The sequence below is a fragment of the Lathyrus oleraceus genome, chromosome 1 (assembly GCF_024323335.1).
Source record: "Lathyrus oleraceus cultivar Zhongwan6 chromosome 1, CAAS_Psat_ZW6_1.0, whole genome shotgun sequence".
NCBI lineage: Eukaryota > Viridiplantae > Streptophyta > Magnoliopsida > Fabales > Fabaceae > Lathyrus > Lathyrus oleraceus.
In genome coordinates, this window is record NC_066579.1 from 404446448 (window position 1) to 404518536 (window position 72089).

Consider the following 72089-nt stretch of genomic DNA (forward strand, 5'->3'; position numbering starts at 1 on the left):
ATCAATAATCCAAAAAAAAATGAGTAAACCAAACTAAATCATTTGTCTCAAACTTGACTCAAAACTCTCTCAAAAAATAACCCAAGAACACCTATGGACACATACCAAAAACGCCCATGGACACCTGTTTTAAGAGGGGGGTGTAACTGGTTACCAGGAATTGGGTAACCAGTTACACAGACTAAAATGATTTTTTTTCTTAGTTACACATTTTCCTTTAAAGCTTTATCCGGAAAATCCCAAATTTTTCTCAGGTGTGAACATCATGCCTTGAGTCCATGTATTATGCATTTGGTTATGAATGATAATGCAATTATGGTGATGAAACAATGAATTCATGCATGTGTAGTAGGGTCATGAATCAGATGAAAGTTGTAAAGGGTAGGATAAATTTTGGGGTATGACAAGAACCAATATATATGCATGGCAAAAGTTTGTAACAAAAAAAATGTCTAAAAATTACCACCAAATTCTATAACATTAATGAAGAATATACATTATGTAAGTCTCAAATTGTATCGAGATTACATCATTTACAATATTACATACAAAAAATGTGTTCCATTGATAGATAAAAACTAAAATGCATCAAAATATGTGTCACCACCTAAATCTATATCTATTGGTGGTTTGACCTTTCTAGAATTTTCACTCATTCGATTTGACCTTTTTAGGGGCATACCGCTTTGTAAAATTTTCACTCATTCGATTTTCCCTTTTTAGGGGCACCCTTCATTGTAACTGGATCGGCAAGTGGTTTCAAATCCGTGGTTTTAGGATAAGCAATCTTCCTCAACGGCTCTTTGATGTGAAATTTCATATTGTCATCACCTTTCATGAATCTCTCTTGGATCACTTCCCACTCGGACATGATAGATATGTTTGATTTATCATCCTTTATCACACCATCATCATCATCAAATTGGAGCCTTTTCCAATTAGTGTAAATCTCATTCATATGTATTGGTCTAGAAACATTTATTTTCTTTATAGTTAAACAAGCACATGGAAGATTGTATGTCTTCTTAAGTGTATAACTACACTTTGAACCATATGATCCCATTTTCTCTTCTTGCTTGGCTTCATGATAAATAAAATTTAATCTCTCTCGAGATATGTTGTCAACCAACTGTGAATAAAGGATTTTTTATCTTTTAATCGGTGTTCTAACACAATAATGTTCCGACCAAAAGATGTGTGTATCTCTCTTATCCTAGTTTTTGAGCATTTGGTTCATGGAATCTCAATCTCGACAAAAATCACCTTTATTGCTTCCCAACCAATTCTTCAGTGTAACATGTGTAGATTCAACTCTGTTAGTTGTTATATTTCCAAAGTGTCTAACATGATCAATCCAGACACAAATAATCTTATCTTTCACCTGGTTCAATATAGTATTCACAACATATTTCTAGAATCTGGATATCTTTCACACACACACACACTAAAATGTATTATAGGTTCAGCATATAACTCTTTCATGGAAGAATTTATTATACAATTCCAAGCGTCCATTATCTTTTCCAACACCATACTAGACTTGACCATTTTTCCATCTTCACCCTTGATTTGTTTGGGGCCTACCGTAGGTTTTAGTCGACTTCTCACATTTTTGATTATGCCATGCTTACAAAGTAATGCATGCGATGTAGGAAACACCTTTGCAACCGAATCCATCAACGTGGTGTTGCACTCGATAACAATTACATTTGACATGTTTTCTTGGCCTTCAACATAATCTTGAACATTTCCAAAGCTCGTGTAACATTGTCCTCTTTTATGGATTACAAAAAAGAAAAACCCACTTAAAAAGTCTTCTCAGTAGAAGTAACACCAACAATTTCCAAAAGTGGAAGCCTATACGTGTTGGTCATATATGTTGGATCAATTATGAGGACAGTGGGAAATGTGTTAAACAACTTGATAGAATCGGAATGAGACTAAAATATATCTCGAACAATGACTTCATCCTCATAAACTTTGTACCTAGAAACATAGTTTCATCATCCAAAAGCTTCAAGAGTTATTGTATTTGAGATCTTAGACCTCTTACCACCTTGTTGTTTCTGGCACACAAATTGTATACTTGCTTGATATTTGAAACATTTTGAAGTCTTTTCAGTTTCAAATTTTCAAGTATGCTTTTCGGCGACACCATGTTTAATGTCATGTCCGAAACAAGTTTATTCTCCTCTTGAATAAAGCGACATACAATGGGATAATCTGTTATCTTGTGACACAAGGCATGATTATGTATACCAGAAACCACATTAAATTTCCATGTATCATTAGCCATACAATATCCTTGCAATTTAAACAAACACTCAAGTTTTCTCAATCTGGTGTCATCATGTTTTATCTTCCTAATTGATGGTTGATACATGTCACTTCTTTCGCATCTATTTGTTACAAATTCTTGTATTCTATCAGAATCATTGTTAGGTCTTCCTATTACATTTCTAAACCCCAATTTCCCGACCTCCATGCAGATCCATTGTAGCATATATTCACGAACAATAAACTTTTGTTTATTTGTAAATTGTTCATGAACGCCTACCTCGACAACAACCAGTCTAGCATTCGGTTTAACATCACCCTTCACTTCATTTGGTTTAACATCCATCATCATAGTAGCTTTGGAAAACATATTCGGGTGCACCATATATAACACCAATCATAACAGAAAAACATATTCAAAACTCAAAGTATCAAGCAAATCCAGAGATGCATCTTCGGGACACATGAAACTTGGTTTGGGTATTCATCTTTGGACTCAACATTCTTTTTATTAGCTCAAAAATCAAGTTAATGCAAGAAATGAGGGATGAAATGGTGAACTTTACCTTAAATTCTAGGTTCTTTTGCTCTTTTTGATGTGATAAAATATAACGATGGTGTTTTGGTATTGAAAAGTTGATTGAGAATGGAAGAATTTTTTAAGGTTTTTAAGTGTGAATTAGAATTTGATCATAAGGAATAAGAACATGAAAATTGGTGTTTTATTCAATTTCCCACTAGATATTTTTATTTATGCATCTTCAAAATCATTATTGAGTCGTTAAACGAATCAGCTCAGAGAATACAAACACCATAAATGAGTACAAAGGGTTTTACGGAGATGCATCTCAGAATTCACCCCAAAATATATGGAGATGCATCTCCATAATAGATTTTGGAAAAAATGGGTGGTTTGCTGAAATACGAGGACCGGTGTGGTATAAGGTGCATCCAGACATGTATCTCGGGACACCAATAAGGTTATTTTTGGTTTTTAGGGTACAGGTGCATCCTATGGGGTGGGATAAGTATTTCCCTTTTTTTGGAGATAAATATATTGAGTGACTTACAAACTCTTTAAAGAAATTATGAGGTTAAAGCACATGTAGGATGAATGGAGAATAAGCACTTTAGTTTCAATCTATAAGAACAATGGGATATATAAAATTATGCTAATTATAGGAAGATTAAACTTATGATTTATACCTTGAAGTTATGGGAAAGAGCGATTGAACGGAGATTAAGAAAAGAAACTCAAGTCACTAAGAATCAATTTGTTTTTATACTTGGAAGATCGACCATGGAAGCGATCAATCTATTACGGTGTGTGATGGAGCAGTATCGGATTGACCAACTAGACTTGTACTTAATTTTTATTGACCTGTAGAAGGCATGTGATAGAGTGCCTAGAATTTTTTTGTAAAAAACCATAGAAAAGAAAGAGGTTATGATTGTTGGTGTAAGCCCTAGAGGCCAATACTTTTGGTACTTGTATCGAATTATTTATTAATAATAAAAGGCTTTTTCTTTATTATGTTTGTTTAATAAAGTCCCTGGAATAGATAGTCCGTTTAATGTATCAAGTGTGACTTAATCATGAGATCACATTAAACATAAGGACATTATTCTTAAAGTATCCGTAGTCGAGCTTTATTGTGAAGTGGGATAACATTAAAGCATGAAGACTATTATGTTTATAGACTGATGATCACATCTCATGGATCATGGATAAGGAGTTATCAAGTCTCAAACATAGGTATGAATATTAAGAGTAATATTTATACTGGATTGACCCGCTATGAGAATACTATATAGAATGTTATGCAAAGTGTCATAAGTTATTCTCATGGTGATAATGGTGTATACCACCCTTCGACCTGAAACCACTATGGACCCTAGATGTAGAGTCGAGTGCCTTATTGCTGATCAAACGTTGTCCGTAATTGGATGACCATAAAGACAGTTGATGGGTACTCCACGAATCATGCTAAGGGACATGAGTGACCTAGATGGAATTTGCCCATCCTGCGTAACAGGATAAATGTCTATGGGCCCAATATTTAATTGGACAAGGATGACACGGTCTATGTCTTGTGTTCAATATAGACATAATGGTAAAAGGGTAATTATACACATAATTATTATCACAGAAGGATTTGTCAGATCACATGATATTTTCGTGTCTTGGGTAGTAGTGATGTGTTGCTAGATACCGCTCACTGTTTATTATGTTAAATACGTGATTTAATATAATTGTCAATGCCGTGAAAACCTATAGGGTCACACACAAATGACGGATTGATGAGAGATAGATTAATTAAGGAATACTGTAATGTACGGTGCCCTTAAGTGAATTATAGAACATCGTAAGGTACGGTGTACTTAAGTAGAATACGAAATATGGTAAGGTACCACGTGCTTAAGTGATTTTGGCATATTATAAGATATGGGTCATATACACTTGAGTGGGTTTTTTAGCTTGCAGCCCACACAAGTGGTTCTATAAATAGAACCCTTATGTAGAAGCATTGAAACACTTGCAATTTCGTTTCTCTCTCTCTCTCTCACTCAAAGCCTTCATTCGTAGCAGCTAGCACTGAGATTGAAGGAATCCGTTCGTGTGGACTGAGTAGAGGCGTTGTCATCGTTCAACGTTCGTGATCGCCACAAGAGGTAACGATTCTATCACTGATCTTGCCCATTCGTAAGGATCATTCAAGGAGAAATTTTAAATTCCGCTGCGTTTTGGATCGCCCTTCTCCTTCAATGATTGCATATATTCGAACTGTCTAAAATATATATGAATGGGTACCGACTAGTATATACGACATTCCTTCGTATAATAAAGCCCATCAATAATTGAATCAATAATGCTCTTTTAAACAATTCTTCTTTCAATGTAAATAATCAAATAGACAGGTAGAACATTATCTTCCATTTTTTTTAAAACTATTTTTCACAATATTCATACAAATATATAATCTCACTTATATTAGTTGAAATTGGAAGAGTAAATGTCAAACGAATTAAATAATAAACTAAAGGATAAGTAAAAATTTCCTTGTTTGCACCAAACCTTGGCAGATCTAAGAATCTTTGTTAGATTTATTAATTAATGATGAAAAGGAGCGTCGAGTTCATAATGTTGATATGTATTTTAAGATGCAACTTCTCTTGTTGGACAAAATTATCATAATGAAATATCATTTTCAACCCACAAATTTTATTCACATTGTGTGACTTGTAATGGTCTTTTGGTTCTAAAGATGTGCCCAAAGTAAGCAGTTGTAGTAATAAACAAATCAATTCGATGATAATGCTCAAATGTAATACTTGGACGAGTTTGACTTCTTTCTGAAACATAAGACATTCATATCATGAGCCTATATATTGTGCTTTTTGCAAAATGGGAAATTTCCTATGAAAAACGTTCCCACTTATTCGGTTCATACTTTTAGTAGTGAAAATCAAAGACATTATGTAACACCCTACCCCAAAATTTATAAATAAAAGATTACTCTATAAATTAAGGTGTCACTAACGACAATCCTTCAATAATATATAGATATTTTAAAAATACGCAGCGGAAAAATAAACAACATATATCATTTGTCATCGCATATTCACCTTATGGTATTATCGTAGTGGAATCACAATATTGTAGTAATAAAATATATCAACTCAAATTGGGTCTTATAAAGACTTAATTTTTCACAAATGGTGTCCAAAAGGATTTCAATATTGACTTTCAACAACTTCAAGCAATTCAATATAATAATTATCAAACTTTAAAAATACAAATAAGTCGACATCAACCATAATAAAGAAAACATTGTTCGCGCCTCCAGTGTTACAAAATCAGAGAGTAGCAACTAAAGATGAAAAAACGATAACTAATGAAAATAACTCCAAGAGCTATTTCCCACTCACAACAGCAACTCTACTCATGAGTATCTGCAAGATGTCCATGGTGGACAACATCAAATCAAAGGGGGTGAGAATTCACATCAATAAATTAACGGTATAGACTGCAAGATATAATTCAAACATCCACGCATTCAACAACAATCACACAACATCCTTGTCAAACCAATCTGTCAACATACACAATAATCGCATATTCATCATTTAATTTATGCAATGAAACTCACAACTTCGACCAGACTCATATGCATGTGGTATCAGGTCATCATCAATTGGTTCACTCATGGACTGGGTTCGAACCCTGAATCCACCATGCTCAGATTCGGGACAAGTCACCAATCCATCCTACTCGGATTGCAACTTTCCTCTTTCATCAACAACAACGATATAACGAATGCATGACATAACACGTCAATGCAACAACAACATAATGTTTAAAGTCTCCTCCCAAAAATAAACAAAACATGCATTGAACTAACGATAATAGTTCTCCTCCCGAACTATCATCCCACAACAACATACTCATAATTCAGCGACATAATTCATGCTTATACAACAGCATATCATCATCACAATTCACAGAAATTATCACAACATCATCATCACGTATACATATCTCCATCATTCATCAATAAGTCATAAATTTGATTAAAATCATGTTTAATCACTGAATAATACCAAAACTCATTTAAAACATCAGCTAACATATATAACAATACCCAAAAGATTAACAAAAGTCGAAAAATCAAAATTTGAAATTTAATATCATCAAAACAAGTATCTGCGTTCACTACAAACTCGTGACGGGTTACCCCTCATAGTGGTGGCGCCCGTTACTAACCCCAAAAACCCAGAACGTCATTTAGATGACGACCAGCTTGAAAGGCAAGTCTAGGCAGCATGACGGATTACCTGTCCTAGTGGTGACATCCGTCGGTGCCCTGAGAATTGCATAATTCATTTTTTCTAATGGAGTTCACTGCTAGCTCATATTTTCTCATCCCAGGCATACGAATTCAATATAGAAACATCACTCACATGTTATATTTCATCAGTGATCCAATTGCATCAAATCAACACTTTTAAATTCATAGTTTTCATAAATTTGTTTTATTCCCAAAACCTTTGAACACACAACAATGGTGAAAATATGTTCATTCATTAATACAGATTTTTGTCATACATCAAGCATACAAGTTTCATCATCAAACACCACCACATACAACAAATCAATCATCTATAACAGAATTTTATTAAAATCTCAAATCCCTATTGGAGGTTAAGGACTCCTCAATTCTACCCATCAAGCATATACCGATTTTTAAAATAGTTCTCCGCCATTACCTAATTATCCTAACAACATCGCAAAATTTTGACTTTGATTCTCTAAATTTCTCCAAGTTCTAAGCTTTACTATTGCACCTTCTCTAGCCTCCTCTCTATTCTCAATTTTGACTTTACGTATGATAGAAAACTCCTTAAAACTAGGTTATCTCTTAGTTTATATAATAAGGGTAATCTAATTAAAATTATAAACTCGCTTCTCACTTACCAACATTATTACTTATTTCTTCCCTCTATTTTTTGTAATTCTCAATTCAGCTCCAAACTCTCTATTTTCCTTTTAAGTAATTAAATTAAAATAAAATATTATTATTTTAATTGCTAAAATAACTCTTAGTAATTCTAGTCCACTTTTACCTGTCTTCAATTACTCATACATTCCCGTCTTGAGGTCACATACCCTCATCACCCAAATTAATTCAATTATCACACATAATAATTAAATTAAAATACAAATAAATCAATTAAAAATAATAACTTGAAAATTGGTATGTTACACATTGCATTCAATATATCTTGATTCTTACATTTCAAAACATGACAAATATCACGAGTAATGGCTATAATATCTCTCATAAGATGTAACATAAATATAAACTCAAAACATGTGGTAATAAGGACTACCTTGTTGGCGAAGGGCTTGGTTGCTAAGGTAATTCACTATCTCCCCCATAAAGAGTTTAGATTATTTCTCCAATCTAGATGGGTACTTGAATAGGGAATACTTTATTGATGATATTTTGATTATTGAGGTAATTCATTAGCTCTACATGTCCTTCAAGAATAGAAGAAGCTTCATAATGCATTGTGAAGTGAGGTACTTCACACACTTTACATCCTACCAATTGGACTTGGGTAATTGACATTTTTTGTGTAGTTAACTTTTTCTCCACAATGGCTTTTATTTGTTCTCCAAACTTCTTATTGTTGTCCTCAACTAACTTGAGATCAACTAAATTATTCTTAGCATTAGATCGCCTATCATATGTTGGAAATCCACCACAACCTATGTAGAATTTCAATCAATCTTGATGAACAAGATTGTTATCACTCATACAATAACAGTGAAAAAAGAAGAACAATGAAGAAAGAAAGATAGTAAATAACGAAGGAGAAGAGTAATAAAATTTTGCAGAGTTTTTCTATGCCCACAAACTGTGGAAAACTTCTTATCCACTTTGCAACTACAAAATACTGTGAATTACAATGTAATGAATACTCTATTCACTTCATTACAAGAATAAGGGTTACTCCCTCTATTTATAAATTTAGGTTAACTTGGACCTCAAGCCAAATCCCAAAACTATAAAATCCCAAAATAGCTAACACTACTAAAATAGGCATAAGTCGAAATCCTGTGTGAAACAACATGCTTCGACACTTCGACACACTAACACAACTCAGCATACTAGATGGTTCGACACTTCCTTGCTTCTGTCGAGCAACCTGCTTCAACACAAGGAATAACAATCCAGCACACCACCTAATTCATTGTGTCTAACCTATCTACATTCATCATAGCCCCTAGTCTTCTGAACACTTTGACCTGCACTCCCTCTGTCATGATGTCTGCAATCTGATTCTCAGTTCTGCAGTGTTCCACATTCATCTTCCCATCTGCTACCTGCTCTCGAAAATAATGGAACCTCATTTCGATGTGCTTGCTTCAACCATGTGCTATCGGATTCTTCGTCGGATTGATAGTTGACATGCTGTCGATCCTCGTGGTAATTGCTTCATGACTCTTCGACTAGATTCACCATCCATGTTGCTTGAGATGCACAAAGAGAAGCAATTATGTATTCTGCTTCGCACGATGATAATACCATTACTGGCTCCTTTCTCGAACTCCAACCAGCTGGTGCACCACCTAGCATAAACACATAGCCAGTTGTGGACTTTCGATCCTCAGCATCACTACACCAACTTGAGTCGGTGTATCTCACTAATTTGCATTCTTTTCCTTCATCATCTTCAGGAAACAAAATGCCATAATCGAGAGTTCCTTTCAGATACCTTAGTATCCTCTTCGCCGCTACTAGATGTGATACATTTGGCTTCTACATGAATCTACTCACCATACCTACATTGTATGCTAAGTCATGCCTTGTGTGACAAAGGTATCGAAGTAACCCAATAAGTCTTTTGTATTGGGTTGGGTCGACATCATCTTCATCTGAATCTTTTGACAGTTGTAATCTGGGCTCAGATGGAGTCGAAGTTAGGTTGCAATCTTTCATCTCAAATCTCTTTAGTATTTCGCATGCATGCCTTCTTTGATGCATCATCAAACCACTACCACTCTTGTAGAATTCGATGCCAAGAAAGTATGAAATGTCACCCAGATCTGACATTTTGAATTCCTTGTTGAGATCACCTTTGAAGTCTTCGATCTCCTTCTTGCAGCTACTTGTTATCAATAGGTCATCGATATAGAGGCATAGTATAAGCAATTCACTCTTGCTTCTTCTAACATATACTCCATGTTCAGATTTTCACTTCACAAGTTTCTTCTCCCTTAGAAAACCATATATCTTCTTGTTCCAAGCTCTTGGAGCTTGTTTAAGTCCGTGCAGGGCTTTATGCAGCCTGTACACCTTTCTCTCTTCGCCTTGTTTCACAAACCCAACTGATTGTGCAACATAAACTTCTTCTTCTAAGGGGCCATTAAGGAATGCATATTTCACATCCATCTGGAATATATGTCAGTTGTTTATGTTTACTAGACCAACAACCAAACTGATTGTTGCGATCCTAGCAACAGGTGCAAAAACTTCATCGAAGTCGATTCCTTCTTTCTGAAGAAATCCTTTTGCCACAAGTCTCGCCTTGTGTCGAGTCTCTTATCCTTTGGGATTCAACTTCACCTTGTATACCCACTTCATATTGATTTCCTTCTTGTTTTGGGGCAATTCGATAAGTGACCAAGTGTTGTTGACTTCGATTGACTTCAGTTCTTCGTCCATTGCTTTCATCCACTTCGAATCTTTCAATGCCTCAGCTGTATTGACAAGTTTGACATCTGTGTAGAAAGCATATTGTACCAGCTCACATTCTTTATTGACCACATCATCTGATGTAATCACACATTCTTGCAACCTTGTCGGCATGTGTCTTGTTCTTTGAGGTCTGCTTGGGCCTCTTTCACCTATGACTTCTTCTTGTCGAACTTCTCTTTCAACTTCACCAGCTAGTTCGTCACAAAAGATGCTCATTAAATTTTTCTTGACTTTCTCAGCCCAATCCCAATCCTTAAGCTCATCTATGATCATGTCCTTGTTGATCACCACTTGCTTATTCACTGGGTCGAACAACTTGTATCCTCCAGTCAAATGATATACTATCAGGATCATCTGATTTGACTTGTCATCAAGTTTTCTTCTCAACTGATCTGGCACATGTCTATATGTTATAGATCCAAACACCCTCAGATGACTCAAGTTAGGCTTAACACCAAACCAACATTCTTCGGGTGTGATTCCTTATAGCTTCTTCATCGGACATATGTTCATAATATATGTCGTAGTCGACACAGCTTCTCCCCATAATTCTTTGGATAGATGTTTGCCTTTCAGCATACTTCTAACCATATTCATAATGCTTTGATTCTTCCTTTCTGCGACTTCATTCTGTTGTGGAATGTAAGGTGGCACTACCTCATGCATAATCCATTCTTTCTCGCATAATGCATCAAAGTCTTTCGACACATATTCTCCATCATCATCAGTCCTCAAAATCTTGATCTTTCGATTGCTCTGTGTAACACCCGAGACCGAAGAGGGAGGAGTGTGGTTACATGTTACACTCGAGGGCGGGGAGTGGTTGTCTGTGCATGAGGCATGACAATGAGAAAGTCCTAGCGGCTTCCAAGGAAAAATTGAATTCACATAGGAATGAGAGGGATTCTGAGGTTGTGTAGGGATGAGACTATATGGTTGATGGAAGACTTATAAGGATTTATTGGTATTACCTATACCAATAAGATGCATCTTCTTTTTGGTAGCCTAACAGGTAAGAACTTTATAGTTAAGCGTGCTTGACTTGGAGTAGTATTTAGATGAGTGACCTTCTGGGAAGTTTCCCGGAAAACGTGTGAGTGAGGAGAAAGCATGCTGAAAAGACCTATGTTGATTTGTGGGGTCAATCGGTAATCCTGAAAGCAATATGGGGCGTTATAAATGGTATCAGAGCATTCTTATTCGAAAACTAGAATATACGAAAGATAGAACCTCAGTGTTGCTAATCACCTGTGCAAAAATATAATATGGAATCAGAGGAATGCTATTGATTTTATTCCACTAGTCCCTAGTCCTTCCCACCTAGACCAACGGTCCCCGCCAATGGATTTGAGACTCGCCCCTCGTCTTTTTCACCAAGACCAACGATCCCCACCAATGGATCTAAGGCCACCAAAATGGACCGAAGTCCCGCCTACACTCCAAAATACATGAATGCATGGTAATATGAATCATGAATATGTATTTCATGGACAAACATCATAATTCACCAAAATCATGTATAATAATACTCATAAACACCAAAATTATCCCAAAGGATATCACCAAAATAGGTTTCATTCACGAACCACAAATTATCCAATAAAGGCCACCCAAATTCAAATCACATAAAATTTTGTTTATTAAACAATATATTCACTTTTCTTACATCCAAAATTATTTAATTAATTATATTCCTAAAAGTGAGTTAAATATACTAATATTTTATAAAATATATATTTAATTATTTTATGGCTATTTTATCACAATTTCAACTAAGAACACAGATTTTGTTAGTTTTAGCTTTATTTATAAAAAAAAATATTATTTACCAGAAAGATTAAACAAAGCTTTCAAATTTATTATAATCAAAAGATTAATCTTTATGGCATTGTCAAAGTTATTTAAATACATAAAACAAAGAAATTCTAATGAGTCTTACGAATTTTTAATCATAAACAAAATAAATAAATAAAACAAATAAAACATAAATTGTTAAAATTTCAGAAAATAGTAAATAGTTGTTTTCAGAACTTAAATGAGCTTAAACGACTTAAAAACCCAAATAGTCACTTTAGAAAGTGAGTTTGATTTCTGGGATGATTCTCTTTCCGAAAAGATATAATAAAACTTATTATGACATCGAACACCAAACTTTCGCAAAATTCTACTGAACCACTTTGAAACACGACTTCTCCTTCGATACGTGCAACCAGCCTTCCTATCTCAGATTTTCCAAGTTTCTGCCTCTGAATATCGAATTCTTACAACATACAATTTCCAATGACAAATTCTCAAAAGTTATGATTTTCCCCAAAAGATTAATTTTAGAGTTTTTAGATTTTCTCCAAAGGGGTTTACCTTAACAGAACCATAAAAAAAGGACAAAGAGTGACCAAATAAGATTATCCTTATAAACACTTGTGGGATGTTATCATATAGAATTGACCAAAAGGGTTTATCACCAACACGCAATTTCATATTATACTCTGATTTAACATCAAAATTCAATTTTATTAACAAATCACCAAAAACAAATTTATCGATCCAAAAATCATATCGATAACCATATCGATCACCAAAAGTGACCAAATGGGATTATCCCATTTGGGCACAGATCGTAACAATGATCGACTCCCAAAAACCAAAATTTCAATATAAAACATATTATTCATACAATATGTCACCAAAGGGGTTGGGCCAAACCCCATACGGTCAGAGCAAATCATTATAATAAAATACTTGTATTTTGATTCGATAATTTCAAGATTATCGATTGACCCCACAAACCAACACAGGTCTTTTCAGCATGTTTTATCCTCACTCACACGTTTTTCGGGAAACTTCCCAGAAGGTCACCCATCCAAATATTACTCCAAGTCAAGCATGCTTAATTATTGAGTTCTTATCTATTAGGCTACCGAAAAGAAGATGCATCTTGTTGGTATAGGTAGTACCAAGAAATCCTTATAAGTCTTCCATCAATCATACAGTCTCATCCCTGCACAACCTCAGAATCCCTCTGATTCCAATGTGAATTCAATTTTCCCTAGAAGTTGCTAGGAGTATCTCATTGTCATGCCTTGTGCATAGACAACCACTTCACCGCCCTCGGGTGTAACATGTAACCACACTCCGCCCTCTTCGGTCTCGGGTGTTACATGCCCACCAGCTTCCGCTTGGTTCGTCCCCGAACCACATCGTATTGTGAGAGGTCTGGATCTGATACCATTTGTAACGCCCCAAACTACTTTCAGGATTACCGATTGACCCCACAAACCAACACGGATCTTTTCAGCATGCTTTGTCCTCACTCACACGTTTTCCAGGAAACTTCCCAGAAGGTCACTCATCCAAATACTACTCCAAGTCAAGCACGCTTAACTATGGAGTTCTTATCTATTAGGCTACCGAAAACAAGATGCATATTCTTTTTGATAGCCCAACAGATAAGAAATCCATAGTTAAGCGTGCTTGACTTGGAGTAGTATTTGGATGGATGACCTTCTGGGAAGTTTCTCGGAGAGCATTTGAGTGAGGACAAAGCATGCTAAAAAGATCTGTGTTGGTTTGTGGGGTCAAGCGATAATCCTAAAAGTAGTCTGAGGCATTATAAATGGTATCAAAGCTAGACATTTCCCAGTACGATGTGGTTTGGGGACGAACCAAGCGGAAGCCGGTGGGCATGTAACACCCGATGTCGGAGATGGCGGAGAGTGGTTACATGTTACACTCGAGGGAGAGGGAGTGGTTACCGGTGCATGAGGCATGACAATGGGACACTCCTAGCAGTTTCTAGGGAAAAATTAAATTCACATCGAAATGAGAGGGATATTGAGGCTATGCAGGTATGGGACTGCGTGGTTTAAAGAAGTCTTATAAGGATTAATTAGTACTATCTATACCAACAAGATGTGTCTTCTTTTAGGTAGCTCAATAGATAAGAACTCCATAGTTAAGCATGTTTGACTTGGAGTAGTATTTGGATGGGTGCCCTTCTGGGAAGTTTCTCGGAAAGCATGTGAGTAAGGATAAAACATGCTGAAAAGACCCGTGTTGGTTTGTGGGGTCAGTCGATAATCCTGAAAGCAATCTGGAGTGTTACACTCTGTCTTTCAACCATAGATTTAAACTTGGAAAATACCTCTATCACTTCACTTTTCTTCTTGATATGGTAAGACTATAGTTTTCGACTGAAATCATCTATGAATGTAATAAAGTATTTGTTACCTCCAATCAAATCCACCTGGAGAGGACCACATATATCAGAGTATATGACTTCAAGAATTGCCCTCGACCTGCTTCCTACATCCTTACTAAAGTTTTGCTTCGCCTGCACACATTCTTCACACACTTCATTTGGAATGTCGATTTTTGGTAATCCTGAAACCATATGTCTTCTCTTCAAAACTTTAATGTCTTTGAAATTGAGATGGCCAAGTCTATAATGTCATATCCATTCATCTCTATTAGCTGTTGTTGCAAGGAACTTATGCTTCATCACATTTAGTTCAATCTTGAAGGTTTTATTCTGAGACATTGGAGCCTTCAAGATTAACCTTCCATTTGAGTCGAGAACTCTCATCATCTTGTCTTCGATCAAAACTCTATAGTTCTTTTCGACTAACTTCATTATGCTGAGAAAATTGCTCTTCATGCCTGGTATGTACAACACATTTGAAATTACTGACCTCTTGCCATCTTTCCTCATAATCAGAATATCACCAACATCTTCAACTGCTAGAGTGTTGTCATTTGCAAATTTCACCATGTTCTTAATTGAGGGCTTTATGTTAAAAAACCAATATTTCCTTCTAGACATGTGTGATGAACATCCTGAGTCCAAGTACCATTGGTCCTTGAATCTCTCTTCATCTCTTGTTGTAACCATCAGTAACGTCTCTTCTTCTTCATGTTTCTCCAGTTTTGCATAAGTTTTTTTATTCTTCTGCTTTTTCGGATAATCACTATAATAATGACCATACTTTTGACAATTGTAACACTGAATGTGACTCTTGTCTGGCTTTTGACCACTACCTCTTCCTCTACCTGCAACACCACCTCTTTGGTTGCCTTGGTTCTAGGGTTTTCTATGATTCGACCAGCTTCCTTCTTGCTGATTTCGACCAGTCGAATTATTGTAGCCTCATTTGCCTTTGTTATCATTCCAGCTTCCTTTTCCTTTTCTTTCTTTTGCTGATTGAGCCTGCAAAGCCATATCACTCTTCGACTTTTCTGCAGCTCTTTCAGTCATTCTTTGTTCATGAGATTCAAGCGTCCCTTGAAGCTCTTCCTTTGTCAGTTTTGACAAATCCTTCGACTCTTATATGGCTACTACCATGTGGTCGAACTTTGGAGCCAACGACCTCAAGATCTTTCCAACAACAGATGTTGATGTCAACACTTCTCCACATACTTTTATTTGATTCACCAGTTTCGTAACCTTGGTGAAGAAATCAGTTATGCTTTCATTGTCTTCCATCTGAAGTAATTCATAAGTTCTCTTATGAGTTTGTAACCTCACCTCTTTCACCTTCTCTGCGCCTCCAAACAATTTTTCTAGAATTTCTCATGCTTCTTTCGCTGACTCTGCATCACTAACATTTTCAAAGTTATATGTATCAACACATTGATAGATTTTAAAGAGAGCTTTATAAACTTTCTTCTTCAATTCTTTATGTGTAGCCTTTTCTTGATCTGACGCGTCTTCTGCGAGCGTTGTTACTCCTTCCTTCACAAGATCCCAAAGATCTTGATAACAGAACATAACTTTTATCTGCTTGCACTAATTCTCATAATTGTTGTTCTTGAGAATCAGAAGATTTACTGGAAAATGCCTGTTTGGATGATTCGTTGCCATGGTGATTTTCTTCCCACGAATCAATTAAACCGGAGCTCTTGATACCAGATGTTAGAAATCCACCACACAACCTATGAAAAATTTCAATCAATCTTGATGAACAAGATTGTTATCACCTACACAATAACAATGAAAAAAGAAGAACAATTGAGAAAGAAAGAAAGTAAATAACGAAGGAGAAGAGTAATAAAATTCTGTAGAACTTCTCTCTGCCCACAAACTGTGGAAAACTTCTTACTCACTTTGCAACTGCAAAATACTGTGTATTATAATGTTATGAATACTATATTCACTTCATTACAAGAATGAGGGTTACTCTTTCTATTTATAGATTTAGGTTAACTTAAACCTCAAACCAAAGCCCAAAACTATAAAAGCCCAAAATTATAAAAGCCCAAAATAGCTAACACTATTAAAATAGACATAAGTCGAAATCTTGTATGAAGCAGCATGCTTCGACACTTCGACATACTAACACAACTCAACATATTAGGTGGTTCGACACTCCCTTGCTTTTGTCGAGCAACCTGCTTCAACACAAGAAATTACAATTCAACATCATATAACTCCAAATATTCATTAGTAAAAATTACTTTAATTAGTTTTAAATTTTTAGTGGGCTTTAAAGTTTTAGAAACCGTTAGCTATTGGGTCAAGTATTTGCTTCGTTTTAAGTTTTAGCCTATCATGTGCATTCGATCAGTGTGATCTAAGTTGTGTGTTGGGGACATTGTTAGGAATCTTTTGAATCTCTTATAAGGTTCACCTAGTTACTCTCATAATTTTGCTTGAAATTGGTTCTTGTTTGCATCTTCATTCAATCTTTCAAGAAACTTATTTTGTTCCAACTAGCAAAGTAGTTCTATGTTGAATTTAAATTTAGTGGTAATTGTGGGATGGTCAACGATGGTCAATCAGTTTCGTTATTCAGTACACCATAGTCTCAAAGTAGTTTTTATGGCGGAGGTTGTATGGGATCTTGATGTAAATCTTGCATTGCTTTACTTGATTTGGACTTTTTGTGGTCACTTAACTCTATTTCCTTGCCTTCTCTTTTTTCTTTATTTAATCGAGTCTCCTTTCAATTTTTACGAGCGGTTTGTTCAATTTTATGTTAAAAGGAAGTCCAGTTGAGAGTTGGTCTCCTAGACACGGTAAAACAATTATTTATAATAAAATAAACTTAAAATAAAATAAAAGCAAAATTTTCATTATAAAGAAGAATAGTTCAACTTGTAACAAAAAATAAATTATATAAATGAAATCGGCAGTCATCGTGTTAAAAAAATTTAATGGGCAATTTGACAAGTATATCAAATTGTTGTTATCATTAATAAGATGGGAAAAAATTTACTAAGAACTACAAGTTTTCTGTTATTAAATTTAATATTTTATAGGTTGAATAAAAAGTTTCTACGGTTTTGAACATCCCTTTGAACTCAATCCTATCGATTAAATTCTATCTCATAAAAAATATTTTATTTATATCTTTTTATATCTCAAAATAAATATTAATTTAAAATATTAATAATATATTTATTTATTTTTATTATTATATTTCTATTCATTAACTTTCATTCTTTTTAATAATTTTATTAATTATAATGAATAATAATATTTTAATAAATAATATTAATTTTATCATTAAAATTAATATAATTAATTTTCTTTTTAAGAATCGCATAAAGCTAATATATTGATACTCATCCCAAGATTATTTAATCATGATCTCTTAATAATTAAACATTTACCCACATAGACCAACCCTTCAATCTCTCAACAAGTTATGATCTAAGGTTAAGTATTTTTAATAATATGAGTTTTATAATCTCACCTCTATCTTAAGTGGTCGTCGAGTAGAATATATAGTTCAAATATTTCACTCATTACATTCTCATTAAACCACAATTTACTTTATGGTTGATATTACCAATAAAATATATTAAAGACAGATAATGGATAAACAAAATAATAATAATAATAATAATAATAATAATAATAATAATAATAATAATAATAATAATAATAATAATAATAATAATAATAATAATAATAATAATAATAATAATAATACGCGAAATGCTAACTTGTGTCCTAGGGACACAAGATAAGACACTCACTTGTAGAAAATTTGTATTGAATGAAACAATTATAAAATTAATTTTAAATCTTTATTAAAATCAATTGACAATTTTATTGGATGATTAGAATAAGTCAAATGCAGTGTAATTGGCTTTTGAAGTGTTTTGGAGAATAGCTTATTTGAGAAGCTATTTTGGAAGGCTTCTTGTTTACTGCAGAAATAGCAATTTCCTGAAGCCAAAACGGGAAAACAATTTTGTTTTATTAGGCAGTTTTGGATGCTTTGTTTAGTCTGTTTGTTTAGTGGTTTGTACACTATAAATAGACCTCAATTGTAATATTTGTTGTAAATGCCTTCAGATAATGTCATTCAATATTCTCATCTCAATTTTTCTTATTTCTCTATTTTCATCATCTTCCTCAATTAATCTTTCTACCACAAAATAACAACTTCCACCATTGATTCACCTTGAACAAGTTTGATCTGGTTCCAACATTTGGTATCAGAGTTTTGGTTCTGATCCTATTTTGCTGCAATCATGCCCGTTTCAAACGATAAAATATCCACCAACCTTCCAATTCTTGATTCGAAGAACTACGACAAATGGTGCAAGCAAATGAAAGTCTTGTTCGGTTATCAAGATGTGCTTGATGTGATTACCACCGATGTTACTCCTCTTGTTGAAGAGGCTACTGCAGCCCAGCAAGCTACTCAGAAAGAAGAGAAGAAGAAAGACTACAAAGCTCTCTTCTTGATACATTCTTGCGTCGATAGTGGCAACTTTGAGAAAGTTGGCGATTGTGACTCGGCAAAGCAAGCTTGGAGGATTCTTAAGAAGGCTTATGCAGGGGCAGACAAAGCGAAGGTTGTGAGGTTACAAACTCACAAACGTCAATTCGAGTTACTTCAAATGGAAGAAAAGGAAACGGTCAACGATTATGTGACGCGTGTTACGCGTTTGGTGAATCAAATGAAGTCTTACGGTGAAGCTGTTTCGGAGCAGAATATTGTATCAAAAGTGTTGTGTTCTTTAACACCTAGATTCGATAACATTGTGGTTGCGATTGAAGAATCGAAGGACCTCAAGACTATGACCAAAGATGAGCTTCAAAGCTCCTTGGAAGCTCATGAATAAAGGATGGATGAAAGAGGAAATGATAAGGCGGAAGCGGAAGTGGCTTTGCAAGCTCGTTTAAATGAAAAGAACAAGAGATCAAAAGGGAAATGGTCTTCTAGAAGTAAGAAGAATTTCCATAATTTTGGTGGAAAAGATCCACAAAATTCAAAGGGGCTAAAGGGTGAAGGAAGCTCCAAAGAGGGTAATCAAAGTGCCTACAAACCACTCGACAAAAGTTCCATGAAGTATTATAATTGTCAAAGGTTTGGGCATTTTTCGAGAGAAGGTCGCTCAAAACGCAAGGAAAATGATGCGGATGAGGCTAAGGTAGCTAGGCAAGAAACGGATGATGAAAATACGCTTCTTGTGGTGATTACGGAGGAGAATAATGGCATGGACAGTAGTAGAAAGTTGTTGGACAGCAACTACTGCAGTACCGAAAAAGTGCAGAAAACGCGTTCGGAGAAAAACGCATTGGTAACGGTTCGAGATGGAGTTCAAGGTAGTGATGAGTGGTACTTAGATTTTGGTTGTTCGACTCATATGACTGGTAGAAAGGATTGGTTCATGAAGATCAATCAAGCCACGCGAAGTAGAGTGAGATTCGCAGATAACACAACTTTAGCGGCCGACGGTGTCGGTGATGTTTTGATCATGAGAAGGGATGGTGGTCATTCCTTGATCAAAGATGTATTGTATATTCCTAGAATCAAATGTAATCTTTTAAGTATTGGCCAATTGCTTGAAAGGAATTACACGATTCGCATGGAAAACAAGGTTTTGCGTGTTTTGGACCAAAACGGTGTTTTGATCCTTAAGGCTCCTATGGCTTCCAATAGAACTTTCAAGATTGAGTTGAAAGTTATGGAGCATAGGTGCTTAGCTACTATTGTAAGTCGTGAAGAATGGTTATGGCACTACCGTCTCGGTCATCTCAACTTTCGAGACCTCGACGCGTTACACAGGCACGGTATGGTGTTCGGGCTGCCACGGATTAATATTCCATCTGAAATATGTGATGAGTGTGTGCAAGGGAAGCAACACAAGAGTAATTTCAGCAAGGATGCGGGTCATAGGACCAAGCATCACCTTGAGGTGGTGTATTCCGATGTATGCGGACCAATGCAAGTCAATTCGTATGGAGGCAACTGATACTTCGTCACGTTTATTGATGATTTTAGTAGGAAGCTATGGATTTATCTCATTAGGAGGAAGGATGAGGTGTTTGAAGTGTTCAAACGGTTCAAATCCATGGTTGACAAATAGGTCACAAACTCAAAATTCTCAAAACCGACGGTGGAGGCGAATTTACTTCGGGTGAATTTAGGAGTTATTGTGATGACGAGGGTATAGGGCGTGAGGTTGTACCACCTTATACGCCTGAGCAAAATGGTTTTGCCGAGAGGAAAAATCGGACGATTATGAACATGGTGCGTAGCATGTTGAAAGCGAAGAATTTACCGAAAGATCTTTGGGGTGAATCTGTTTCTACTGCCGCCTATTTGCTGAATAGGTGTCTTACAAAGAAGTTTGAAAAGGTTACTCCATAATAGGTATGGTCCGGATTCAAGTCGAGCTTGAGTCATTTGCATGTTTTCGATTCGGTAGCGTTTCGACATATTCCGGGTCAACTTCGAAAGAAGTTAGATGACAAGGGTGAAAAAATGTTGCTTGTTGGTTATCATCCTACCGGAGGCTACAAGTTGTTTGATATGAGTAGCAAGAAGATCGTGATTAATCGAGACGTGATCGTGGATGAAATTCGGACTTTTGACAGCAGAATTTATGTTATACCAGTCCATGAAATTGATTCCCAGAAAGGGGAAATCGATTTCCAGCCCGAAATTGCACTTCTTGAAGCTGCCGAGATTCGAAATGCAGGCCCAGAAATCGATTTACCACATGGGGAAATCTATTTCCTGGGAGGAAATTTGAATTTTCAGCCTGTTAATGATGCTGGACAGCAACCATTCGCAACGGAGAATGGTGAATCGAGTAGACGACCAGCGAGGCAGAGAGGTATGCCTCAAAGACTCCGAGATTTTGAGGTATTCCGTGATAGTGATATCAATAACGATGGTGATCTCATTCATTTCGCTTTAATGGTTGAATCTTAACCGGTAGATACGGAGGAGGCATTAAGCGATCCAAAGTGGATGAATGCAATGAAGTAAGAGCTTGAATCGATTGAGAAAAACAATACTTGGATGTTGGTTGACTTACCGAAAGGTAAAAAGGCAATTGGTGTGAAGTGGGTCTTCAAAGTGAAAGAGAATCCGAAAGGCGAGATAATCAAGCATAAGGCTTGATTAGTTGCAAAGGGGTTTTTGCAAAAGGAAGGCATAGACTTTGATGAGGTATTTGCTCTGGTTGCTCGACATGAAACCATCTGGTTAGTTGTTGCGATAGCAAATAACAATAGTTGGCCGTTACATCAAATGGACGTCAAATCGGCATTTTTGAATGGTCCATTGGATGAGGAGGTGTATGTTGGACAGCCCCTTGGTTTTGTTGTTCAAAATCAAGAGGCAAGGGTCTACAAGTTGAGGAAGGCACTCTATGGTTTGAAACAAGCTCCAAGAGCTTGGAACAAACGCATAGATGGTTTTCTTAACGACATTGGTTTCAAAAAGTGTGTGTCCGAGCATGGTGTTTATGTGAAATGGAGTGCAAGCGAAGGAGTAATCATACTTTGTCTATATGTGGACGATTTGTTGATTACTGGAAGTTGTGAAAAGTACATTTCAAGCTTCAAAGAAGAGCTTATGAAGGAGTTTGAAATGAGTGACCTTGGGTATGTGAAGTACTTCTTAGGCATAGAGTTCCAAAAGACAAAGTTGGGGTTGCTCATGCATCAAAGTAGGTATGCTTTGGAGATCTTAAAGAGGTGTGATATGGAGCATTGTAATGCTGCCATAACTCCATCTGAGGCACGGTCACAACTATCCAAAAGCGAGGAAGAGCAAGATGTGGATCTGACTCAATACCGGAGATTGATTGGATCATTGCGTTATTTATGCAATACGCGGCCAGATTTAGCATTTAGTGTCGGTATTGCTAGTAGGTTCATGGAGAGGCCAAAGGTATCACACTTGGCAACGGTTAAGAGGATCCTTCGTTATGTGAAAGGTACTCTTGGTTGTGGAATTTTGTTTCCGGCAAGTGACACGGGCAAAAGGTGCAATTTACTTGGCTACACCGACTCCAATTGGTGCGGAGATAAAGATGATCGGAAGTCTACGGCTGGTTATGTCTTTATGTTCGGCGGAGCACCAATCTCTTGGTGTTCTAAAAAGGAGTCGGTGGTTGCTCTCTCTTCTTGCGAGGCGGAGTACATTGCAGCGTCATTGTGTGCATGTCAAACTGTGTGGCTTGTGAATTTACTGCGTGAGCTAGACAGCAGCACGAGAGAAGCTGTTTTGTTGTTGGTGGACAACGTTTCAGCCATCAATCTTGCTAAGAATCCCATAGCACATGGGAGGAGCAAGCACATTGAGATGAGATTCCATTACTTGAGAGATTTAGTGAATTCTTGACAGTTACGTTTGAGCTACTGCAGAAGTGAAGAACAAGTCGCGGACTTGTTGACGAAAGCGGTTACGAATGATGTTTTCAAGCGACTCGTGGTGAGGTTGGACATGACGAACATTGAGCATTTGACTTAAGGTGGTGTGTTGGATGATTAGAATAAGTCAAATGCAGTGTAATTGACTTTTGAAGTGTTTTTGGAGAATAGCTTATTTGAGAAGCTATTTTGGAAGGCTTCTTGTTTGCTGCAGAAATAGCAATTTCCTGAAGCCAAAACAGGATAATAGTTTTGTTTTATTAGGCAGTTTTGGATGTTTTGTTTAGTCTGTTTGTTTAGTGGTTTGTACACTATAAATAGACCTCAATTGTAATATTTGTTGTAAATGCCTTCAGATAATGTCATTCAATATTCTCATCTCAATTTTTCTTATTTCTCTATTTTCATCATCTTCCTCAATTAACCTTTCTACCACCAAAATAACAACTTCCACCATTGATTCACCTTGAACAAGTTTGATCTGGTTCCAACAAATTTCAAACATAAAATTATTTTCTTTAATTCTTATCTTGTGCCCCTAGAACACAAATTAGCATTACCCTAATAATATTTATTCAAAAATAACTACTAGTATCATTTAAGATACAAGATACAAGCTTATTCCCGGGTTACTTATCCCAAAAATTGGGTTACTTATCCCAACAAATAAGTACTAGTATCATTTTCTTAGAGTTATATTTTGGTTCATACAAGCTATATTGTCGAATTTATGCAACTTGAGAAAGAAAGAAAAAGTGTAGACTTTATCCAAGTAGTTAGTTGAATAAGCCTCTCGGCTATAATCCTTACTTTTCTCTTTTTCTTTTCACATGTTATTCAATGGAAATGTATTTTATTTATTTATTTATAAGCCTCCTCCAATTTTATTTATAAGAGACAAATTACCTTTTAAACTTATTTAATAATTAATATAACTGGTATAATAATAAACTAAATATATTTAATAAATTTAAAAAATCACTTATCTCTTATAAATAAGGCTAGATAAATAAGGCTGGAGGGAGTAGGAGTTAATATTAATAAAATCATTTTGTATTAGTTTAATATATAAAATATTATATTATGTTAACTTGACTATCTGATTTGTTTGTATCATAAAACTTTTTATATAAATAAAAAAATAATATTAATTTTATTAAATTAATTTTTAATTATTGATTGATTCTAAGTATGCAAAGTTTAAAATGATAATATGAGAGTAATACATATAATACTAATTATAAAGTATGGTTGAAAAAAAGATGATTAATAATAAATGACAATTATTTTACATATAATATTATTATCTTTAAAATATAGTTGAAAAAAGAGTGATTAATATTACACCACAATTATTTTGAAATAAAAAAATAACATTATTAAATTCAAGACATTCCACTTTATATTTAATAAGTTGGATTTCATTCACTAAACTACTTAACTAGAAAAAATTACAAACATAACTCAATTAGTGATTTAAAAACTCTTTAAAAGAGAAAATCAATAATTCAACTCCTATGGTGTTTGATTAATCATGGATTAGAGACTCGTAAAAATATTATAAATGGATTAAAGATATTTTAAATACTTAACAGTTGACAACTGCTGTAACCAAGGCAGCAATTAAACGCTAACCAGTGCCATAAACAAAATGCACTGTAAAGTAAAATTTAACTCACTTTATCATTTAGGACTCTAATGTTACAATCCCTTTACAAATACACTAGTATACATTCGTCGAGCCTACTAATTATCATTGCTATCCCAACACATAAATCAAATGTTCAATGAACCATTTCGTAAATTACAATACTAATGAACAGAATCTCAATTTCCTTTCATGGAGCCCCTAATCCCCTGGTCTCTTATAAAAGAAAAAGAACGAACTCAAATAAAGCAATATGATTATCTTATTATCATTTTCATAGGAAATAAGAAAGCATTTGAAACGGGCCATACTGGTTAGTGCATCATCAATATGTAGTGCTAGGTGAAAGCACATGCTAGTGTGATTAGAATGTGTTAACATCTTCTAAGCTTCGCCTTTTCTTTTTTTACCCTCTCCATGTCTTGACCGCCTAGGTGCCTCGTCTTCGCTTTCACTATCGTCATTCTTGTCATCCTGTTGTGACTTGTATCCTTGTTGATACTGCATGTCATCATCAGGACCCCCACTTTGACTGAGCATGTCTTGACTCTTACCTTGCTCTGGTCCTGAACTGTACCTATCATTTCGATCACTTGTTCTTTGATCTCTCTTGGCAATGCGGTTCATATTTTGTGGTGGAGGCGGAGGTGGTGGAAACATCGGAGGCATATTCACTGGCCTACCACCTCTTGCTGGGTTGGGACCTGGAACCCCCATTCCCCCCATAAAGGGACCGCGTCCATGATTCATCATCATCCCAAACCCACCACCAGGAAACATTCCAGGTTGTGAGGGTCGCCCTCGGAACATCATGGCAGCTGGGGGGCCTCCAAAATCACCGGAGAATCTAGGACCGTATGGACCAAAACCCCGGGGACCCATGCCAAAGAGATCCGGCATACCAAAACCATCAGGTCCAGGAGGCCCGTAGGGTAATCCATCACCCATCATTACCGGATTAAAACCTTGCATTCCAGGCATGGGTCTGGCTCCGCGTCCGAGATGCATGTGAGGGGGCCACATCATACCTCTGCCCCTACCTCTGCCTTGAACAACTGGCCCTACACCATTACCAAAGCTCTCCTCCTCTTCATCACTTTCTTCCTCTTCCTCTTCTTCATTGTCTTCGAATGGGACAATATCTGGATTTTCTCCTTCATTATCTGGATTCACCCCCTTTGCCTTCTCCTCTTCTCGTTTAGACTCAGCTGCAATCGAGATAGCCTGTAAACATGGCAAAGAATACAAGACTAAATCAATTCTTAAAGCATAACGGGCAATGGTTTTATGCATCCCAAACCCATTCATTAAAATAGGCAAATCTTTACAGATAACTGACACACTTGGCATGAAACCAAGTATTAACTGTTGATTAGAGCTTCTTTTAAAACAGATAATCTAATGAAACAGTAAAGAAAAGATACTCAAAGAAAAACATTAGACAAGTCTTGTCGTTTACTCTAAAGGAGATTGCATCATCTAAAAAGGAATTGTAAAATATGTAAGAGATATCTAGGATGTGGCAAGGCCTGGGACACAAACTCAACTGTAAAAGTTTTTGCAGGGACCTGTACTTCTTAAAATTTTAAATAAGAGCCTATGGGTTATGAAGTTTTCAAGTAGATTACTACTAGTTATTAAATTTTATAATTTAGTCCCTAAAATAGCCCTCAGCCAGTAACTGTATGAAAAAAATTAGGTGTATATGACCTTAGTTAAAAACTATTAAATTATGAAACCTATTTGAAATTAAGTCAAATTATTGGTATAACGAGTCTATAGAGTACTTAATTTTAGTCTAACCAGTAAATTTATTGTAGATTCTACCCCCTTCAGTTTTTCCTTTCTTCTAAACTTTATATAGTTGTGTTCCCTAAAACTTTAGAATTGATGATTATCGAAGAAAAGACCTTTAATATTTTATCACAACCTTTGAGAATTGAAGCTCTTATATTGGTACTTCATTGATAGAAGTTCATAATGCAGTTAGAGAATCTGTCATTGTATTTCATAATCATAGTGATACAATGAACACTTTATATATAGAGAGTGGGAAAGCTATAACAAACTGTAACAAACTAATACAGCTCAGCACTATTAATCATAGAAACTAATAAATCCCTATCTATTCTATATCTATCATTCATATTCCGGCATGTCAGATTTAACCTTTATCTGAGAGATTGGCTAGCCACTAAGGAGATTCAAGAGCCAGGACCATGCATGCCCTTGACCAAGCACACAATTACACTCAAAGTTCTTCTTTCCATAACATCGTACAAGGTTCAGAAAAATGCCCTTGACCTCTCATACAACACCCTAATTAGGGCTCCATATATTTCAGAGTCACAAGATCACTATAGAAAGATATAGAGTTATATTCTTCGTCATTATTTCACAGTCTTTCTCTCCCTTCACTACTTATGGCTGACGATTTCAGCAATATGCTATTTGTAGCATATTTGAACCAGTTGTATAGTCTACCAAAAATAAATAAGTGATAATACTGTCGTGTGCATTTATTACAAAGACTTTAGAACAAGATAACAATTGTTGATATTTGATACCAACCTCATAATCCTGTTTTAAAAGTTTCTTAGAAAGAAAGATCCATTCAGGAAAAGAAAAAACATAATACAAATCAAAAGTAACTTAATCATTTTATTTTTCTTCATTTGTACATAACAAATCTATAGTAATTCTCATGCACCCAAAAAAATAGAGAAATTATGTTTTAACATTAAGTATGACAACAAAAATCGACAATAATTTAACTGCCATTCAAATATGTTGTTAACTACGTCTAGTAGAGGGTTAAAGAATATAACAAGTTGCAACAACTCATTAAGTATTAACCATCAACTGGCCGTAATTAACCACGACTTTGAACGATATTAACCATAGTTTTTAGTTGTTCAAATATACATGACATTCATTAAAACCATCAAAAACATATTCAAATAAACATGATTCTGGGATTTTCAACTATACACCATATTTATTAACCACAATTTGTATTCAGATATACACTCGAAAATCATGGTTAATCTTAGAATTTGGGTTGGGTCAAATTCATCCCTACAAAACTGACTTATGAGGTGAGGATTTCTCTCACTTTTAAACACAACACAGGTCATATCTCTAAGCAATGTGGGGCTAAATCCACCCCTTCAAACCCAACACGATAAAGGTGTTGGAGGCTGCAATAAAGGCAAGCCTAATGCAACAATTTAGGCAACTAGGGGCAGACCGCCGTGAAGGTGAAAATCCCAACACTTAATGACATTCAAAATTGTGATTAAATGTGATATGTTGATGGTTAATGAGTTGTAAAGCCTTGTTATATTCATTAAACATCTACTAAACCTAATTAACCATGTATTTGAATTGTATTAACCGTCTAAATTGTAGTTGAAATTTGGTGTCCCTTTTTTTCCAAATAACACTTCCCAAAATAATAATGATGACCACTCAGAGAACATACCATAAGTTCGCTATCTGGTTCAACATAAAGCAAGGATGCCAACTGCTCACCAATAGAGGGTTCCAGCTCCTGACAATCTCTACTTATCTGCAATTACATAACCAAGAGAATATTTAGTAATTACTAATTGTCACTGTTAGGATATAGGATAAGGAATTTATTAGAATTTGAATTGTTAGGATATAATAATGACGTGTTTAGAAATTAGTTAGAGAATCTTGTATAAATAGGAGAATGCATAGAAAGAGGAGTATCATTAAATATTGTATCTTTTATGAATAGAGTAGTGACTCTACTGTTGAAGGGCCCTTGGAGGAAAGTTTTCTCTCCTATTCTTTAATATTTTCTTAATACATTTGTTTCTTTCTTTTCCACTCACTTCTTGGGGTTCTGAGAATTGATCCGACATGTCGAATCGTCAAGGAGTGATGTTGGTTAAAAAGGAAGCAGTGATGTCAAGATTTGACGGATGCAGTAATGCTCATTGGATATTGATCCAATTCATGAGGAAAAATGGTTATCATGGGTTTGACTGGGACTGGATGGAGAAGTTCACTGGTGGTGGCTTTCTTGGAGGAAAATTATTCAGAATTTGGAGTTTTACATTTGAGAAGGCTTTGTACATAAAATTCAAACCAGGGATTCATTTTCAAGATTAAGGGGAAGAAAAACTAGAGGCAAAAGCAGAATTCAGCAAAGAAAATGAATCAAAAGAGGAGGAGCATCCCCCCAATCAGTCAAATACTAGTGGATAGTGGGATAGCCGCTATTGTAAAGACTATGAATTAGTGTACAAAGTAAATATCGATCAACAACAACCAAGCCTTATCCCATTGAGTGAGGTCGATTATAAGGATCAAATTCCATCATAATATTCAATCCAAAACCATGTCTTTATCCAATTTGTTAATCTCGAGATCTTTTTTAATAGTTTCTCTTATAGTTTTTCTAGGCCTTCCTCTACCTCTAGTTGTTAGACTCTTCTCCATCTAATCTACTCTTCTTACAACAGAATCTACAACTTTTCTCTCTACACGCCCTAGCCATCTAGGCCTAGTTTTCACCATCCTTTCTGCTATAGGTGCTACCCCAACACTCTCAATTATTGTCATTTCTAATCTTATCACGTCTAGTCTTACCACACACCCAACGCAGCATCCTCACATCTGCTACACTTACTTTATTCTCGTGTTGATTCTTGACCTCCCAACATTTTGTCTCATACAACATCGCAGGTCTTATCATTGTCCGATAAATTTTTCCCTTCAACTTAAGTGGTACTTTTGTAGCACATAAAACCTTTGAGGCTCACCTCCTCCATTTCAGCCATTCAGCTTGAATTATATGGTTTACATCCCCTTCTATTTCTCCATCACTTTGTATTACGGACTCAGGATATCTAAATTGTGTGACATGTGAGATGATATAGTCTCCAACTTTCACCTCTAGGTTAGAAACGCTTCTCCTTTTGCTGAACTTACATTCCATATACTCCGTCTTACTTCTGCTTAGGAGAAAGCCATGTGCTTCTAAGACTCGTCTCCAGCCTCTCATTTAAATTTTCCTTTGACTCTATAGGTAGGATTATATCAACTGCAAAAAGCATATATCTCGGTGCTAGCTTTTGAATGTGTTCCGTGAGTACATCCAAAATTAAATAAAAAAGTAGGGACTTAGAGTTGAACTTTGGTGCAATCTTATACACAATAAAAGAGAATGTCATACTTAATTAAAGAACCGAAAGTACATGGCAACAAAGCTTAAAAGAAGAGTAACATAAGCATTGAACCAAAAATATGAAGAACAAAATGATTGTTTGTTAGCAAGAACATAACCGAATGAAGAATTGAACATTACCCATAAAAGGGTTCAAATTGACATTTATACCCTTGAACAATGTTTTTAAAAAAATTTGAGGACTATGAAAACAGAATTAACTACTATCTAAGAAAAAGGATCCTATCAAGTAAATCAAATATTAAATACAAAGTATATTTACACTCAATAATTAACACTAACCTAAAAAGCTTTTTAGTATAGGAATATTGAAAGTAATCTAGGAAGTTGAACGGTCCACCAATATTGGCAGCTTTCCTTAACTCTAACACTCTTTTTCAAGTTGGAGCATACATGTTATATGTACCAAGATTGTTACAAATAGATTCAATCCAAAGTCCTCCCTCTAAGGGTGGTAACTTGTCATCTAGTTGATCATTTGAACCAACGAAATTAGTTAAGATTTTTATCTCTTACAAGTGGCAATCTGTCTCTATGAGCTTATTTCTTTAAGAAAAACTGGCTTGGAAGCAATATGTAATGCAACTTGGTTGTCACACATTAGTTTCATTGCCTTACCGTCTTCTAATTTGAGTTGTTAGAGTAACTGTCTTAGTCATGGGAGTTCACAAGTTGTTGCAGCCATAGCACGCTATGCTTCGGCACTAGACCTTGCAACTATGTTATGCTTCTTGCTCCACCACGAGATCAAATTTCCACCAACAAGAAGATAATACCCTGAAGTGGACTTTCTATTTGCTAGTGAACCTACCCGATCATCATCAGAATAGCCAAAAACTTGAGTGTTACCCTTGTTTTGATAAAGTAATCCTTTACCTAGTGCACTCTTTATATACCTTAGAATGCAAATCATAGTGTTTTCCACGGAGCATTAGAAAGTATAGCTTATAAGTTTCTTTAAAATGGACCTTTTTCAAGGTATAGCTTTCATGAAAAGTGGCAAAATAAAAGAAATACCTGTGACATTTTTCTTTTAATTAACCACTTTTCATAGTATAGCTTATTAAGCTTGTTAAAAATGGATCACTTTTTACAAATACAAAAAATAAAAAATAAATTAATAAAAGCTAGCCAAACAATTAAGATCTGTCAACATGGGTTAGGCGTGGTAAGCCAGTCCCGCTCTAACCACTTTTTTAGGTTATTAGCAAAAAATATTAACCCCCTCAGAGGATGGTGATGGTATCAGGAAAGAAGCTCACTGAGAAGAGAGAAACGAGAAATATCACTAACAGTATTGATCTGAAGAAGATTGTGGCAGTAGTGAACCAAATAGCCCACTAATAAACATGAACTGGAAAGGAAAAGTTTCTTGAGCAGTTATTTGGCAAGAGAGGTGGCTAATCAAAGGAAGAAAATAATCGTGGAAATAAATAAGAGTTCTTAATTTTATGGAACTTTACAATAGACAGAGAACAGACCCATTCTGATACCAGTTAAAACTAGTCTATAACTGATACCATGTTAAATTATAAAGGAGGAAAAGATAAAAATAAAAGAGCTAGAACAATTTTCTCTTCTGTAATTTAATGTGATATAAAAGACAAAGCACTAAGCTCTATTTATACTAATATAAAGACTATCAATCCTAATTTTTAGAGTATGTGGATTGGGCCTAACTCATCCCTACAAAACCGGTTTTGTAGGGTTGAGTTAGGCTCAACTATATTTGTTAAGATGGTATCAAGAGCACAGTTTAAGATCCGTTGGACCACCAGCTATCAAGTTTCCGCTATCGAGTCACCCGCCATTTATTTCCACGCTCCAAATGTCCACTTTAGAAGTCTAATTTGAGCATGGAAATGTGCCTATAAGTGGAAATGTGCCTTAATGTCCTAGTCATGTTAACTTCTAATTTAAGTTGTCTCATTGACTAAGACTTATATGCACATGTCCACGTTCAATATGTCCATTCCTGGACGTGTGAGTAAGAGGTGTTCAGAGTCTCACAGTGGATGAAAGATGATATCTTACAAATCGGTTTTATAAGATTGAGTTAAGCCAACTCAAATTCTAAGAGCACCATACAAGTTGATTTCACTTACTCTTTGTTTGGGAGTTTGGAGGGGAAGGGAGGGGAAGGCTTTGAAAAAATGGAAGAATAGAGTGAAAAGAATAGAAGAATTTAGGTGGGGAGGATTTTGGAGGATTTTGTTTCACAAACCAAAATCCCCCTGACTCGGGGGAACTAAAAAACTGTATTGGAGAAGGGATTTGAAGGATTTTAGAGAGTTTAGACAAATTGTTCAAATATAATTTCCATTGTTATAGTATTCCAAAAATTTAAAAAATGTTATTGATAACCACTTCTTTGTCATTCTATACAAAACCTTTTTTCAAAAAATGTATTTTTCTATATTTTTCTACAAAACCGTTTTTCGAAACCCTCCCTTCCCCTCCTTTCCAAACTCCCAAACAAAGCCTTACTAACAGTGTGGCCAGACCCATATCAACTCTCACTAGTTAAAAGTCAACCAGTTAGTACTGAACACTGCCAATGGTCACAACTCAACTCACAAATGACAAAAGACCACACCTGTTTTTATGTTATATTTTAGAAAGATGTAGGATTCCTTACTTAGTGGTGATGCAAAAAAAAAACTACTCAAAATAACCAAGCAGTAACAGATAGAGCATTACCAAGTTAGGTAAAGTTCAAACCACAGCTATAGGGACAGGAGGACCCAACCCAACATCATCTTTATAAGGATCACATCAACAAATAGATGGGTTCAATCCTTGATATATTCAGCGTAGAAGGGAGACCAAAACACAACTTTCATGTATAAGACCAAAACCTACCCTTCATGCATATACCCTTAATAAAAGCAAGAACACGAGAAAACAGCTTTTATTAAGGCTTCAAAGTGGATCATAGAGATGAAAAAGATAATACCTTCACTGGTAAGTTTTCATTGTATGGATTTCTCAAATGGCGAGTTTTGTGGAATGACAGTTCACATAACTGCAAATAAGAAATGTAATTAGATAGACTATTATGTACACACAAAAATATCATTATGCAGTTTCGCATACGGGTTCATCAAGAAATTTTTCATTAAGACACAAATGAATTAATAAAACCACTTTTAGGAAACCATTTAAAAATATGTTATTGCTTAGATAGCTGTTGAGTTGGATGAGATATTAGAAAAATGTTTTTTTTTCTTTCACGATCCAATAAGAAAAATATACTATTGTATCCCTATGAATAAGGGTTAGTTGTTTAGTCTTCTGTATCAAGTTAATAAAAATCATACAACACCACTTTCATATTCATAGTCCTTATTAATTCTTTGTCCATATTTTATCTAAAATCCATAACTTCAACACCATAGAATTTGGTTTAAGTTCTTGAATTCATGTTCAACATATTTGGACCAAAATTCTAGCTCAAGTTTCGTTCAAGCTTAATGACACATATTTGGTTCTTGAACATTATATTTCTCCTTTCGCATTTGAGCAATTTCCATGTCTCCATATATATTGGAAATATTAAGGAGGCTAAAACTGTATGACATTGTAATTGTAATTGTGTAAGTCACACAATTCTTAGGTGTATTAAGATTGGAGAGAATTGTGTGCTCGTTGTGACAAAATGACAAGAATCGGGTGCAAAAAAAATACAGCAGGCACCACTCCACAACTTCAAGAAAATTCAACAAGAGCCTCTCCACATCATACAGGCAACTGCTTGCAACAAAAGTCAAGGTGCTCCTTTACATGTTACATTGCGAACCAAAATGAAAAGGACAATTACTTTAAAAATTTCTGTAGCATAGCAATTTGTAATTTTAGATTTCCTTTTGCTGCTACAGTCTTATTATGTATGCTTCCGGTATGTTTGGCTTCGATATGGGGATTATTGCTATCCCTCAGATAAATTAACTGGGGAAGTTGATGGAAGAGTTTTTGTACCTTCAACCATTTAACAGAGAAATTCCGGCCATAATGTGCCGTTCCATGAGCATATTTCCAGTTCCCCCCAGGAACAGAACCACCAATTCTGGAAGTCATCTTTGCACAACCCTGCCAAAATATAGAAAGGTTTAGGTCCATGGCTTTGCCACAGCTAAAGAGAATTGTCCAATGGTTCTTTTTTCACTGGAAAAATATCAAGTCCTCAAATCATAAAGTTAAGTGTTAAATGCCGGTGGGGAAGAGCATCACAGTCAAACATGATGTTCCTAAATTATTCAAGTAATCTATTTAGTACATATAATTATAATGCATATTTGAAAATTCTATGACATCCCTCTTGTCTTGTTAAACTATTAGCAAAAGACCATTTAACAAGCAAGCAACAATACATAATTAATTCGGTCAATGCATTTTTTCTCTTGTATAATAAAACATCAAGTTGAAATATCAAAACAAAATGAAAGAAGCAAACAAAATCAATTACTTCTGATTCTCCCACTAACCATTATGATTAACTTAACTCAAGCATCTAAAATATAAGCTTAACACATTAATAAGTTCCAATTCTTATAAGGAACTGTTTTGAAAAGAGAATTGAACTAATCGGAATCTCACACACACACACACATATTTGTTCTTTAAGAATATCAATGCAACATTTATTAACTTTTTCCATTAACATACCCTTATTTATTGTATTTTAATTCATCTAACTACTTCACTAACTACTATTAACACGGATATTTTAGTAAGTGAAACTCATTTTATCATTAAAATCAATACAACTATTACTTATCTTAAAAAATGTACAAAACTCAAAGGGAACAAATAATTTGAGACGGAGGGAATACCTTAATTTATCATCTTAATACTACTACAACAACAACAACAAAGCCACATCCCACTAAGTGGGTCGGCTACATGGATTAAATGACGCCATAATGTTCTATCAAAATCCCTTTTCACTCACAAACTGAGTTTCTTGTAGGCACATTAAGTTGATCCTCCTCCTAACCAAAGTGTCCACTATTTCCATAGATGTTTTTGTCAAAACACCTATGTTCCATGTTCCAAAACGAATCCTACTCTTGTCGACTAACTTCTTTACTCACACTCGATCATGAAAATGTGGGAACTCTTTTCTATTTTTCACTGCATCCCGGCAACAATGCAGCAGCCATTACTCACTTAACATTGTACTCGAGCTATATAGCGTGTTGCTTCCGGGTAACGACTTAACATTCACATTATTACATATTTGATCTATGTCCTAAAGATTCAACCAAATTTTACATTGGTTGTCGACAGCCTAACACAGCCATCTCCTTTGATTATCATCTTAATAATCAAATATAATCAAATAAATTTAAATGCATCCAACTTTTCAAAAAGGTGTTGAATATTTTAATTTCCACATTCCATTGGATAACAAGGAGATCATTAGCTTAAATCCATATAATTTAACAATTGTAGCCAAGTGAGGGGCAAAATTGTAAACATACCTGGAAATGTCGAGTACGGTTGACTGAGAAAACCAAAATCACATTTTCTACAGAGTCAAATGCTTCATTTAGTTTTGATTCATTGCTCCTTTGAGTTGCCCATACTCCTTGTTGTACAGATAACTCCAAATTTTCACGATTGCAACTCTTAACAATAAAATACCTAAGGTTTTTAGAAAATTTTATAAGTTTAATCAATATGGGTAAGAAAATTGTGATTCCACCAAAGTTATATCCATTGGATAATTGGTTAAAAATTGAACACAAACCACTTATGACAACTTATCCATCTTTTAAAATTATAGACCTCATCGCCGTCTATTAATCTCATTCGGTAATGGTCACCTGATTAGAATAATGCACCAGGTAAAACTAATTCACAGTCTAGCATAAGAGCAACACCAAGTCTTTATTTGTGTGAGAAATAGAAGACAACTTAATAATTAACAAGAAAACAGAGAAAACTATAATAACAGAAAAGAATTATAATATAAAAATTAAGAAGATACTCTGAACTTTTCTTCTTTTAAAGTCCAAAAAAGTTACTATTTGATTAAAAAATCCTTCTCACTTGCTCCAAATCAAACTTTTAATCTTTATTTTGTAAGTTATGGACTGCAAAAGCAGACTGACATTTTTTTATAATAATTAGTGAAGAACTTAATCCTCAGTTTATCCAAATATCATATTTCTAAGATAAATTAGAAACCAGACTCTGGATTTTGTACAGTTTTTCTAATTAAGCTTAAATGCTCTTTAAGCGTGTCTTTGTTTGCATATGAAAAACTAAGTCCCTAGGACTTTATCATAACAAGCTAGGTCTTGGAGCTTCGATTTGGTCACACGATCGATGGGTTTCGATACTTTGATTACAAAAACAGCTTAAATGTTTTAAAGTTAAAATCAGTGATACAGAATATGCAAAAATAATCAACTAGACATGTGTGTAATTTAACAGCCAATAGCATACAACATGATATACATGTGTAGACTGCCAAGTGAATAGCAGCATTCATAGGAGAATCCAACTGTATAAGGCAAATGTTGTTATGATATCCCAAACAAAATAATACTTAAATGTTTATTCCTTGCTTGTAATATTTAATATTTATGTAACTATAAGCATATTTTACCAAAGCCAACTGAAAACTACACGAATCTAACACACCTAGATATTCCCTGAGGTAAAGGAGTTGATGTTCGATTGGCTTGATTGGTCTGGCCATTAGCAAGATTTTGCACTTGGTTCTGGCTGACTTGCTGCTGAGGCTGTTGAACTTGTTGCTGCTGCTGGACATTTCCTGACTCTGCAGCTAATGGTTTTCCAGCCACACCTTGGTTTGCAGAATTGATTGCTTGAGGAAACTGAGACTTTTCAACTTGTTGAGTATAGCTAGAACCCCTTTGTTGGACAAATTTATGAGAATTGTTATAATTGTAAGAATACAAATGTTGGATCTTCTGAAGGACCTCTTCAATTGGAGGTGGAGGTCCAGTAGATTTCGCATGCCTGTAACGACAATCAGGTCCGTTAGGACAAAATCCTAGCTTGTACCTGCAGAAGTAGAAATGTCAAAATCATAATAGTTTGATAATCTCATTTTATATATAATGAAGAAATTAAAGACAAAAATATAACTGATCAAACATGGAACAAGAGGATTTTTGTTTGTTAAAATAGAAAAGAAAAGAAAACTATTTATAGAAGAGTGCAGTGTAAATAAAATAAATGACAGCAGTAGAATGGAAAACCTTGTTAGACAACAGTGACAAGCATAAAAGATGACATGATATATAATCCAAGCACATTAAACAAATAAGGCCTTCCAATCTCTTAGAATATCAACAAAAAAGGCAGCTCCCTATAAAACTTCCAATCTCTGTTCAAAATTCAATACTAAATAAATTCAATACATGCTAAAACTTAGAAGTAAACCTGGTTTGTAAAATCCAATTGCAGCAGAAAACATTTTCTCAACAATTAGTTGATTGTAATTATACAGAGAATGGTGATGGCCATCTGGTGATCAAATTTTCAACAAGCTGGGGAGAATATAGACAAATGAGCGGGTTCAATACAACATATTATTGGTAATTATTTGATAGCTACGACAACCAAAACCCAAATAGTAGCACTACAGCTATCATTTCACCATGCAGACCCTGTGAAGACTGTACATTATTCTTTCTCTTTTCTTTTTGGGAGTTTATAGAGCTTTGTTCTTTCTCTACAACACTTAATATTCATCAAAGTGAAGTGTGGTCTAATATATCATTGAGCTAAGTGAGACACGGCCCCTGGTTGGTCTGTCTCAAAGAGTAATGTATGCTTAACCCACCCACCCACCCAACCCCCCAACCCCCCCCCCCCCCATCCTTTGGCCACCGGACTCCTCCTCCAAGCATATAAGCATGAGATTTCAACGGAAACATTCACCAATCCAACTGTTCTTTTCTAGGTACATAATTTGCATACTAGAATCAACTTGAAAACCCCAACACTAAAATTTACCAATTCCCATAACCAAGAAAAAAGAACAAGGACCAACTATAAGATTCGATCCAACATCCAATATCATCTTTTCATCTAATCAAAAAGCCCTAGTGTATATAACAAGCAATGTCTTAATGTGCACACAAAAAATGCATTATAAAAGTATGAAACATCGTTGCACATATGCCTTAAAGAGCATGGAATCCTTAACCTATATACATGACAACCAATCACTAATCCACCAATTAAACTCAATCAAAAGCAACAGCTCAAATAAACAATCTTCAACAACACATAACAGCATCAAAATTCAATTTATGCACTAAAAACAAAAATAGCCAAGAATCATTCCTCACATAATACACACCCTAAATTGGAAGGAATCGCATATATACATACATATATAGATACAGTATACAAAATTTACAAAAATACAAAAATACTTACATGTTACACTCCTTGATATCTTCATTAGTGTGCTTGTAAACACAATCCTGCTCACGACACTCTCCATACAATCTAAAAAACCGGCACACCGGCATCCGAGCCTTATCATACTGGTGCAAAAACCCGCAGGCTTCGCCTTTCATACACAGACTACGTAGCCAGTGCCGGCAAACCGTTTGCCGGAAGCTCCTTCGTCCAGGATTGTTACCGGGAACGGGCTCAGCAATCGAAGGAGCGGGGGCACCATTGGAAGCCGCGGAAGGTGGCAAGTAGGAATCGGACTGGACAATAGGACCGGAAGGTGCAGCGGAAACGGTGGCAGATGCGGTGGCGGCGGAGGGAGGAGCGTCGAGACCGCCCTCGAAATCGAAGCTGAGGACTCCCTCGGAATCCTCCATTTGGATGGAAGGAGAAACGGTTGAAGTGAATTAGGGATTTGAAGGGGAAATATTAGTAAAAATGTTATTTTGATTCGATTAAAGAGGAACAGAAAAAGGTTAACGGCGGGACTCTGATACAGTGAAGGTCACAGAACTAAAACTGAAAGAGGAAACACCTGTTTGTGTTTTCCCGTTTACATTTACTTTTTATCTATGTTTTATTTCAATTCCATTGTTTTATTATTATTACTTTAACTTAACTATTTTTTCACTATCTCATAATTTTTATAGTTGAATCATCAAAAGTAGAGAAATATTTTGATTAAAGAAATAAGATATTAAGTTCTCTTCAAAAAAGATTTTATAGTCGATAATCTTTTGAGTTTGAAAAAAAAAAATATAATGCATAAGGTATAAGTTATTTTGGTGTCGTGGTGAGAATTTTTGGTACCACGGAATTAGGAGAATCTTCAAGATTAACACTTCAATGTTTAAGTCAGTGAAACTAAAAAAAATGTAGTTAAAGAGTTTGAATGAGATGAAACTTGCAATATTATGATATGGTTTATATACGTCATGTGGTTGAAAGTGCTTATGTCTAATTCGGCGTGTGATGTGGGAGTCATTCGATCAGATATCACGGCGGGTGATGTTCGGGTGATTTGAATCGAATGTTTGGCTTTCTAAGGAAGTTCAACTTGGCCATTTGTCTTACTTTGTGGTGTTTTGTATTGGACCTTTGTAATTGAATTATAAGAGGCAAAAAAGATATACAAGTTACAACAATCAATTTATGGATTTAAGCAAGCTTCTAGGAGCTCGAATATTCGTTTTGATGAAACTCTAAAACAATATGAATTCGTTAAAAACGAAGATGAACCTTATGTCTACAAGAAGGTTAATGGGAATAAGGTCGTCTTTCTAATATTATATGTAAATGACATATTACTCATTAGAAACAATGTTCCTGACTTGCAGCAAGTGAAAACTTGGCTAGGAAAATGCTTTTCTATGAACAATTTGAGTGAAGCAACCTATATAATAGGAATTTGAATCTACAAAGATAGACCATAAAAACTATTTAGCCTAAGTCATAGTACATACATATACAAAGTGTTAAGACGTTTTAATATGCATGATTCTAATAAATGATTCATATATGTGAAATATGGTTTGTGTCTATTAAAAACACAATCATCTTCAACTACGAAAGAAAGATATTGCATTAGTAAGGTCTCATATGCATCTGCAATAGGATTTATCATATATGTCATGTTATATATTCGACCAGATGTCTCGTATGCTTTAAGTGCAACGAGTAAGTGCGTGTCTAATCCTAGTGATGTACATTCGGTTTCTATGAAGAATATCCTTAACTGCTTGGGAAGGACTAAAGGCTCATTTTTAACATATGGAGATCAAAAGGAATTTATTAAATAGTATACATATATGATAGCTTTCAGACACGTAAAGATGACTTTAGATTGCAATTTGATTATGTATTTTACTTAAATGGTGGCATTGTGATATGAAAAAGTTCAAAGAAAAATAGTTATTGATTCTACAATCGAGGTTGAGTATATTGTTGCCTCAAATGCAGTAAAGAAAGTTGTTTGGATCAAGAAATTCATTAGTTAACTTGGTATAGTGCCTAATATTATGGATCCAATTGAACATTATTGTGATAACAATGGTGTGACCGCACAAGCTAAGGAGTTTAGATCTCATTAATGATTCAAACACATACTTGAGATCGATCACCTTATATGATAAATGATAAATGATAAATAGAGGAAAGGTGAAAATGTGTAGAGTACCAACATTTGACAATGTCGCTAACTCACTGACAAAGTCTCTTGCGCAACAGTAGCGTGATAGACATACTTGATCTATGGGTATTAAGTGTATTCTTGATTGGCTCTAGTGCTAGTGGGAGATTGTTGGTGTAAGTCCTATATACCCATAATTTTATTAGAACTTGGTACTTGTATCGAATTATTTATTAATAATAATGAGACATTTCTTTATTATGTTTGTTTTCTCAAAGTAATCAAGTTCGTATAATAGATAGTTTGCTTTATGAAGCATTAAGTGCGACTTAATCGTGAGACTCCATTAAACATAAGAACATTATTTTTAAAGTATATGTAGTCAAACTTTATTGTGAAGTGGAATAACATTAAAGCATTGAGACTATTATATATATAGACTAATGATCACATCTCACAAATTGTGGATAAAGAGTTATCAAGTCTTCACATATGTATAACTATTAAAAGTAATATTTGTGGATTTATCTTCTCACAAGTATTGTCAAGGTGATCCAAGGTGGTAAAGCTTGTTGTTAGCAAAGTTGCAATCAACTGATTAGCTATTTGGTTTTAACAAAGACAACACCTGATATCGAACAATATCAAGTAAAGTCTTTATTTATTGAGGATAACTCAAGAGGTCGAATATGTTAAAGGTGTTTTATCAAGCTATCCTCTTGAATTATGCTATCCTCTTGAAGATTCTCTTAAATGTCAAGTCATCTTTGTGAAGTCAACACTATGGTCAAACGACATTCAAGTGAAGACTTATGCTTCTGTTTGGTGTTAATATATAGAAAAGCAGTCCAGAGGAGGGTGAATAGACCCTTATTAAAAAATTCAACTGCTTTTCAAAAATAGAATATCATAGGTTTTTCAAAAGTGCGCGCGAAACGTTTGAGGCGAAAATATGAAAATTATACTATTTGTCAGAAAGAGAAAATAAAATATAACTTTTGTTTCTTGTTTTCTTCATGATTCCTTGTTCATTCTTCCAACCAACAACAAAACAAAACTTCACCAAACCACCAAATAATAAATATTAGACAAACATAAGTTCAAACCAACATTCACAAAACAAAAATTTAAAAGAAATGTAAACGAAAGCATAGTCATTATTTCTTGCTCTCAGCTACTTTAAGATTCTAAAATAAAAAGGATCCAAAGAATAAAATAGATTATAGAAGAATAATAATTTAAGGAACAATAAAAATGAGATCTAGGTTTTTATGATATGTGGAGAACATGGTGGATTTGAGAGAAGATTTGATACAAATAGATGTAAAACGATGTATGATGAGGAAATGAAGAAGATTTTAATAATAATTTGAAGAAGAAGAATAATTTGAGGAACAATAAAAATGAGATCTAGGTTTTTATGATATGGGGGGAATATGGTGGATTTGAGAGAAGATTTGAGACAAATAGATGTAAAACGAGGGATGAGGAGGAAATGAAGAAGATTTAAATCCATGTTTTGAGTTTTTGATTACTTTGTAAGACCCCAATTTTGACCCTAAGACCCCTCATGTTATTCCATCATATGCATTGGATTTGGGATTACACCTTGGCATCCTCCTTATCCATCATTTATTGGGTTTGCATTGGGAGAGATCACCAAGCACATTTGATTGTATCATACTTTATTTTTCATTATTTACTAACCAAAATGCCAAGAATATGTCTATGTATATCTTTGTTTCTTTTATAGGTAGTGTGTGCATCCACCAATGCCTCATCAAGCTCACAATTAGGGTTTCAGACCCCCAACGCAAGGAGATTAATGAGGAGATGGTTCACATTGTTTATAGACATTATTTATAGATCCCCCATGATCTTCATTTATCATTTTGATCAAGAATTCATCAAGAGTTTGAAGCTCGTTTGCCTTGGAAGCCCTAATTCATCTAGGTATCTTATGTGACTTCCTCAATAAGTTTCTTCAACAATTGATCAAATATATCAAATGATACCACATATTACATCATCTTATACATATATTATCATCCATGAGTCCCAAATGTCAATAGAACTTCAAGTTTGCAAGTTGGTCCAAGGTGGTTGACTAGAGAAAGTCAATTGGTCAAAACTGGGGTTCACTAGACCCTATCTCCTAAAACATTCCAAATAACTTTCATGTTTAGTTTAAGGTCTAGTTTCTCTTGGAAAGTCATTTTTTATGGTGAAAGATTATAGGTCATTTTGTTTGTGCCCTACTTAGGAGGTCAACTTTCAAGGACCATAACTTGCTCATTTTTTATGAGATTAAGTCCATCCAAGTTTTATGATAAAATTAAAGATGTCCTCTCAAACTTTGATTATTTGATAAACTTCAACTTCAAGTTGCAAGGGCATGTTCCAAGAGGAAAGATTATAGGTCATTTTGGGTCATTACCATTGAACAAGCAATTTTCCTCAACTTCTAAAATGCATAACTCCTTCATGCCAAATCCAAATAAGGTCAAATTTGTGACCAAATTGAATAGGTTTGAAATAGATACAATTTTTATGAAGGAACATTTTCCATTTGAAGCTCATAGCAAAAGTTGTTCAAGGTGGAAGAAGTGAACATTTGACTTGGTACTTAGAAAAATTCCAACTATGTTTGATTTCCAAAACTTCCACCTCAAAATTCACCATGATCCAAGCTTAAAATGGAAAAGTGTTTAACATGAAAGTTGTTCCCCTTGATCTCATCTTTCCAAAAAGTCTAAAATCACTTCATTTGGCCAAGTTTTAAATGACTTGCAGATGGTTACTCTTCATGGTTCCATTTGGATGAATCTCATGGTCACTTCTCAATTTAAATGCATGCTTAATGTTACACTTTCAGCATCACTCATGATCATTTCTGGACCTAATTACATCATTTAATGGGCCTATCACATGCCCATGCAAGCATGCATATGAGAATTACTATTTTTGGCATTTGAATGGAAGTGTGTGGAAATCAATTGCCAAGCATATAAATACATTGCCTCATGCTCAAAATTAGGGACATCTTGCCCAAGCTTTGCTCCTGCAACCTTTCCTTCACCATTAGAGGATAATCTTGAAGGTTTTCAATTGAAAATCGAGTTTCAATTTCACTTTTGTGTTGAAGTTGAAACTCCAAGAATCCAAACCATTTGAGCTCTCAATTCACCTCCTGCAATCAAGTGGAAGCAAGCCCAAGCAAATTGAGATCCAGATCGAGCTTCATCACTGCAAATAGAAGGTGAAATTTTCTAAACTTTCTCTCTTCGATTCTCTTTCAATTCTTCACCATTCTCTTTGATTTTTGATTGGCTAAAGTCCTACCAATGTAGGCAACAAGATTGAGTTGCTTTGAGGTCAAATCGAAGCAACGCAGATCATGAACCTTAAATTTCAAATCCATGTATCTTTCAATATACTTCGAATTGGAAGAAATGGAGGTCAGATTCGTGCTCCTGAGCATTTTTCCTTCAAAAATATGTACTCACTTTTCATTTTTCATTTGGTTGAGGGTGGACCAGTCAGGTGAGGCCCACCGGAGAAGATGACCGGAGCTAGGGCTCCGGTAGTGTGTTGGCATGACCTGAACCACCTGATCTCACATCCACGTTTTAATCATGACCCTTGTTTTGTTTGACTCATGTTACTACGCGTTTGACTCGGGTGTTTGGTGCACTCTAGCGCGTAGTCATCAAATATGTCACCTCAATTAATGAGGGAGATCTGACGACCCTTATTTTTTCTATTTTCTTTTTTAAGTCTGATTTTTCATTTAATCCATTTATTTTGTTTAATTCATATAAATTTAATTTTTAATCCAAAAAATATGGTGCTTTCACCAAAAATCTTTAAATAATTTTCTCTTTCGTATTCTGAATTAAAATTATTTTTTGGATTAATTTTGATATTTTTTATGAATTAAATGTTTTTATGCATATTTTTAATTGTTTAAAAATACTTCTAACTTTTTAAAAATTATGAAATTTTTTGGCTAAGGTCCTTTGACCTTGTTTGACCTAGGATAAATCTCTTGGCCATTTATTTAATGTTTTGAAGGGTTTTTAGGTTTTGACCAAATAAAAATGTATTTTAATTCATTTTTAAATTGATTTTTAATTGATTAAATATTTAAAAATATTATTGAGTCAATTTTATTGGTCTTGTGAAGTTTGAATTTCTGTTTGTGCCTTGGTCATGGTTGATTTGACTTTTGTTGGATCAAAACTATTGGATTTAGGGGATTGATGAAATGTACATTTCATCTCCCAAAATGAATGGATGGTTTTGATTAGATGAAATTTCTCTCATGATCAATTTGTATTTCTATTTTCCCTTCCCTCTTCATATTCATCTCTATTATTTCCCATTCCCTCATTTGACCAATGAAATCTCTAATGTCTAAAGGCTAATCGATTCATCAATGACCTTGTGTCAGATGAATCAATACAAGTATGACTGAGAAATGTCCATGCCTTTTGATTTTTCTTTTAGTGTGTGGTATGTTTTAGGAGTTTGGTTCTTCATACCAAATCTCTAACATGCATTAACACCTATATTTTTATTGCCCGGCCTCAGATAGTTGTGACTTCTATATAAGTCCAATTACGATTGCTTAACATAGAGCTAAATTTAACCCTCAAGGCATAACATTCTAGTAAGTGAGATTATAAGTCTCTCATTCTTCATGGCCTTGTGTGGAGACTTGACCTTTTTTTCTTTCATGGGAGCTAGTGGCATACTTGTTGAATTATCCAAGTTGGATCCCTTCTCATGGAAGATGTCTTGGTTTAAGGATTGATACTTCTGAATGAATGGTTGAGTGTTCTCCAAAGAATGACTTAATCAATTAAAAATCACCACTAACATTTGACTAACTTTTAGCTAATATTTAACTAACTCTTGTTAATAGTGCTTTACTTCCAAGTTATTTACTATTATGCAATTTAAATTTCAATCATTTATCATTCATTGCCATTTACATATAACTTGTTTATGTTTATGTCCTTTTCACTTTGCTCATTTGAGTCATATCTTGTGATTATATATATTGTTTATGTGTTTTGATTTTGTTTGTGGTCTTAGGACCTTAAAATACCTAATAACAACAAAAACCCTAAAAAAACATCTGGTGGACTATTGAACTTGATCTAAACTTTTGGACTTGGGATTAGGCAACATTCCCCGTGCTAAAAGGACTTGGCCAATGCCAACATCTTGAGACTGAGCTACTTTGAACTGTTCCTTCATTTGATACAAGACTTGAGAATTTCTTGGGTTCATCTGGTACTCTGACTATGTGCTTAATTGTTATTTTGATCTTGTGTCTGATGTTTTATTTTAAGTTGATCAAGAAATATTTCATCTGATACATGGGAAGATAATGAAGACTGTTAGCTATTGAAGTGCTTGCTTGGATGTGGCCATCTTTATTTGATGCCTTGATCTTCATGTTGTCTGGATATTGCTCATTCCTTGATTAAAGTCCAAAGGAAAATGGGTTTCTATATGACATTCTGGTCTGTTGGATTGCAACCCATTGGTCAGATCTTTTCAACTCTTAACTTTTAAATTTTTGCTTAGAATAGCCTCTTCATCTCCTTCCACTTCTTAAATTTCAAAATCTCTCCCCCTTTTCAAAAACTTCTTTGCTTGTGATTTTAAACTTAGACTTTGTTTTAATAATTAGAAACATTGGCCTTATGCCATTGAATTTTCAAACTCTTTCTTAAATCAAATTTGTAAATAAACTTAATCATATTGACTTAAAATCTCAAAAGACAAAAAGAACTAACAACTTCATTCAAATTTTTGGTCCTTTGTGCCTTTTCTTATTAAACTTTTGTTAAAAGCAATTCATCAACTTTATTTAAATTTTTACCACAAACTACGAGGTTTTGATCCCTCATTTTTATGTTGGTATGTAGGCACAAGACCGAAGGTCTTGTCAAACAAAAAAATATAATCAATGAATTCTTTTCCCATCCCCACACTTTATTTTATCAAACATAATTTATACCAAAAACACATGCACACATGAAAAAAGGCTCCTTAGGAATACCTAGGACACTTTGGGTGCTAACACCTTCCCTTTGTGTAACCAACCCCCTTACCTATAATCTCTAGCATTTTATTAGTTTTGATTTGAAAACTTCTTATCTTTGTGTTTTGTTCGTACTTTTCCCTTTTCCTTTGGAAACAATAAAAGCGCGATGGCGACTCTGGTTTTAGTAACGTTAAGCTTATCCATAGCTTGATGGTCATGTACTTACCGATACATACTTAATGAGCAGTTGGAATTTTTGTATATTCTCACAGGGGCATAACACTCATTTATTTATAGTGATTTTTTTAAACTTTTGGGCTTATTATAATATGGGTCATATATTAGAATAGTTATGGATATAGATCGGTCGAGTTTGATCTCTTATGGATAAAAAAACATTAGAATTGTTGGAAATCCCCCAAAACCTATGGAAAATTTCAATCAATCTTGATGAACAAGATTGTTATCACCCATACAATAACAATAAAAGAAAAGAACAATGAAGAAAGAAAGAGTGTAAAGATCGATGAAGGAGAAGAAGAAAATTCTGCAAAGTTTCTCTCTGTCCACAAACTGTGAAAAACTTCTTATTCACTTTGCAACTGTAAAATACTGTGAACTACAATGTTATGAATACTTTATTCACTTCACTATAATAATAAAGGGTTACTCCCTCTATTTATATATTAAGGTTAACTTTGACCTCCAGCCAAAACCCAAAATCTAAAAGCCCAAAATAGCCAACGCTACTAAAATAGGCATAAGTCGAAATCCTGTGTGAAGCAACATGCTTCGACACTTCGACACACTAACACAACTTAACATACTAGGTGGTTTGACACTTCCTTGTTCTGTCGAGCAAACTGCTTCGACACAAGGAATTACAATCAACACACCACCTAATTCATTGTATCTAAGCTATCTACATTCATCATAGCCTTTAGTCTTCTGAACACTCCGACCTGCACTCCCTTCGTCATGATGTCTACAATCTAATTCTCAGTTCTGTAGTGTTCCACATTCGTCTTCCCATCTGCTACCTGCTCTTGAAGATAATGGAACCTCATTCTGATGTGTTTGCTTCGACCATGTGTTATCGGATTCTTCACTAGATTGATAGCTGACATGTTATCGATCCTCATGGTAATTGCTTCATGACTCTTCGTTGTTATCTTTTCGACCAAATTCATTATCCATGTTGCTTGACATGCACAAAAAGAAGCAGTTATGTATTCTTCTTCACACGACGAAAATGTCACTACTGGCTCTTTTCTCGAACTCCAAGCAACTAGTGTACCACCTAACATAAACACGTAGCCCGCTGAGGATTTTCGATCCTCAGCATCACTACAACAACTTAAGTCGGTATATCCCACTAATTTGCATTCTTTTCCTTCCTCAACTACAGAAAACAAAATGCCATAATCGAGAGTTCCTTTCAAATACCTTAATATCTTTTTCGCCACTGCTAGATGTGATACCTTTGGCTTCTGCATGAACCTACTCACCATACCTACATTGTATGCTAAGTCATGCCTTATGCGACAAAGGTGTCGAAGTGACCCAATAAGTCTTCTGTCCTGGGTTGGGTCGACATCATCTGAATTTGAATCTTTCGACAGTTGTAATTTGGGCTCAGTTGGAGTCGAAGTTGGGTTGCAATCTTGCATCTCAAATCTCTTGAGTATTTCGACTGTATACCTTCTTTGGTGCATCATCAAACTTCTACCACTCTTGTAGATTTCGATGCCAAGGAAATATGAAATGTCACACAGATCTAAAATTTCAAATTCCTTGTTGAGATCACCTTTGAAGTCTTCGATTTCTTTCTTGCACCTACATGTTATCAACAAGTCATCGACATAGAGGCATAGTATAAGCAATTCAATTTTGCTTCTTCTTACATATAATTCATGTTCGAATTTGCACTTCATAAATTCCTTCTCCCTTAGAAATACATATATCTTCTTGTTCCAAGATCTTGGAGCTTGTTTAAGTTCGTACATGGCTTTATGCAACCTGTACACTTTTCTTTCTTCGCCATGTTTCACAAACCCAGCTGCTTTTGCAACATAAAATTCTTCTTTCTAAGGGGCCATTAAGGAATGCACATTTCACATCCATCTGGCATATCTTCCAGTTGTTCATGTTTGCTAGACCAACAACCAAACTGATTGTTTCGATCCTAACAACAGGTGAAAAAACTTCATCAAAGTCGATTCCTTATTTCTGAAGAAATCCTTTTGCCACAAGTCTCGCCTTGTGTCGAGTCACTTCTCCTATAGGATTCAACTTCACCTTGTATACCCGCTTCACATTGATTGCCTTCTTGTCTTTGGGCAATTCGACAAGTGACCAAGTATTGTTGACTTCGATTGACTTTAACTCTTCGTCCATTACTTTCATCCACTTTGAATCTTTCAATGCATTAGCTGCATTGACAGGTTCGACATTTGCGTAGAAAGCATAATGTATCATCTCACCTTCTTCATTGACCACATCATCTGATGTAATCACACATTCTTGCAACCTTGCAGGCATGTGTCTTGTTCTTTGAGGTTTGCCTCTGTTTGCTTCACCTCTGACTTCTCCATGCCGAACTTCTCTTTCGACTTCACTAGATGGTTCACAAAAAATTCTCACTGAATATTTCTTGAAATTCTCAGTCCAATCCCACCCCTTAAGCTCATCTATGATGACGTCCCTACTGATCACCACTTGCTTATTCACTGGGTCAAACAACTTGTATCCTTCAGTCGAATGATATCCTATTAGGATCATCTGATTCGACTTGTCATCAAGTTTTCTTCTCAACTAATCTGGCACATATCTATGTGTTATAGATCCAAACACCCTCAGATGACTCAAGCTAGGCATGACACCAGACTAACATTCTTCTGGCATGATTCCTTTTAGCTTATTCGTCAGACATCTATTCAGGATATATGTCACAATCGACACAACTTCTACCCATAATTCTTTGGGTAGATGCTTTTCTTTCAACATACTTCTAACCATATTCATGATGGTTCTATTCTTCCATTCTGCGACATCATTCTGATATGGAGTGTAGGGTGGCACCACGTCATGCACAATCCATTCTTTCACACATAATGAATCAAAATATTTTGACACATATTCTTCACCACCATCATTCCTCAAAATCTTGATCTTTCGACCATAGATTTAAACTTGGCAAATACCTCGATCACTTCACTTTTCTTCTTGATCAGGTAAGACCATAATTTTTGACTGAAATCATCTATGAATGTAACAAAGTATTTATTACCTCCAATCGAATCCACCTAGAGAGGACCACATACATCAGAGTATATGACTTCAAGAATTGCCTTCCATCTGCTTCCTGCATCCTTACTAAAGTTGTTCTTATGCTGCTTCGACTGCACACATTCTTCACACACTTCGTTTGGAATGTCAATTTTTGGTAATCCTAAAACCATATTTCTTCTCTTCAAATATCTGATGTCTTTGAAATTGAGATGGCCAAGTCTACAATTCCATTTCCATTCATCTCAGCTAGCTGTTATTACAAGGCACCTATGCTCCATCACATTTAGTTCAATCTTCAAGGTTTTATTTTAAGACATTGAAGCCTTCAAGATTGTAACACCTCAAAATTTGCCCTCCTCTCTTGGGACTAGCATAACATATTACATTGCATTTGTAGGTCATTAGGCATTGCATATTGCATATCATGTGGATACATTGTGCAAGTCATCCCTCAAAAGTCTTGGTCAGAAGATAAAGGACTCATGTGCAAGCTAGGGTTTCATTGGACTGGTCATTAGCCATCTGAGGGTGGTGGTTCAAATTAGGGTTTTTGATTTCTCAAAGAGATTGGTCTTGATCTTGGTTGAAATGATACATCATCATCATCATGGTCTTGATATCATCCAGAGATTCAGAAGATTGATCAGATACCTTGAGATTAGGGTTTTGACCACTGGTCAACCCTAATCAGGTGCATTGGGCCAATCAGGGCATGACAAGGAGATGGGGTCTATGATGGATATGGGGATCATTTCATGATTGTATTGAGCTTATTGAGGCTAGGGTTTCATCCTTGAGCCATTTCATCAGAGAATAGGGGCTCAGATTGATCAGTGCATTGCCAAATTCATCTATCAGTTGAAAAAGTCAACTGTGGTCAACTGTGCTTGATTTTATGGATTTGGAGGTAGGAGAGAGTTGGATACACTTCATTCATGTTGAAACAAGCTTCATTTGACATTTCAAAGCTCAAGAATGAAGAAAATAAAGTCAGGACAAAAATTGCCAAAAATAGAAAGTGACTTGTAATGGAAGTTTCCAAAAATGGAAAGTTTTTCACCACAAAATTACATGTCCAAGGAAGCTTCAAATGAAAATTTGTTCAACATGAAAGTTGTAGATCTTGGTCTCACCTTTCCAAAAAGTCCAAGAACTTGAAATTCCCATGTATGGTTGACAAGTTATGGTCCATTCATTTTCCGAAAAGGCCTATAATCAAAGTGGCATAACTTTCACATGGAGTGTCCAAAATGGATGATCTTTTCATGAGCAAACTCTATTTCACCTGTACTTTCATGGTGCATAATCAAAATTCATCAAAAATGGTCAATGCAAAAGGTTAATTTTCAAGTGCACTAATTAAAATCCAAGGGCAAAATGGTCCAAGTTGAGAAATAATTGGAATTTTGGAATGAGAGTTTTTGCAACACATCACATATGCCAAATAGAAGTGGTTTGAACTGTCATGAGTTTTCAAGGATCAATTTTTGGCTAGGCTATTTTTGAACTCTCACTTTAAATGCATTTTTGGCATGGCATAGTGAAAATGAGAAATACAAGGCCAATTAACATGAGACCAAAGCCAACACACTCCAAATGGCAATTAGAAGATGTCGGAGCTGTCACATTGCTGTCATAAGGCCTGATGTGAAAAGTCATTTTTGCCCTTGCATTGAAAAATGGCATTATGCTAATTTCACTCATTTTGCTAATTGGTGATTAGGAATGGGATTAAGGAGTGAGTATTTAACCTTAATCATAACAGAATTTGTAATCACTTCACATTCTCCAAGAGTTGTAACCACTTTTCCCTCCATTTTCTCTCAAAATCTCAAGAATCTTCATTCAACATTTTTGATCAAAACTCCACGAATTCTCCATCAATTTGCATAATTCCTTTTGGTTCGTGTTCTACAAGGCAAGATCTCCATCTGTTTCATCAAGCCATTGCCATAACCTTGCTGGATCGTGACTGTTCATCATGAGTGCAACAATGGAGTTTTGAGAGTTCTTGCTTCTGGATCGTGTTTGAGTTGAGATAGCTTCTCCAATCATCTTCCTAAAGCTTCTTCTGCATCTGTTTTGGCAAGATACATCCAGAAACGCCAGATTCAAGCGCTGCCTTCATCATTAGGTACATTAAGTCGCTTACAGTTCTTTAAGAACTTGCTTGCTGTTGCTTGGTTTTTAAACCAGTTGAGGTAGACTCTCTTGTCTTCATGTAGTCTGGAAGACCTGGCCTGTTACTTGGCCAGGCAACTGTCTGAAGTCCTCCTTAAGAGGCGATGTTTGTGGTTGTTTACATTTGTGCCCAAGCAGGTAAAGACCTCTATGAGGCAATTGGCGGATCATAGGGATATGCAATCTATCCCCCGCTATTCTGTTGAGTCGTCCCTCTGCTCACACGGCTGTGTGTTGATGCAGTGGGACACAAACCCAAGATCTTGTGCTGTTGCACAATTGAGTCAGAGTCTTGAGCGTAGAAGGGTCCCTCCATTCTGGACCCACGCTCCTTTGTCTGAAGCTCTCCCTGGTCAGGAATGAGAGCTGTGAAGTCTAATCTTCACTCACCTTTCATCTGCTTCACCTTAGCCCCTCAATGGCAAGGGTAAGAGCGAATACTACCCCTGTACAGATGACTTGCCTAGGCAGTCAAACCCACTGTTTGAGCCCACTCGACTGGATATAGTGTGTGCTTTGTGAATATTTGTTTGAAATGCTTGTTTTGATCTGTTGATGCTTGCATGCTTGCTTTCTTCCTGGATAGGATTAGCTTGCTGTTGTGCAAGTAGGTAGAAACCACAACGTAGGGCAATGATGCATGACAACACTAGGCTCGAGTACAGCTCCCTGGTAGTGTGTCTTCCCTTGGTTTCTGGCTAGAATTTCTTTCCCTTTCAGGGGAACTACATCGCCCTGATCCTCGTGCCAGACGAGGTATGTATGCAGGAGACCGTGCGAGGTCTCTCCGGGCACCCTTTTCTTTTTTGCGTGTGTTTTGTTTGGCAGCTATCAGGCTCGAGTTCCCGACTCCCTGTTAGTCTGTGTGTGCCGTTTCTTCTAACGTCTCAGCGTCTCTTCTGGCTTGCTTGATGACTTGTAGGCTCGAGTTCCCGACTCCCTACTAGTTTGCATGTTCTTCCTTTCCCTTTCAGGGGAACTACGTCGCCCTGATCCTCATGCCAGATGAGGTACGTAGGCAGGAGACCGCGCGAGGTCTCTCCGGGCACCCTTTTCTTTTTTGCGTGTGTTTTGTTTGGCAGCTATCAGACTCGAGTTCCCGACTCCCTGTTAGTCTGTGTGTGCCGTTTCTTCTGACGTCTCAGCGTCTCTTCTGGCTTGCTTGATGACTTGTAGGCTCGAGTTCCCGACTCCCTACTAGTTTGCATGTTATTTCATTCCCTTTCAGGGGAACTACATCGCCCTGATCCTCGTTCCAGACGAGGTATGTAGGCAGGAGACCGTGCGAGGTCTCTCCGGGCACTTTTTTTCTTTTTTGTGTGTGTGCTTGACAGTTATAGGCTCGAGTTCCTGACTCCCTATTAACTTGTTTGGTTGTTGTGTGCTTGGAAGCTGATGTAAGTCCATCGAGTGGCATTCGGGTTCCAGTGTGCGTGTGCTTGGTTCGGATGCCGATGTAAGTCCAATGATTGGCGGTCGGGCTCCACGTTTGCCCTTTTGTGTTTGTTTGGTTCAGATGCTGATGTAAGCCCAGTGATTGGCATTCAGGTTCCAGGTTTGCCTGTGGGTGTGTGTGTCTTGTTTGGCGTGCGTGAGCCGAACTACAGTAGCTCTGATTCTCGCTCCAGACGAGATATGTAGGCATAGGATGCGATGTCCTAGCGAGCTCTCTTCCTCTTAACCCCACCTGTGTTGTCTTCGGTGCGTGTGTGTGTCGTGTTTTAGCAACCTTTTCTTTTCTTAGAGCGTGGATCCCGTCGAGTACGACGGACGTGAGGGGTGCTAATACCTTCCCCTTGCGTAACCGACTCCCTTACCCTTTCTCTTTGGTCGCGAGACCATGCTTTTTCCAGGTTTCTCTGAGCGTTTCCTTTCCCTATCTTGGGATAAATAACGCGCAGTGGCGGATCTGTGTTGTTTTTGTTTCAGCCCGCCGGTTGTTTTTCGCGGATGCGATAGCTGGCGACTCTGCTGGGGATTACGGATGTTGACCTGTGCTGGTCCTTCTCCCCTAAGCGAGTCCTTCCTAGCGTTCTAGGATAGTTTAGGTTGCTTGTGTTGTGTTATTTATTGCATTTATTATTCTAACCGGTGTATATATTTGCATAAATATTTGCATGCATCATACTATCATGTTGCCGTCCTCTGTGCAGGTGGTTCCTCTGTTTGGGGTGGGTGTTCTGAGTGGGGCTAAAACCCAGGCCCGAGTATACACCTAGGATTAGTGTGGTCTCATGTCGCCTCCTTCATGTTAGGTCAATATGTGCCTGGCAGCATGATGTACCACAAGCCGGACGAAGTTCATTTGATAGTGCTTTCCTCTATGGAGTATCCACTTTGGTTGAGTTACTTCATTTGAGCTGTTGACTCTGGTGACCGATCATTTCCCGGATCTTTGGTTTAGACGATCTCAGGAGAGCTATAATGGCACACCTGAAAGGGCAAACCCATTGAGTATCTTTGCCCGATTGTCGAGACTATTATCCGCCTTAGGGTGACCTGATTAGAATTTACCTGTGAGGGGAGGGTGGTTCTTTCAGATGCATGTTCTGTTGGTGACTTTGATGGTGACTATTGGTTACGTGGATCAGAGTCCTATTTATAAGTCGGATTTATGGCCGTTTATTTCTGAGACGCCGGAGTGTTGTCCGAGTTATTTATTAGTGGGGATCCGTTTATTTCAGGATTCCCCGGGCCGATTCAGAGGTTGTGGGTATCTGATCAGAGATTGTTTGGTAATGATGATGATGATGGTGTATCAGTCAGTTCCGTTTATTTCGGAACCTTTAAGTCGGATTTATGGTTACATGTTCCCTCAGATGGTTGTGATCGGTTCAGAAATCAGGGCTGTGATTCAGAGCAACAGATGATCAGAGGACTGGGAGGATGACAGTGCATTGCATACATCTGCATCATTCTCATTTTGCATTCATCTGCACCAAACCTACGTCTAGTCATATGGGGAGTATTATGGATTGAGAATCTGGTTGAGAGACATTCGGATGTCAGAATGTTATTGGTGAAATATTATCTGTCTCGATGAAACCAGAATCAAAGGACAGAATCTTCCTCATATGGACAGACGTTGCATTCATGCATATTAACCTGTTTGCTGTTTTGCAGGAATCATTGCTCGTGCTCGTAGAGTTGTACCTTTGCACTCAACCCGTCCTCACAGATACTTCACCAGACGCAATACTCCCAGACTAATGGATCTCCCAAATTCTGATATCCTTGAGCTGAAGGACAAGATGACTGAGCTGATCAACATCATGCAGGGTTTTGTAGTTGGTCAGAAAGCTTTGGCTGATAAAGTTGAGAAGCTCGAGCGGGATTCAGCGGCAAACAGCGGTGTCAACTTGGATGGTGTCTCCAACCAGGGGCTGGGTGGATCCAGAGACGGTGGAAAAAGAGCAACTGTGGGTATGGTAAACAACAATGCTGGTGGATTTGGTGCTGCTACTGGCGGTGGGCCCGGTCCGGGGCATAATCTGAAGGATAATCTGTTCCCGCCTTTCTTTGGGGTCGATGATGACAGGGAGGAGGACAGAGAGGCTGATCAGTTCTCTATGCTAAATGAGCCATTCGGTCAGTATGGTGTCCAACCCCAAGACAAAGAGATTCAGTTGCTGGCAGAGAAGGTAAGGGCTCTGGAAAGCCATGCTACTCCGGGATTTGTCAACATGTCGAACATGGGGCTCGTAGAGGGGATTGTGATCCCACAGAAGTTCAAAGCGCCTGCATTTGACAAATACAATGGGAGTTCCTGTCCAGAAACTCACCTCCAAGCTTTCGTCCGCAAGATCTCTGCATACACAACAGATCAGAAGCTCTGGATGTACTTCTTCCAAGACAGTCTGTCTGGAGGATCTTTGGAGTGGTACACCAAGCTTAAGTCGTCTGATATCAAGAGCTGGCAGGATCTTGGTGACGCCTTCTTTAAACAGTACCAATTCAATGCTGACATGGCTCCTAGTCGTACCCAGCTGCAGGGTATGTCTCAGAAGTCAAGTGAAGGGTTTAAAGAATACGCTCAGAGGTGGAGGGAGTTGGCTGCCAGAGTGCAACCTCCACTGGTGGACAGAGAGATGTCTGATCTCTTCATGGGTACCCTGCAGGGGGTTTTTGCTGAAAGAATGGGGGGTATTTCCGTCACCAGCTTTGGTGACATTGTGGTGGCAGGGGAGAGAATTGAGAGTTGGCTGAAGCTCGGGAAAATCCAGGGTGGTAATGCTTCGTCATCAGGATCGAAGAAGCCCTTCGGAAATGGCCAAAGGAGGAATGAGGGTGAATCAAGTGCTGTGTATGCCCAAAGGGGACACGGTAGAGATCGTTACTACCAGCACACTGCTGCGGTAACCACCCCTGCTGGTAATCAGTCAGCACGACAGCAACGTCAGCCACCTCAACAGAGAGTCGGGTATCAAGTGAGGGGTAAAGGGATTGATCGCCATTTTGATAGGCCACCCGTGACGTATGCTGTTCTGTTCAAAAAGCTGATGGATCTTAGGTTGGTTCAGCCGAGGGCTTTGGCACCTTTGAGACCTGATCAAAGGCCAGCCAATTTCGATGAGAATGTCAAATGTGAATTCCATTCGGGTGCTCCCGGGCACAGTGTAGAGGACTGCAAAGCTTTTAAGCACATAGTCCAAGACCTGGTAGACTCCAAGGCCGTCAATTTTGCACCATCTCCAAATGTTAATGCCAATCCCATGCCGGCACATGGTCAGGCAATGGTGAGTGCAATTGCTGAAGATTCGGATCACGCCTGTGGGATGGGTGAAGAGACTGATGGTAACTGCGAGTTTGATGGTTGGATAAAGTCGTGCGCACCAGGGATGGGAATCCAGAACTGGAAGGCCTAAAAAGATCATCACGGTCACTCTACCTGAAGAGTAATAATTTCTGTTTTCAGTTTTATCTGCATGAAAGCCATGCATGTTTCCCGACACGTAATGGTTCATTGTAAGGGCCACCTCATGTTTCATTTTGCAACATTTCTGCATCATTAATAAATGGATGTTTTTTCAGTTAAAAACGGTGTTCCCTGTTTTTCCTTTATTTTTGCAGTTTAAAAACAAATAAAAATGGCAATGTTTATTTTCATTTTTTTCTTTTTTTGATTTGTCTCGTTCCGAATTCAAAAATAATTCTCCGGATCTCATTGATAACAATTCGGTTACACCTCATATGACTTCGACAAACCGAGCTATCATGCTAAAGAAGAAGGCGAAGAAGATTGTGATCTGCTGGAATTAGCCAGGTTGGCAAAACAAGAGGAAAAGGTGATTCAGCCGCACGAGGAGCGGGTTGAGGTTGTTATTCCAAGCACCGCCGAGGTCAGGAGGGAAAAAATTGGGGTCGCTTCAGAGGCGAGTCAAGAGCAGAATGGTAGCCCTATTGAAGGGACATGTGGATACCTTCGCCTGGTCATGTCAGGATATGCCAGGGTCGGATACCGATGTCGTTGTGCACAAGCTACCATGGAAAGGAGACTGTCCTCTAAAGAAGCAGAACGCCAGTGCCTGTATCAGAGAGCCATGGTGACTTTGTTTCATGATATGATTCATCATGCTATGCTATGACATGATAGCAAAGCCCCAAACAGAAGAGGGGCATCTGGTAGACCGGGGCAAGTCGTTTGACCAGTGGAGATAATTCAAACGGAGGTTGAATTGAGATAAGTGCACTATCAGAGTGCGGTCCGGTAAGATGTTAGGGTTCATTGTAAGAGGGGAATCGAGGTTGATCCTGCTTAAAAAAAAAAAGAAAAAAATAAGAAATTCCTGAACCGGAAACAGAAAAAGAGGTTTGTGGTCTATTAGGTAGATTGAACTACATGTCATGGTTCACATCTCCTCTAACAGCCGCGTGCGAACCTATACTCAAGCTGTTGAAAGAAAAAAAGAGAGATCAAACGGTCAGGTGGAATAATGATTGCCAAGGGGCATTGAAAAAATAAAAGAATAAGTTGCAGGAGCCTCTGATTCTGACACCTCCTGTGGAAGGAGCGATTGTTAATCTGTATATGACGGCCTTCGAGGGGGCTACGAGGTGCATTGGGTCGGCATGACGAGTCTTGTCGAAAAGAGCATGCAATTTACCTAAGCAAAAAGTTTACCGACTGTGAAACAATACATTCACTGTTCGAGAAAACTTGATGTACTTTGGCATAGGCTGCTCGCCGACTGAGACAGTATATGCTGGTTCATACCACTTTGTGGATTTCGAGATGGATCTGATCAGGTAGATTTCTGAAAGAGCCAGCAATGACCGGATGGGTTGCAAGAGGACCAATGATTTTGATTGAATGCGATATTCAATACACCGCTCCAAAAACAATCAAGGGGAGTGTATTGTCTGATTACCTCGCCCAACGACCCGTGGAGAATTATCAACCGAGGAGGTTTGAGTTCCCTGATGAGGACATCTCGAGGTGCTCCAATCGAAAGATTGAGAGTAACCGATCCCGGAGGAAGGGCCTGACCCTGAATCCGAACGGATTCTGATGTTTGATGGGGAGGTTAAGGTGAATAAGCTTTTGTTGCCCGGATAACGTTTGAAGGCACCGACGGTGTGATTGAGTAGGAAGCTGGTATCCTGGGTATCGAACCTCGGTGTGCGCCTACTGGGGCAACGCCGTTCTCACTCATGTATGGAATGGAAGCAGTATTACCTGTTGGGGTTCAGATTCCCTCTTTGAGAGTCCTGATGGACGTGAAGTTGCAAGAGGGTGAATGGGTAAGGACCCGGTACGAAGAGTTGAGCCTGATAGAGGAAAAGAGGCTGGCGGCCATCTGTCATGGGCAGTTATATCAGCAAAGGATGAAGCGTGCTTTTGACAGAAAGGTACGACCTCGGGTATATCACGTAGGGGATATGGTGCTGAAAAGGATCCTTCCTCCTCAAAACAATCGAAGGGGCAAATGGACACCCAATTATGAAGGTCCATTCGTGGTCAAGAAGGTTTTCTCTGGCGGAGCCTTGTTGCTAACGACCATGGATGGCGAGGATTTTCCATCCCCTGTGAATGCGGACGCAGTTAAAAAATACTTCGTATAAAGAGACCCGCTGGACGAAAAGAATAAAATAGTCCAGGCAAAAATGGGCATCCCGGCGAACCAAAAAACAGAAAGAAAGGTTCGGGCAAAAATTAGGGATAAAAAGAAAAATGTACACCCGGCAAGTCGAGAACCTGAAAAGGCGACTTGGGCAAAAAAGGGTATCCCGGTGGACTGAAAACCCGGAAGGGCGGTCCAGGCAAAAGAGGGATTGAAACGAACAACTGCGTCTAGCATGATCGTTTGCGCTTTGGTTAAGGCATCATGGATAATACCCGGTAGGGATCAATCGGAATCGTCTTGTTCAGAAGGCAGAAAGCACGGAGAGTCTGAGGACATATGGGGTGTAACCGAGTTGGAACTCGATGAGATTACGGGTTTCACATTGCCATTAGGATAGATTTTTCTTTTTGGCGCAATTACCTCTTTTCAGGAATTGCTTCCTTTGTATTGCTCAATTTGAGCCACACAATTTTCAATCAATAAAATGCATATTCAGTCAAATAATTTTGGTTTTTTGTTTTCATTACCGCTTTGATTGCAAAAACATCCAATTATTTTGATAAAGAATCTTTGCATTTTAAAGACATACAGGTCCCTTCCAATGCATGTTTATAAGATTGAAAGCTTGAAATCTTATTCGGAAGGTTGAGTGGCCCAAGTGTTGAAATCTTGACACGCCTGGGGCACGGTTTTATCTAACGATCTGTTTTGCAGGTACTGTTAGATATTTTCACTCACTTGCAGGTTGTGATGTGGAAGCTTTTCGACAAAAAAACAAATCCCCATGGAGTCCAATCAGGGACGAGGGACGATGAAGAGACGTTGAGACATACGACGATCCTTGGGATTAATCAAGAAGATTCTTCAAAGTCGGAAGATTGGAAGGTATGTAGAAATTCCCCGCAGGGTTCAATCAGGGTAGAGAAGCAATGAGAGACGTTGAGACGTACGACGACCCTTGGAATTAATCAAGAAGACTCTTCAAAGTCGGAAATTGAAAAATCTGTATAAATCCCAGGAGTTCGATCTTCGTCGAGCGCGGAGCGGTTGGGAATACAAGATGATGGAGCAGAAAAGGTCCAGACGAGTCTGGGAGTTCTCAAAAGTGGAAAGCCGATACGAGATTGGGAGGCGGATACCGTGGTTCGACGAGTCGATGGGTGTTCTGTACCAACTTTTCTCATTTCCCCAGCTATATCCCCAAGCAGAAGTAGAGGACCAACTCCCTAGCAGATCTAAGGTTTGTGGTTTCCCTAGCTGAGTCAGGATGGTTATTCCCGGCAGGTTTAAAACGGTGTTTCCTCAGCAGCCAGGCCTGGAGGTTGCTATTCCCCGAGTGGAGCGGGTTTCAATGAAATATATCTCCAGCAGTGTTCATCCTACCAGTGGATTGGATGAGTTTTCCGTAGCAGACTGATATCTGCATCCCCAGCTGAGTTGATTCTATCTATGGATTGCATGGGTTGTCCCCAGCGAAGTGGCATTCGCTCCCCTAGCAGGGTCGGGATCGCTATCCCCAGCAGGTGTCAGATCGATGTTTCCCCAGTCGCCAGGCCTGAAGGTGGCTGTTTCCCGGCAGAGTATCTGTGAGCATTTTCCCAGTGAAGTCGTCAGGTATCTGTGAGGGTTCTCCAAGCAGAGACGGGATTGATATCCCCAGCAAGTCAAAGACTGTTGTATCCCCACAGAGTGTTGGTGGTTCTTATTCCCAGTAGTTTCCCGAGAGGATTGGGTGCAAAGGAGGTTCTTCCCCAGCAAGGGTTGCCTTTTCCCAGCCGCAGTGTTATTCCCCATCAGGGTGGAATCGGAGTATTGACGAGTTCCTCAGTAGAGTGTCTCGTACTCCCCAGCAGAATCCCTTGAGGGGGATGCCTTTTTTATGCATTCATCATGTAGAATAAGCATAGCATATTGCATAATAAATCGCGTAGCATTTCCATAATTATGGAGCATTACGCAGAAAAAGTCATGCATCATCGCAAGCATAGGCTAGTCTCAAGCTGTGGTTATTGTTTGAGAGGTGGTTTCGACAGAAGTTGGAAGATGCTACTCTGATGGGTTTAGCATCATGATGTCAGATCAGCAATATTCCCCAGTAGTGCGATGCTGGAGGAAACTTTTCCGTCGGACAGAGATAGAAATGTTACGCGATCAGCGCGACTCGAGCCGTGGTTACCGCTTGAGATTTGGTTTTGCCGGACAGTGAAGACGATACTCCGAGGAGTTAAGCATTGTGAGTTTGGAGCAACAGTATTTCCCAGTCATCAGTAAGTGTCTGGTCGAGCTTTCTTTGGTGTCAGTAAACATCATCATTCGATGTCCAGTAGACGTCGAGTTATTTCCCAGTCATTGTTTGATGTCTGGTCGATCATTTTTTGATGCCTGTAAACATCATTGTTCGATGTCCTGTCAACATCCTTGTTTGATGCCTGTAAACATCATTGTTTGATGCCTGTAAACATCATTGTTTGATGCCTGTAAACATCATTGTTTGATGCCTGTCAACATCATTGTTTGATGCCTGTAAACATCATTGTTTGATGCCTGTAAACATCATTGTTTGATGTCTGTAAACATCATTGTTTGATGCCTGTCAACATCATTGTTTGATGCCTGTAAACATCGTTGTTTGATGCCTGTCAACATCATTGTTTGATGCCTGTAAACATCATTGTTTGATGCCTGTAAACATCATTGTTTGATGCCTGTAAACATCATTGTTTGATGCCTGTCAACATCATTGTTTGATGCCTGTCAACATCATTGTTTGATGCCTGTAAACATCATTGTTTGATGCCTGTAAACATCATTGTTTGATGCCTGTCAACATCATTGTTCGATGTCCTGTCAACATCATTGTTTGATGCCTGTAAACATCATTGTTTGATGCCTGTAAACATCATTGCGTGATGCCTGTAAACATCATTGTTCGATGTCCTGTCAACATCCTTGTTCGATGTCCCGTCAACATCATTGTCCGATGTCCAGTAAACATCGAGTTTTCTCCCAGTCATTAATGTTTGGTCGAGTTTTCTTTGGTGTCCTGTAAAACATCATCGTTCGATGTCCAGTAAACGTCGAGTTTCTTCCCAGTCATCAGTCCGTGTCTGGTTGAAGGTGTACCCTCTGACATGTCGCCATCAGAGTGGTGTTTGGTGTTATTTCCGACGTTGCCAGCGGGATTATCACAAGGAAACAGGAGAGCGGGGTTCGAATGCAGAGATCCGAGGATCATTTGCGCAGAAAAATTTTGGGGTTCAAGGAAAGCATAAAAAGAATAAAAGATGATAATCCCCAGCGGATATGTGGTGTTCAGGCCGTGGTTATCCCTGTGTTACCATTTATTTTGGTATCCAGGTCGACGTTGCTGTTTCGGTGATTAGGCCGACTTTCTCCGTTCCAGACGGATTTTTGTTTCAGAGATTGTTTCTTCGCTGATTCTGACGGGCGTTGTTAATTATTATCCCATCAGAGTGCAAATTGTTCGTCTGTTCTTGGTATTCAATCACTCTTCATCCTGATCATCTGAAAGCCGAGGCTATTCATATCGACAGGTTCACAGTGGATTGAATAGGGGCAGCTGTAACACCTCAAAATTTGCCCTCCTCTCTTGGGACTAGCATAACATATTACATTGCATTTGTAGGTCATTAGGCATTGCATATTGCATATCATGTGGATACATTGTGCAAGTCATCCCTCAAAAGTCTTGGTCAGAAGATAAAGGACTCATGTGCAAGCTAGGGTTTCATTGGACTGGTCATTAGCCATCTGAGGGTGGTGGTTCAAATTAGGGTTTTTAATTTCTCAAAGAGATTGGTCTTGATCTTGGTTGAAATGATACATCATCATCATCATGGTCTTGATATCATCCAGAGATTCAGAAGATTGATCAGATACCTTGAGATTAGGGTTTTGACCACTGGTCAACCCTAATCAGGTGCATTGGGCCAATCAGGGCATGACAAGGAGATGGGGTATATGATGGATATGGGGATCATTTCATGATTGTATTGAGCTTATTGAGGCTAGGGTTTCATCCTTGAGCCATTTCATCAGAGAATAGGGGCTCAGATTGATCAGTGCATTGCCAAATTCATCTATCAGTTGAAAAAGTCAACTGTGGTCAACTGTGCTTGATTTTATGGATTTGGAGGTAGGAGAGAGTTGGATACACTTCATTCATGTTGAAACAAGCTTCATTTGACATTTCAAAGCTCAAGAATGAAGAAAATAAAGTCAGGACAAAAATTGCCAAAAATAGAAAGTGACTTGTAATGGAAGTTTCCAAAAATGGAAAGTTTTTCACCACAAAATTACATGTCCAAGGAAGCTTCAAATGAAAATTTGTTCAACATGAAAGTTGTAGATCTTGGTCTCACCTTTCCAAAAAGTCCAAGAACTTGAAATTCCCATGTATGGTTGACAAGTTATGGTCCATTCATTTTCCGGAAAGGCCTATAATCAAAGTGGCATAACTTTCACATGGAGTGTCCAAAATGGATGATCTTTTCATGAGCAAACTCCATTTCACCTGTACTTTCATGGTGCATAATCAAAATTCATCAAAAATGGTCAATGCAAAAGGTCAATTTTCAAGTGCACTAATTAAAATCCAAGGGCAAAATGGTCCAAGTTGAGAAATAATTGGAATTTTGGAATGAGAGTTTTTGCAACACATCACATATGCCAAATAGAAGTGGTTTGAACTGTCATGAGTTTTCAAGGATCAATTTTTGGCTAGGCTATTTTTGAACTCTCACTTTAAATGCATTTTTGGCATGGCATAGTGAAAATGAGAAATACAAGGCCAATTAACATGAGACCAAAGCCAACACACTCCAAATGGCAATTAGAAGATGTCTGAGCTGTCACATTGCTGTCATAAGGCCTGATGTGAAAAGTCATTTTTGCCCTTGCATTGAAAAATGGCATTATGCTAATTTCACTCATTTTGCTAATTGGTGATTAGGAATGGGATTAAGGAGTGAGTATTTAACCTTAATCATAACAGAATTTGTAATCACTTCACATTCTCCAAGAGTTGTAACCACTTTTCCCTCCATTTTCTCTCAAAATCTCAAGAATCTTCATTCAACATTTTTGATCAAAACTCCACGAATTCTCCATCAATTTGCACAATTCCTTTTGGTTCGTGTTCTACAAGGCAAGATCTCCATCTGTTTCATCAAGCCATTGCCATAACCTTGCTGGATCGTGACTGTTCATCATGAGTGCAACAATGGAGTTTTGAGAGTTCTTGCTTCTGGATCGTGTTTGAGTTGAGATAGCTTCTCCAATCATCTTCCTAAAGCTTCTTCTGCATCTGTTTTGGCAAGATACATCCAGAAACGCCAGATTCAAGCGTTGCCTTCATCATTAGGTACATTAAGTCGCTTACAGTTCTTTAAGAACTTGCTTGCTGTTGCTTGGTTTTTAAACCAGTTGAGGTAGACTCTCTTGTCTTCATGTAGTCTGGAAGACCTGGCCTGTTACTTGGCCAGGCAACTGTCTGAAGTCCTCCTTAAGAGGCGATGTTTGTGGTTGTTTACATTTGTGCCCAAGCAGGTAAAGACCTCTATGAGGCAATTGGCGGATCATAGGGATATGCAATCTATCCCCCGCTATTCTGTTGAGTCGTCCCTCTGCTCACACGGCTGTGTGTTGATGCAGTGGGACACAAACCCAAGATCTTGTGCTGTTGCACAATTGAGTCAGAGTCTTGAGCGTAGAAGGGTCCCTCCATTCTGGACCCACGCTCCTTTGTCTGAAGCTCTCCCTGGTCAGGGATGAGAGCTGTGAAGTCTAATCTTCACTCACCTTTCATCTGCTTCACCTTAGCCCCTCAATGGCAAGGTTAAGAGCGAATACTACCCCTGTACAGATGACTTGCCTAGGCAGTCAAACCCACTATTTGAGCCCACTCGACTGGATATAGTGTGTGCTTTGTGAATATTTGTTTGAAATGCTTGTTTTGATCTGTTGATGCTTGCATGCTTGCTTTCTTCCTGGATAGGATTAGCTTGCTGTTGTGCAAGTAGGTAGAAACCACAACGTAGGGCAATGATGCATGACAACACTAGGCTCGAGTACAGCTCCCTGGTAGTGTGTCTTCCCTTGGTTTCTGGCTAGAATTTCTTTCCCTTTCAGGGGAACTACATCGCCCTGATCCTCGTGCCAGACGAGGTATGTAGGCAGGAGACCGTGCGAGGTCTCTCCGGGCACCCTTTTCTTTTTTGCGTGTGTTTTGTTTGGCAGCTATCAGGCTCGAGTTCCCGACTCCCTGTTAGTCTGTGCGTGCCGTTTCTTCTAACGTCTCAGCGTCTCTTCTGGCTTGCTTGATGACTTGTAGGCTCGAGTTCCCGACTCCCTACTAGTTTGCATGTTCTTCCTTTCCCTTTCAGGGGAACTACGTCGCCCTGATCCTCATGCCAGATGAGGTACGTAGGCAGGAGACCGCACGAGGTCTCTCCGGGCACCCTTTTCTTTTTTGCGTGTGTTTTGTTTGGCAGCTATCAGACTCGAGTTCCCGACTCCCTGTTAGTCTGTGTGTGCCGTTTCTTCTGACGTCTCAGCGTCTCTTCTGGCTTGCTTAATGACTTGTAGGCTCGAGTTCCCGACTCCCTACTAGTTTGCATGTTATTTCTTTCCCTTTCAGGGGAACTACATCGCCCTGATCCTCGTTCCAGACGAGGTATGTAGGCAGGAGACCGTGCGAGGTCTCTCCGGGCACTTTTTTTTCTTTTTTGTGTGTGTGCTTGACAGTTATAGGCTCGAGTTCCTGACTCCCTATTAACTTGTTTGGTTGTTGTGTGCTTGGAAGCTGATGTAAGTCCATCGAGTGGCATTCGGGTTCCAGTGTGCGTGTGCTTGGTTCGGATGCCGATGTAAGTCCAATGATTGGCGGTCGGGCTCCACGTTTGCCCTTTTGTGTTTGTTTGGTTCAGATGCTGATGTAAGCCCAGTGATTGGCATTCAGGTTCCAGGTTTGCCTGTGGGTGTGTGTGTCTTGTTTGGCGTGCGTGAGCCGAACTACAGTAGCTCTGATTCTCGTTCCAGACGAGATATGTAGGCATAGGATGCGATGTCCTAGCGAGCTCTCTTCCTCTTAACCCCACCTGTGTTGTCTTCGGTGCGTGTGTGTGTGGTGTTTTAGCAACCTTTTCTTTTCTTAGAGCGTGGATCCCGTCGAGTACGACGGACGTGAGGGGTGCTAATACCTTCCCCTTGCGTAACCGACTCCCTTACCCTTTCTCTTTGTTCGCGAGACCATGCTTTTTCCAGGTTTCTCTGAGCGTTTCCTTTCCCTATCTTGGGATAAATAACGCGCAGTGGCGGCTCTGTGTTGTTTTTGTTTCAGCCCGCCGGTTGTTTTTCGCGGATGCGACAAAGATCAACCTTCCATTTGAGTCGAGAACTCTCATCATCTTGTCTTTGATCGACACCTTATAGTTCTTTTCGACTAACGGCCCTATGATGAGCAAATTGCTCTTAATGCCTAGTATGTACAACACATTTGAAATTATTGACCTCTTGTCATCTTTCCTCATATTCAGAACATCACCAACACCTTCAGCTGCTAGAGTGTTGTCATTTGCAAATTTCACCATGTTCTTCATTGAGGGTTTTATGTTGACAAACCAATCTTTTCTTCCAGACATGTGTGACGAGCATCCCGAGTCCAAGTACCATGGGTCTTGAATCTCTTTTCATCTTTTGTTGTAACCATCAATAACGTCTTTTCTTCTTCATGTTTCGCCAACTTTGCATAAGTTTCTTGATTCTTCAACAACGTCTTTTCTTCTTCATGTTTCAACAACGTCTTTTGACAATTGTAACATTGAATGTGACTTTTGTCTGGCTTTTGACCATCACCTTTTCCTCTACCTGTAACACTACCTCTTTGGTTTCCCTAGTTCCAGGGTTTTCTCTGATTCGACTAGTTTCCTTCTTGCTGATTTTGACCAGTCGAATTATTGTAGCCTCCTCTGTCTTTGTTGCCATTCCATCTTCCTTTGCATTTTCTTTCTTTTATTGATTGAGCTGCAAATCCATATCGCTTCTCGACTTTCCTGCAACTCTTTCATCCATTCTTTGTTCATGAGATTTGTCATACCCCAAAATTCACCATACCCTCATACAACTTTCATCTGATCCATGACCCTACTGCACATGCATGCATTCATTATTTCATCATCACAATTTCACTGAACATTCATAACTAAATACATATTACACATACTCAAGCATGGTGTTTACACCTCGGAAAAACTGGGGTTATCCGATTAAAGTTCCGGGAGGAAAAAACCAACAAAATAAAGGGAAAATCAATTTTTGGATTGTGTAATCGATTACCCTAATCATGGTAATTGATTACACAGACAAAAAATTGATTTCCAAGCCATTTTGGATGGTGTAATTGATTACCCAAATCATGGTAATCGATTACACCTGCGCAGACAACAGCAGTAACTCTATTTTTTCACCACAGCGTGATTTTCTTTCACCCACTTCAACCCCTTTGCTTCCTCTATAAATAGAGCACTATCCTTCCTCATTTTTCAAGCTTGAAAGCCACTAAACCTCTTCCAAAATCACATTCAAGCTCCCTTTTTTCAACCTAAACCCTAACTCATCCAAACCCTTTTTTCTTCTTTGAACCATCCAACCACCATGTAAAAAATCCATCATCTCCACACAACAACAACAACAACAACAGTAGCAAGCTTGTAACCTTCACTTACATAATCATTCACCACCACCATATAAACATACAAATTCCCTCTCTTCCATTTTTCTACCACAACAACCATAGCTGTAACACCCTTCTAAAATACCCCAAATATTTAATTCAAATAACAATAACAAATATATATATCAGAGTAATTATGCACCAAGGGTGTCACACAATACTTCACACATTTCACCATAAAACTCAGTAATGCTCATTATTTAATTCAAAATAACAATTTTTGCATAATTCGCAGCGGATAGAAATCAAACCAACCATTCAAAACATATAACATATTACATGTAAAATTATTCAACAATTAAAAACATCCCGTCCCGATGTTACATCTATCAGAGCATGACCCACTACGGAGACTACACTAGACTCCGAGCACTAGCTTCTACTCAATCACTGCTCGTTACCTGAAAAATAGTTGTAAGGGTGAGTTCTTCAATCGATATAATAAGCATTATAAATTATCATGTAATGCTAAGTAAACTCACACGTTTCATCACCCAAATCAGATTACACATTCAGTAACGACACATCAACTCCAATATCATACTCAATAACAACATAAAAATGCAACTCAATGAGACTCGACTATCATGCATGTGGTACCAATCGGAGCAAAACTCCCAACTTAAAATCATTGCCATTTTATTGGGCATCAAGGCATAAGCCTTCAACTTTCAACTTAAAATTTGCCAATCCAGGCCAACGTGGTGTGAGCAAAGCTCCGACTTAATGCATATGAATGTACATGGCATACACGACTTAAACTGCCGACAACATAATAAGAATAGAAATACAACAATGTTTTCAACAAAATCAACTTATAATCAACTTATAATCAACTTTGGCTCACCAAGCCTACAACTCAGTATTTTCAACAACTTTAACCCAACTTATCAACATATTTGTATCAACACTTCATAACATAAGTTCAACAAAGTTACTCATCAAAATTAACGACAATAGGCCAATCACCAATTATGTTCACAACATTAAAATATCGATTTTTCACTTTTCCAACAGTGTTAACCGGTTAACGCCCTGGGTTAACCGGTTAACGCAGGACAAAATACACTTTCTGGCAAAACGCAACAGTGTTAACCGGTTAACGCCCTGGGTTAACCGGTTAACGCAGGCAAAACAACACATTTCCACAAAATATAACAGTGTTAACCGGTTAACGCCCTGGGTTAACCGGTTAACGCAGGCAAAACAGCAGTTCCTGCGCTAACACAAGGCAGAATGCAGAGTTTTCCGCATTTTCCGCCGTTGGAGGACTTCCGGACCTCCGATTCAATTTCCGTAAAAAGCTATACGTTCGGAAATTCACAACTAACCCAAACACATATTCAATTACAGCCTAAACACAGTTTCATCCAACGAAATTTTCCAGCATTCATAATCCCAATTAAGGTTAATTCAACGGCTTATCACTACCCATGACATGTTAATCTATAATACCCATTAAACGACGATAAACCCCCCTTACCTGAGTTAATCCGGCAACTTTGAGCTTCAAGCTTTCTCCGTTCTTCAACCCTTGCTCTCTAGCTCTTCCTCTTGCCCTTTCTCCACTTTCTCAATCGCTTCTCTGTTTCACGTGAAAACTTATTTTCCAAAATGAAACTCTTTTTCCTTATTCCAACTTATATATTTTCTAAATTATATTATTATTCCAATAATAATAATAATTCAATAATTCCAAAATAATAATAATAATAATCCAATTATCTAATTAAATTAATAATTATATTATTAACTTAATTTAAATAATTACCATATTATTATCGGGGTGTTACAACTCTCCCCCACTAAAAGAGTTTTCGTCCTCGAAAACATACCTCAAGCAAATAACTCTGGATAAGACTCTTTCATCTGACTCTCTAGTTCCCAAGTCACATTGCCACCTGCTGGTCCTCCCCAAGCTACCTTCACTAAGGCAATCTCTTTACCCCGCAACTGCTTCAACTCTCGATCCTCAATCCTCATAGGCGATATTTCAACAGTCAGGTTATCTCTCACCTGTACATCATCTACTTGGATCACATGCGACGGATCATGAATGTACCTCCTCAACTGAGACACATGAAAAACCTCATGCAAATTCGCAAGTGACGGCGGTAAAGCGATACGATAGGCTACCTCTCCTATCCTCTCCAAAATCTGATAAGGACCAATAAATCGAGGTGTCAACTTCTTTGACTTCAAAGCTCGACCAACACCAGTTATCGGAGTGACACAAAGAAACACATGATCTCCCTCTTGGAACTCAAGTGACTTCCTTCTCTTGTCGTGATAACTCTTCTGACGACTCTGAGCAATTCTCATCTTCTCCTGAATCATCTTAATCTTTTCCGTAGTCTGTTGAACAATCTCTGGTCCAACCACAACACTCTCACCGGACTCATACCAATATAACGGTGTCCGACATCTCCTACCATACAAAGCTTCAAACGGCGCCATACCAATGCTCAAATGAAAACTATTGTTGTAGGTAAACTCAATCAAAGGTAAATAACAATCCCAAGCACCTCCCTTTTCCAAAACACAAGCTCTCAAAAGATCCTCTAATGACTGAATCGTCCTTTCAGTCTGACCATCAGTCTGCGGATGATATGCAGAACTCAATCTCAGCTTAGTTCCCAAAGCCCTCTGCAAACCTTCCCAGAACTTCGATGTAAATCTAGGATCTCTGTCCGAAACAATACTCGACGGAATACCATGCAAACTTACAACCTTCTCAATATACAACTCGGCTAATCTCTCTAACGGATAATCCATTCTGATCAGAATAAAATGAGCCGATTTTGTCAACCTGTCAACAATCACCCAAATAGCTTCAAAATTCTTACTTGTCCTCGGTAAACCAGAAACAAAATCCATACTGATACTATCCCACTTCCACTCTGGAATAGCCAATGGTTGCATTAGCCCAGACGGCTTCTGATGCTCAATCTTTGACTTCTGACAAGTCAAACAGGAATAAACAAAACTCGCAATTTCTCTTTTCATTCCCGGCCATCAAAATAACTTTTTCAAATCATGATACATCTTCGTAGCTCCAGGATGAATACTCAACCCACTATGATGTCCTTCTTCAAGAATACTCTTCTTAAGTTCGGTAACATCCGGAATGCACACCCGATTACCAAATTTCAAAACACCATTCTCATCCACTCTGAATTCACCACCTTGACCTTGATTCACTAGAGTCAACTTATCAACCAAAAGCACATCGGATTTCTGACCCTCTCTGATCTCATCCAGAATACCACTTGTTAACTTCAACATTCCCAATTTAACACTATTGTGAGTACTCTCACACACCAAACTCAAGTCTCTAAACTGCTAAATTAAATCCAATTCCTTAACCATTAGCATAGACATATGTAATGATTTCCGACTCAATGCATCAGCCACTACGTTTGCTTTACCCGGATGGTAATTCAAACCAAAGTCATAATCCTTCAGAAACTCTAACCATCTTCTCTGTCTCATATTCAGCTCTTTCTGATCAAACAAATACTTTAAACTTTTATGGTCACTGAAAACCTCAAATCTTGACCCGTACAAGTAATGCCTCCATAACTTCAGAACAAACACCACAGCCGCCAACTCTAAATCGTGCGTCGGGTAGTTCCTCTCATGAATCCTCAGCTGTCTTGAAGCATAAGCTATAACCTGCTTATTCTGCATCAACACGCCACCCAAACCCAACAATGAAGCATCACAGTAAACCTCAAATGGTTACGACGGACTCGGTAATATCAGAATAGGAGCAGTAGTCAACCTTCTCTTTAACCCTTGGAAACCTTCTTCACATTTTGAGTCCCAAACAAACGCTTGCCCCTTCCTAGTCAACATCGTCAATGGTAACGCCAACTTAGAAAATCCCTCAATGAACTTCCTATAATAACCAGCCAAACCAAGGAAACTTCGAATCTCAGCAACAGACTTCGGAGCTTCCCACTTAGATACCGCTTCTATCTTAGAAGGATCAACAGCAACACCACCTCTTGAAATTACATGACCAAGAAAACTAACCTCTTCTAACCAAAATTCACATTTAGAGAGTTTAGCAAATAGATTCTTTTCTCGGAGAACTTCTAAAACCACTCTCAAATGCTCAGTATGCTCT

At 37.5% G+C, this 72089-nt stretch overlaps 2 protein-coding genes across 2 annotated transcripts; both read right to left on the reverse strand.

Annotated features, from left to right (window-relative positions):
• Positions 1-1805: 1805 nt before the first annotated feature.
• Positions 1806-2629, reverse strand: LOC127111536 (uncharacterized). The gene is made up of 2 exons (XM_051046188.1): positions 2054-2629; positions 1806-1940 (listed from the first exon to the last, which is right to left on the reverse strand). Exons 1-2 carry the CDS (start codon positions 2627-2629, stop codon positions 1806-1808), a joined length of 711 nt encoding a protein of 236 aa, XP_050902145.1.
• Positions 2630-24830: 22201 nt separating this feature from the next.
• On the reverse strand, positions 24831-39035 carry LOC127075626 (30-kDa cleavage and polyadenylation specificity factor 30). Its single transcript, XM_051017080.1, has 7 exons — positions 38460-39035; positions 36687-37073; positions 35519-35681; positions 34014-34124; positions 32992-33060; positions 28299-28385; positions 24831-26038 (listed from the first exon to the last, which is right to left on the reverse strand). Exons 1-7 carry the CDS (start codon positions 38855-38857, stop codon positions 25199-25201), a joined length of 2055 nt encoding a protein of 684 aa, XP_050873037.1. The 5' UTR covers positions 38858-39035; the 3' UTR covers positions 24831-25198.
• Positions 39036-72089: the final 33054 nt, after the last annotated feature.

What these genes read in the sequence shown, in the direction of transcription:
- LOC127111536 (XM_051046188.1), bottom strand. Translation starts at nt 2,629, where the DNA reads ATGATGATGGATGTTAAACCAAATGAAGTGAAGGGTGATGTTAAACCG. An exon ending in GTGCCAGAAACAACAAGGTG is followed by an intron (nt 1,941 to 2,053) that starts GTAAGAGGTCTA and finishes GATATATTTTAG; the next exon opens with TCTCATTCCGATTCTATCAA.
- LOC127075626 (XM_051017080.1), bottom strand. Translation starts at nt 38,857, where the DNA reads ATGGAGGATTCCGAGGGAGTCCTCAGCTTCGATTTCGAGGGCGGTCTC. An exon ending in GATATCAAGGAGTGTAACAT is followed by an intron (nt 37,074 to 38,459) that starts GTAAGTATTTTT and finishes CTACTTCTGCAG; the next exon opens with GTACAAGCTAGGATTTTGTC. An exon ending in TCTCTGTTAAATGGTTGAAG is followed by an intron (nt 33,061 to 34,013) that starts GTACAAAAACTC and finishes TCTTATTTGCAG; the next exon opens with TTATGTGAACTGTCATTCCA.